At 39.3% G+C, this 72,089-nt stretch overlaps 1 protein-coding gene across 1 annotated transcript; it reads right to left on the bottom strand.

Moving 5' to 3' along the window:
- Nucleotides 1-15,848: 15,848 nt before the first annotated feature.
- Nucleotides 15,849-57,196, bottom strand: LOC121368902. The gene is made up of 9 exons (XM_041493659.1): nucleotides 56,378-57,196; nucleotides 50,046-50,210; nucleotides 45,027-45,308; nucleotides 43,828-44,007; nucleotides 38,573-38,767; nucleotides 23,361-23,465; nucleotides 22,087-22,248; nucleotides 19,236-19,459; nucleotides 15,849-17,814 (listed from the first exon to the last, which is right to left on the bottom strand). The coding sequence occupies exons 1-9, from the start codon at nucleotides 57,194-57,196 to the stop codon at nucleotides 17,187-17,189; spliced, it is 2,760 nt and encodes a 919-aa protein (XP_041349593.1). The 3' UTR covers nucleotides 15,849-17,186.
- Nucleotides 57,197-72,089: the final 14,893 nt, after the last annotated feature.

Here is a 72,089-nt window from a genome sequence, read left to right as displayed (position 1 = left end):
TGTACTGATATCTACTATTATACAACTTGAACATAAAATGTAAATTAGGTAATCACAGGCCAAAATGTCACCATTTTGAACCAGCGTTTCAAATTTAGCCATTTCTACAAAATATGGTTTATTACTTTTAAAAAAAACAGTTTTTGCATACTTCTAGGTAAATAAAACAGGAACACAACAGATTTAGTTAATTGGTTTCGACATAAAATATATAATGGCATGGTTTTTCTGATATTGTAGTTTGTCGGAATTTCAGACATTTAAAGGTAGTGGAAATATAATGCCATATAACTTTGAAAGTTTTAATGGTATGATTATGTATTACCACTCAAATTAAAGGTTGTGGCATGAAGTAATCGATGATATGTTGGTTGGTTGGTTACATGGTTGGTTGATTCAGGCGTAATATTTAAATTTCATAAACAAAAGTCAATAAATATGTTTGGTTATTATATAACTTTGAGATTGCCCCTTGCAGTAAAATAATGGGTTCTCTCAGTACTACTACTAGAACTAAGTTGACAACAGATCTCAGTCATCGGGTCTGCATATCTCCGTGGCAGTAGTTATTAAAATACAGGCTTTTTGCTGTGTGTTTTTTTCTGAAATTAATCATAGCTTCTCAGTCTTCTCAGAAATTATACTCTTGAAGTGACAGTCTGAATGTGAGATATTAGTGGCAGATTCAGGAATATTGAAGTCAAGCCATGTCTACACGATCATACATTTGTCCAAAAACAATTTTGGACACGCAGGAACACATGTTCCAACTTGTTGACGTTTGAATAAATTTTGGTCTACACGATGCAACATTATTGGACTTTTGTCCACATTTGTTGAAGGTTTTTGACGTTTGTTTAGGATTTAAAAAAACAAATCAGGTGAAAATGAAAAAAGGAGGGGAAAATATCATGTAAAGCTAATTTTGGTTTTGAAAAAAAAACCCACACAAAAACATTATACATTTGATAGACTTAAGCATAAATGGGCGATTTTCATCAGGGTTCTCAACCTGTTAAAAGAATGAATACACGGTGTGTAGGACGCATTGTACGTTGGGAGAGGCAACGTTTTAACATTTCACTATTGCAATTAATTAAAAACAGACAATATTTACCATGTTTGAAAATAATTTATTTAAAACTGCAAAAATACTCTTAGACAGGTACTGAAAAGTTACAAAGACATGGGTTTTGCGCATTAAGGTTAATTACTTTAATTACTTCGTAGTGAGACCATGCTTTTTTTCTCGTGTTGATACTACCATTTTGGATATCATGTGATGTACAACCTTGGTCACATGGCACACCTTAAGCATCTGAATGGTTACAAGTGGAGACAAGCTGCAACATTTGTCCAAACGATTTATCAACAAGTGGGGACATTTGTTCCGGCTTGTCCAACAATGCTTTTGAACAAATGTATGATCTTGTAGACAGGCTTTTAAAGGGGGTTGCTAATATTGCATTTACTAATTGTGTTTCACCGACTGGGTTGGGGAAAAGACATGTCGGTCCCACCAAGGAATATCGATCCAGTGACCGACCGCACCTCAAGTGAACGTTGTACCGTTGAGGTACCTCCTCCTATCATCGTATTTAAGAAGAAAAGACAAACAAATTATTGGAATTGGGCGTAACACAAGCTTTTTAATTGATAATTATATCAGATAATAGTTGTAAGTTTAATTTATTTAGAGAGGAAACCCGCTACAAAAAGGAATTTTTTTATGCAATATCCCATAGACAGGATAGCACATACCACGGCCTTTGATATACCAGTCGTGGTGCACTGGCTAGAACGAGAAATAGCCCAACGAGCCCACCGACGGGGATCGATCCTGGACTGACCGCGCATGAAGCGACGCTTCACCACTGGGCTATATCCCATCATTGCCACTACAAGTGAATTTCTAAGATAATCTACTATTTCAATCTGAAAACATATCTTTATTTTCATTATTTTAACTTGTCAAATAACACCATAAAACTATCAAATATAGTGTTCTGTTTGGAAATAGTAAAAGTTTGTTTTCTACCTACAATCCACATGCCATAAGGTTTATGCATTTACACTTCAGCAGTATACATTTTGTAAAAAGATCAATTTTTACTGCACACATAAAACCTGTAAGAGTTTTGAAAACAAGATAACCTAGAGAGCTAGAGAATATTTATAAAATATTAAAAATAAACCTGATACCATCTAGCTGGAGCCTCGTTTTCATATTTGAATTATATTTATGTAATTAACATATTTACGTGCTATATTAGCATTTATGTTCCATGTCTTTCAAAAGGCAAAGACAGATATTTATAAATACGAATATGAACATATTCATTTGGATTGCTGACTTTCAAAGTTAAATCATCGGCCTCGGTGGCGTCGTGGCTAGGCCATCGGTCTACAGGCTGGTAGGTACTGTGTTCGGATCCCAGTCGAGGAATAGGATTTTTAATCCAGATACCGACTCCAAACCCTGAGTGAGTGCTCTGCAAGGCTCAATGGGTAGGTACTGGGTTCGGATCCCAGTCGAGGAATGGGATTTTTAATCCAGATACCGACTCCAAACCCTGAGTGAGTGCACCGCAAGGCTCAATGGGCACCGACCAGTGATCCATAACTGTTTCAACAAAGGCCATGGTTTGTGCTATCCTGCCTGTGTGAAGCGCAAATAAAAGACCCCTTTCTGCCTGTCATAAAATAGTAGCCTATGTGGCGTCAGCGGGTTTCCTCTAAAAAAAACAGTGTCAGAATGACCATATGTTTGACGTCCAATAGCCGATGATAAGATAAAAAATCAATGTGCTCTAGTGGCGTCGTTAAATAAAACAAACTTTACTTCAAAGTGAAATCGGACACTGGATTTAATTGATGCATTATCTGTCGGTATAAGTTTACAATACAAAATGAAATACGTATATGTCACGTCATTGAATGTAATATGTATTTTAAAGTAAAATGTTTTAGAATCAAATTGCTAAACCTTTTTGTTTTAGTACAGGTAAATTTCATAAATCAAATTATTGTAAGCCTGCAATAGGTTTGCTGGCAATACAGTCTGAGAATATAATTGTCACAGTGTTACTCCATTTCTTCTGCTCTAGCTTTTGGTGTCTATATTTCGCAAGTTCTAATATACCTTTGGGCATGCTCATGATACGCCGATTGTAGAGAACTGGTGAAAAATGTATTTGATCAGGTTTATAACATCCAAGGACTCCTGATAGACACTCAGAAGCTAGTTCACGATATGACGCATCATTGACTAAAATTATGTCTGATTCAATGTCCTATTTTGAGCGTGTACATGCATGTTCATCTTTTTGGTGGACTTGATGGCTGTGAGCTATGCTCATGACGGGTGCCACTGGCTGGGCAGGATATGCTCACCTTTCGCGAATACCCGATACGATCACTGGTCTTACAGTGATTCAAGAGTGCATGCATTCCATTGTGCAACTTTGGGTTTTCTAAGCTAGTCTTGGAACAGGCTGTCCTCTTAATGGTGTTGCAGAATGAATGAATCATCCTGTTACGGATACCCTAGGGAGTGGCGGTCCTCTTCATGGTGGTGCAGAAGGAATGAATCATCCTGTTACGGATACCCTAGGGAGTGGCGGTCCCGGTCCTCTTAATGGTGGTGCAGAAGGAATGAAGCATCCTGTTACGGATACCTTAGGAGTGGCAGTCCTCTCAATGGTGGTGCAGAAGGAATGAAACATCCTGTTACCTTAGGATACCTCTCAATGGTGGTGCAGAAGGAATGAAACATCCTGTTACGGATACCTTAGGGAGTGGCAGTCCTCTAAATGGTGGTGCAGAAGGAATGAAGCATCCTGTTACGGATACCTAGGGAGTGGCAGTCCTCTCACTGGTGGTGCAGAAGGAATGAAGCATCCTGTTACGGATACCTAGGGAGTGGCAGTCCTCTCACTGGTGGTGCAGAAGGAATGAAGCATCCTGTTACGGATACCTAGGGAGTGGCAGTCCTCTTAATGGTGGTGCAGAAGGAATGAAGCATCCTGTTACGGATACCCTAGGGAGTGACTGTCCTCCTAAGGACGAGCACCTGATCATGGAAGGAATCACGACTTTGCCTAACCTCCTTTCGACTCTGCCTTGGCTTCATGTTATCCCTATGCCCATTATATACTACGGAAAAACGTTTCTGTGTATCATTAACATTTCAGAAATACTTATAGTTTTTAAAAAAATCAAGACCTTTTGTTTTTCATACATGTATTATTTATCTGTTAAAAGTATAGTTAGCCAGTCGTGACTTCTGAAGCTAAAGTGCAGTCTACACCATGTTTGATGCGTCGTGAATGACGTAATAACACAACGTATTGCTGAACAGTAGTGGATATTTTTTTATAATCATGTGACCGGTTGCATAAAGTTCTTCCACTAAGTGTCCTTAATTCGGGATGTCAGATTTGTCGTTTCCAAATTATTCTATAGGTGTACTAGCCTGGTATAAGAATTTTGTAAACGTGACGTCACACGTAGGCTTCCCAAATACAGACGATCTCTAGTACTCCTAATCATTGTCCGCAGACACCGCATGGTGTTCTCGTGAATACTAACGAACACCACAAAGCCTAACAACAATGTTTTGTACCTTTCCAACTTTAACCGTAGCAATCGCTAGAAGATTTACATTTTCTGAAAGGTGTGACATCACGTTGATGACAGTCAGATACCACCAAAAGTGGGCTTTTGTCTGAGTGATGAGATACCATACACTCGTATTGCAGTCAAATGATAAGGAAAATAAGTTAACCAGGAGCACGTGACCCAAAATGTGCATAGTGCAAGCTGTGCGCATAAAGCAACTGAAAGAACACCTCTGTAATATCGAATGTAATTTTTTACACAATCATTATTTAAACTTTACATGGCCAGACATAAAGTAAATACAGTTTTACACACAATCGTTTTGGTCACAGAAACATTTCCCCGCTAGTATACATACATATACGTTGACTACATATTAAGAAATACCACTGGCTCAAACTATTTGTATTAAGGTAGATGGTTAATGTCATTTTATCCTGAAGCCCATTCAGCATATATTAAATGTACCTTTGGCTGAAATTATTTGTATTTAAGGTAGATGGTTAATACAATTGCATCCTGGTGCCCAATAAACATACATTTATGTTGAGTACATAAAAAGAAATACCACTGAAAATATTTGTATTTAGGAGAGATGGTTAGTATAAGTTTATCCTGATGCCCATTATATATACATTTACGTGCAGAACATATTAATGTCATTGCCTCAAATTATCTACGTTTAAGGTTGTGCAATTATTGCCTGTATAGAATACATGACATATATACATGACAGCTATGCCCATAGAAAATAATATAATAGTATACCACACTACATATTTCTTATTACAGTATTTATTCAGAAGAGCAGTTGTGTGAACATCGACATCAGTACGATGCACACATGTGCTGCCAATGTCATTAGTGAGATCGGAAACAAGAACGGCGTTCACTTTCTATGCACGTGAGTAACATTTACGTGGGACAGAGAAATAGAGGGATACATTAAAACGACATATGTACTGCTATATGCATACTTCTTCGTACACGGTGGCGGGACGTAGCCCTTTGGTAAAGCGCTTGCTTGGTGCGCGGTCGGTTTGGGATCGATCCCATTATGCTATGTTTCGTTCCAGCCAGTGCACCACGACTGGCATATCAAAGGCCGTGGTATGTACTATCCTGTCTGTGGAATGGTGTATATAAAATAGCCCTTAATGCACTAAAATAAATGTAGCGGGATTCCTTTGTTGACTACAAGTGAGAATTACCAAATGATTGACATGCAATAGACGATGATTAATTATTCAATGTGCTCTAGTGGTTTCGTTAAAACAAAACAAAACAAACTTATTCATACATAGTTGTTAGACAAATACAAAAACTACTGATCGGTCTGAAGAAATGAAGCTTTGCTTAAAACCCAAGGACTAGTAGTGTCTTGTGACCTTTATCACATGTAGTGTGGGGATTTTTTATGTGGTACCGTGTTCTCTAATTAGTCAGGGCGCAAGTTTATTCCAATGGGAATTTAGTGATGAATGCATCGACTAGAATAAAATAGATGTTTAACAACCCAGAACGAAAAATACACCGGCACATTTTCTATAATCTTAGTACAAAACTACCAATGGGTATCAATAATGTATAGCTATGAGATGAAATTACAAATATATAGTTAAAGGAATGACTAAGCAAGGCTTTTGGACTAATATGCATATACAACGATATTTAATGAACATTATTGCTTAAAATCAAGTATATTGGTGTATCTAATTAATAAACTATGGTAAATGCAAAACGTATCATGAAAGCAAACAACCAGGTATAATCTTTGAAGTCTCATTTCAGTAGCAGAACAAATCTCTGATGTCTTTGACAACCCGCCCAGGTGACCATCAAATATTTTTTTAATAACACCACTAGAGCACATTGATTAATTGATCGTCGGCTATTGAATGAAACCCCTACATTTTTCCTAATGCAGCAAGGGATATTTTATATGCACTTTCACCACAGCCAAGAAAGCACATATCATGGCATTGACCAGTTGTGGTGCACTGGTTGGAACGAGAAAAAATGCAATCAGTTGGAATGGATTCACCAAGGTGGTTTGATCTTGCGATGCAAACACTTCAACCGACTGAGCTAAATTCCGCCCCAGATGTCATTTCGAACATATAACGAGCAACATATTTGAAGTCATATTACAAAATAAATACTGAAAAAATAACGTTAAACAATACAACAAAAATACACAAATTATTGATAAAACAAAAGGCCCATTAGTTTCTCTGATGAAGATTTTGTTTTTCGTTTAGATTCGTTGACCAGTTGTATGGTTGCTATCTGGCTCAATTCAAAGGTGACTGCACAGAAATCGGTGTCATTTTCCAGCACATTTTGAGTGAAGTTAAATTCCCATACTGTGATCTAAAGGAAACACGACAACGTATAACAGAGGCCACTATCCGCTCGTCACCAAAGGCAGCTGGCAGTATTTTGTTGAGGAAGCTGCATCCAAACCGCCCGCGCTAGTGTTTCCAGCGATGCGATCGACGCGAAAGTAGCGACAATAATAACCAGAGGCCACTTTAGTGATAGTCTTAATTTCAAAAAGGTCAGCGCCAAATAAAACTACCAATGGGTATCAATAATGTATAGCTATGAGATGAAATTACAAATATATAGTTAAAAGAATAATTAAGCAAGGCTTTTGGACTAATATGCATATACAACGATATTTCATGAACATTATTGCATAAAATCAAGTATATTGGCGTATCTAATTAATAAAATAGCAAACATGTGACGGCTATTGCATATAACTGGCGCAGCCATTTTGTCCCATCCCACTGAATGCGCCATCCGGTGAGCAAGTTGATACATAACACTTAACGCGTCACACCAGGGTTATTTTTTTTTTATTTTTTTTTTTTTAAACCAACTGTAATTGGTCTATTCTTATAGGTGCCTCCACCTGTGATTCCTGATTGGCAGGTGTATATTTGGTAGATTACCAGACAAAGCAATTGCCGCCGTCTAGACACCATAAGACTTCATAGGGTCTACCTGTATTATTAACATCACAGGGTATTGTGATGCATTTTTTACCAATCTGATGTCCTCATAGTCGTGTTTATTTAATGGTATAGAATTTTTTTTAGGCACTTATGTTATTAGCATGTAGTGGATCAGGGCCCGTGTCATGTTGTACTCACTCTATACACATCATGTTGTACTCACTATATACGGATAATTCATTTGATAATGTATCTGTACGAAAATGTCTATACTCTACGTTGCCAGCACTTTTGTTAGTTTCGTAGAAAAATAAAGCATATTTTCCCATTTTAAATTGTATCTTTTTTTTCTTTTTTGGGGGGGTCCAAGCAATATATGATAATGATGTTTACTGCCTTTGCAGTTTATGTTAAGTTTAGAATTATTGTAAGGAACAATGGGGTTTCTTTAGTTTCATTTTGAATTGTTTTATGTTATGTATCTTATACTATCGTTTGACTGCACTTAAAATAACAGCAATGTATAAAATTAATTTTAACATTGTATATTGTAATAAAATGTTCATATGTATAAAATTTACCATTGTCATATATTAAGTCATTTATATACCTGACCCCAGCTTCATACCAGTCTGTATAAAATACTGAGTTATTATTTGTTTTAATGCTATCATTATACCAAATAATTTGAGACTATATGTCATTGTCACTACTGAGATTGTTCTTACATGTCTTAAGGTATGCCCAACCAAGCCAATAAAGTGTCTTTCCAAAAGTTATTTTTTACTGTTGGCACAATATTCTTTTCAATATAATCAGGATCAAATTCCATTATATGATCAAACTTATCAATCTTGTTTAGTGTTAACAATTTACATTTCAAATTATAACTTGTACATAGTTTTTTGATCCAAGTAATCTTTTTTGCCATAATAAACATTTGGACATTGGGAACTAATACCTACAACTCTAATATTTTAATTCATTTGTACACGTTTGACCATACCCATAAAAACGTTAAAAAATGTCTTTTTAAATTATTGTATTAAATTAATAGTTGGGTTTGGAATGGCCTAGTTTTAAAAAGATGAACCAAATCCATTTACAAGGACACTAGATTGGTTATCTCTCTGAAATAAGTAAACCCATTTCTGAATCAACCTTCCGAAACAAAAACAAAAAAACAAACATTCAGTACTTTGTCAATAAATTCCCAGTCTACCGAGTCAAAAGGTTTTTTCGAAATCAAAAATAATAAGCCTGGGATATTATGTTCTTCAGTATAATTCATATACAATCGTGTCACTTCATCACCAATGAATCTACATGATAGAAATCCATTTTGTTCTTTATTTATAATTGGAAGGACCGGCTTTATTCGTCGGGCTATAGCAGCTGATGCTAATTTATAAGACACATTAAGTAAAGAGATAGGTCTCCAAATTTTTTTAAGTTTCTTGTTTTTATTACAGGTTATTAAACCTTGTTTTGGGGTAACTGAGAGCATTCCATTATTATATGCATAATTTAATGAATTTATTAGATATTTGTTTAGATCTCTCCAAAACAAAATTGAAAATTTCTACTGTAAATCCATCAGGGCCAGGACTTTTTATTTCATTTTTCATAATTTTAAGAACTTGTAAGGTTTCATCATAATGTTGTTGTTTTTGTTTTTTTTATTGTCCCAGAAGAATACGTAGTGTTAGGGTCCTAAATCACTACAATACATAGCATATATAGAGGATTCGTCACGAGTTTTTTTTAATATGGAAAATATCAACCGAGTCTATGTTAATCGGTATTTGTCGAGGCTCTGCCGAGACAAATACCGATTAACTAGGCGAGGTTGATATTTTACATATTACAAAACACGAGTAGCGAATTCTATTTATCCTATAACACTTATAAAATAACATTCTAATTAATTTTTTAGTAAATCACAGTACTAAAGTCGCCATCGATGATATAACGTCATCACGATTGGCACAGATTAGTTTGACGTCACGAATTTAAACAAATCTTTGAAAACGTTACGCTCAGGTACACGGGTCTTGTTGGCTTGTAAGCAAATGACCCATCCACAGCAACACATTACCTAGAGACCTTGTAAATTTGCATACCATTATTAACCGGGTTAATAAAGTAAATTATCACATGGGTTTATGACATGGATATCATGGGTAAGTTATAGGATAAATATTAGTAGCAACATATACAGGTAATTACATAGACATATCTAGTATGAAGAAATATTCTTTAGACTCCTCTAGGGCACTGACCTAAATTGAAAAGAAAGATAGAGAAGAAAAAAAAGAAAGAAATAAGGAACGAAAGAAGGAACAGAGTTACTTCGTGCATAATTGCGCATATATGGCAGTATATTCATAGAGATACCCACATACATAAATGCATACACATATATATTATGCATGTACATATATTCACATATGTACCCACATCTACCAGAAATATATACGGAAGAGATTAAATTAAAAGTATTATATTTGTTCTCAAATGTAGTCTGAATTATGTTTCCAAACAAGCTGTTTCCATGTCTAGATTATCTTTAAGTCTCAATAAAATAGTGTTTGCCAGGTTGCCCATTCATCATTAAATACATCGTATTTACAAGTTTTTAAAAGAATATACCTTTCCATTTCAAATTTATGTTGCATTATGCCATACACCGCGTTAATACTTAAACATTTCTTTTGTATTTTCACACTGTATATATAATATTTTATATTAATTATTAACCAGTTTATAAAATCGCTTTTATTATTATTTATCACACCAAACATTATAATAATTTTATTAAAATGAATTATAGTTCCTGTTCGAGTAAATATCCAATCTGTTACTGCTTCCCATAAAGTGTGTACCTTATCGCAATCGAAAAATAAATGCATTGTTTCAGGAAAATTATTACAGAAGTTACATATATCAGAATCAGTGCAGTTAATCTTGTATAGAAAAGTATTAGTAGCTAATATGTTTTGCAGTAATCTATACTGAAACCATCGAAGGCTAGAATCTTGCACACATCGAAATGGTAAAACATAATATTTTTCCCAGTCATCATAACTTAGTATACCCTCCAGACTTATCCTTAGGAAGACCGCCACTCCCTCGGAGATTCGTAACAGGGTGTTTCATCACTCCTACACCGCCTGTAGGAGGACTGCCACTTCCAAACTAGCTTAGAAAACATACTCTGCACAGGATAGAGCTAAATAAAATGTATAAAGCTGTGGTGACATGCACTCGTGCATCACTGTAAAAACAGTGATATTAGGTGTTCGTGAAATGTGAGCTTATCCTGCACCACCGGTAGCAGCCATCAAGTCCATAGTTGAAATATACAAGATGTTCACACCAAAATAAAAAGATAAAAAGGCATGTACAAAGTTAAAATAGGGTATTTCAGCAGACATAATTTCTGACAGTCATGCATCATATCGTGTCTATCACAACATGTTTTGGAGGCTTTCGGGAATCCTTGAATGTTATAACCCTGATTAAACAACGTACGGCTGTCTTGAAAATCGGTATATAATGATCATGCCCCAAGGAATTTCAGAAAGAATATCATTCGATGTGAATGGAAATTTTACTAGTCAAAAACTCCTGTCATCTCTTTCATCATACATCTTTTATCATTTGTGTACACATTTTATACTGTCTGTAGTTTCGTTTATTTCCAAATCAGTGGAAGATATTTTGTCATCTTATTATTATCTAATGATATAAGATTATCAAAAGGTGAAATTAAACTTTTTCGACATACCACTTTGTTTTGATTTAGCAATTTTAGTTCTAAAAAAAGCGGATTGATATGGATGCAGAAATAGCCGACGAGCAATGGTGCACAGTTGGATATCTACTTCCTGTCTATACGTCCTGTCCCCAAATCTGATATGTGTTGTCATTGAGGAAGTCCAGCATTTCACATATGTCTGTCTCGGTATACTTTTATTTTTATTCACTTTCAGTGTTAACAAATTGACCAAATCTATTGAAGATAGTATCCCTGTTTTAGAAACAAATACACTTTTGATTATGGCGTTTGTCGTCGGACGTGGGGGGGGGGGGGGGGGGGATGGGGGAATGTTTGTGTGTACAGCGTTTTGCGACTGGGTGATTTCAAATAAATCTTTGAAGTTCTTCAAAATCCACATGTGATCAAGAGCACTTGCTCGAAGAACTTTTGGCAATATATTGAATGTACATCCTTGATAGTGGTTAGTTTTTGAGACAAGGATTTGGTGATGCATTTGTTAGACCCCGAAATATATTTATCCTTGTATGGAGTTTTGAACTTGTTTCAATGGTTGCAACTTTCGGGGTGGGGTGTATGTACAGGGGGGTTAAGATCAGTTGACTGAAGACACAATGACAGATAGCGTTCTACCATCTGCTTAGGAGGTATTTAATGGGGGGGGGGGGGGGGGAGGTGTAATTGTAAATTAGTACCACCACCACCAAACACTGACGACTATAAGTTACTTTAACCAATATAGTAAAGTTTCAAAATAAACATAAATATTACTGTAAGGTATGTCTTTAAAACGGTGCATGATGCTACGCCATTAAAACGCTACTGAATACATTTACCTACCAACTTCTACCACAGCCTGTATTTATATTTTAGGGGAGTGAATGTGGGATAGCGGTCATGATAAAATGTACCTCCTTACTTCTCAGTTATTTTTTTAAGTAAAGGAGTGTTTTTCATCTTGAAAAAAAGATTAACTGAGCTTTGTATCAAACTGAATATTAGACCTAGATATTACCTCAGTAGACAACCTCAAAACGTAAAATTTGTGGTGAGTGGGTATTTTTTGTGTGTGTTGTTTTTGTTTGTTGTTTTGTTGTTGTTGTTGTTGGTGGTTGTGTTGTGGCGGTTTGTTTTTGGTGTCTTTTGTTGTTATTGTGTTTTCTTTCTAATTAATCACCCGATAATATATAGTGTTTAAAATTAGTACGGAACATTGGAATCCAAATATGAAGAGATATAGAATGCAATTTGATGCAAATTCCACAGGCCATATCCAAAACATACCCCCCCCCCCCCCCGGGAATCCACTCCACTCCAATGAAAACGTGTTTCCGTGTAGGACATAATAAATTAATGACGTCTCCATCATCGTCGCTACAGGCGAAAGGAGACAGGATTTACTTAGCTCTTATTTTGAACAGTATATATGACTTAGTACCAATAATGTTCGCATCATCAGCACATTCACTAATTCGCCAGATGCGCGCTCGGTCTGGGATCGATCCCCATCGGTGGGCCAGTTAGGCTATTTCTCGTTCCAGCCAGTGCACCACGACTTGTATACCAAAGGCCGTGGTATGTGCTATCCTGTCTGTGAGATGATGCGTATAAAATATCTACTGCTACTAATATGAAAATGTAGTGTCTGAGACTAAATGTCAAATTTACCAAATGTCTGACATCCAATAGCCGATGATTAATACATCAATGCGCTCTAGTTGTGTCGTTAAACAAAACAAATGTTTTCTAAATTCATGTACGGCTGGAAGAAAAGGAAGACAAAGACATAAGAGGTGAACATATTTAATACAATTTGGTTAAGGTTTCTTTATTCCACAGTCTAATTTCTGATTCTCTGTGGGTGTTTTACCAGGTCTATCATCCAGCAATCATTCCCTGGAGTCAGTCGATACCGTTTATTTTAATTCAAATTCAAGCGCGACAGTAATCATCTTTCTGAAATGTTTGCCCATCAGTCAATGGTGTCGTAAAATGATTGCGTAATTTACGAGGTGTCCTGCGAACAAACTATTATTTTAAAACCCGACAGGGAGCTAAATAGCTCATATTGAAGTTTTAATCAGATTTTTTTCTTTTGTTTCATCTTTCTTCTTTACCTTTATTCCTTTCAATATTGCAAATTATGCAGGATTCTGTGTTTCTGGAAATCTCAGATTATGGGTGGGAAGCATATGATTCAGATATCAAATCCCCAAATGTCTATATTACCTCTTTTTCACGATTCAGGTGGAATCCTAAAAAAAAACCAATTAAATCGCCAAATTCAGATCTGCTTTTTTTTATAAATGAGTAACTGAATTTTCCAAGAAGCTGCCTAGAGGACAACAGAGGCAGCTGCCTCTCAGAAAATATGAAACAAAGTGTCCATTTGTTGAATTGGGCTATCTGGGGCTTCATTTAGAAAGCGTTTTAAAACAATATCGCCTCGTCCATACAAAATGTTTTGCACTGCGCGATCCTGCAGTTGTGAGAGTTGAGTGAATTACTCAAGAATACAATGTATTACTCTACCCAGATTCCTTTTCTACTGTCCCTACATAGACTTCGCAGGCGCAAACAGACCTATTTTAATGTGTAAATGTACTCTCATCAGTTTGCAATCATTGTAACATATTTCCAAATAATAAAATCCTTTTTAACAACTGAAGTTACACGTTGAATTCAGTTTAGTGTTATAACATCAGTGTCTGTATATCGAATGGGTTTCTGGTCGTCCTAATGTTTGTAGTGGCTCAAATTTTATTTCAGTTCCTAAGTTGTTTTTTCGTACATAGTGATTATCTGGAGGCTACTACAGAAATTACGATAACATGAAACTCATTGTAAAGACACACGGTGTGGAACCGACAACGGATATTGGTACTGTCGTAACGACAAATCGTGCTGGCACAATTAAGAGAAAATAATTGATAAAGTTATTCAAGTTGGTATAACTTCATATAATTTTAATATTGATGAACATATATAACGCATAGTAACGGATTTCCAACGTTTAAATGTATTACTGTTGGCGCATTTCTTTGTTAAACGTCTTTAATAAGGGTCTATAATTTCTTATTATCTCTTATAACGTTTAAGTTATGTTAAACAATGTTTTACCATAGTTTAATCGTAGTGTCAAGATATGTAGTAAAATTATAGCTACGACAGTACCAATATCCGGTGTTGGTCCCACACAGTGGTATACAGACATTGACATTTTATACAACAAAATAAATTTAATATCTATTTTTATTTCCCCAAAAGACTCTGTTTGACGAAAATATGTTACAATGGCTACAAACTGAGGACAGACCCTTTATTGACATGTGTGTGAACGTGTAGAACACGCGTGCTAAGACAAACGTTATTGTGTGGGACGTTTCAAGTCACTATAAGCCGTAGTAAAACATCCACGTGACAAATAGAGGTCAGACTATGGTGTTTATAAACAACCAAACAACGATAATACTGATTGTGTAAAACATGAAAAGTCAAAGTTTAAAACATAGTGAAACAAATGTTTAAATATACGATGGACAATCACATCAAAGCGTAAATAACTGGGACGGATTGAATACTGATATATCTAACAGCGAGGATAGTACGCACTTCATTAGCATACAGGTGCAGGCCATGTAATAGTATAATACAAGTACAATCAATATGTCACAGCCATTATTTCATTTCAAATCACGTAACTATTGGAAAACCATGCATTGTTCAACATACACAGAAACCTTGGAGAGAGATTCAAGTTTTACAAGTGTTTTATTATTATAAATATATATGTTTGGTTCTAACTAATTATGACCCTAAACAAAAGAAGTGAACTGTGATGTGAGGCATTTTATATGAACAGGGCAATTCCAGAATTCAGATGGATGGGTTACTTCCGAATTATTTTATGAGCGGCGAGTTTGCAGCCGATAACTGTTTTCAAAGACACCTGTTGGTCATTCGTAAACTTTGCTAACACATACTGTTAACACACATATGTGAGATAACATTTTAAAGACATACATCTGGCTGATCCTAGGAAATGATCAGGTCACCAATGTCATAGCATCTAATGAAACAGAGGAGCACGATCGAAATCGATCATTCTGTGATGTACAAGACAACCTGAAAATTACTTGCCTGTAGAACACAAGTTAAGTGTTTTTGAGGATATGTAAGAAATAGAATACCACATTTGTATCCGTTAGATGCCTTTTATCGAACAACTCGTTGTTTAGAAACGCACCCAACTCGCTTTCGCTCGTTAGATAAATTTTAAAACAACTCGTTGAAAGAAAAATGGTGCTTAAGGGTCACTCATGTAGTATTCTTGGTCTCTCTATTTATGTTTCATAAATATTACAATTTTATTATATTTATTTATGTATTTGTTTATTTATATATACAATATATTTATATATATATATATATATATATATATATATATAGAGAGAGAGAGAGAGAGAGAGAGAGAGAGAGAGAGAGAGAGAGAGAGAGAGAGAGGGGTGTGTGTGTGTGTGTGTGTGTGTGTGTTCACACTTGTATCAAACAAGTGAAAAACTAAATTATTTCTAAAGAAGTCAAAGACACAATAACCACATGGTTTAAAATAACAACAGGATAGTACCACAACCTATACAGCTTTCAAATTTCATTAATTGAAAGTTGTTTCAATGTATCTTCATCCCCTACTAGTCCACAGTTATTTCCCACGGACCCGTTTTATAGTGTTACTGGTGGCTAAAAGGAAATATATACCAAAGAGAATATATAGTTTTGTATAAGGATTCTCAATGACCGATTCACGGCAAAAATCTAAGACCGAATCAGCTGGGTAATACTTCATTTATCTGTAAAATATTTGTTTTATAATCCATTCTATATGATATCTACTCTCTGAGCTATGTCAATACACTAACATGTTTTAATAAATACACATCAAACTCATTCACCTGTCACAGAGTATCACTTGTTACAGCCTAATTTTGATTGTTCATATTTCATACACTGAAGTTTGTACAAATGGAAACCCGATGTCCTAGCCCGATTGCTCCGTTCTCGACGCAGTGACTGGAGATATCAAAGCTTCCTCCCAGGGTGGACATGCGTGAAGTTTGAATGGACACAGACCTGAAAAAGTTGCTTGTGGAATTCAACCTGAACGTGAACACTGGAGAACAATTGTCGTATTTCCTGAACTTCTTAGTATACATCATTCCAGATGGTTTACCACAGTTCTTTCAACACAACGATGCCACCAACATCACAAGCACAGCACTACCATCTTAAATGGCAATTATGTTCGTGTACGTAAATGCAACATCCCGTTGTTTTTGTGTTTTTTATTCTATCATTGAAACTATAACAGCTCGTCCTTGTAAAATAGTTTGTACTGGAATGGAGGAATGATCTCATCCGCTATGTCTGATATGTCATTATCACAGACCAAAACAATCGCCAATGCTTAAACGGAAATTACGTTCGGGCACACAAATGCAACCTTTTTTTAATTACACCAAATTAAAGCAATTACAGCAGCTCGTCGTTGTAAACCAGTTTGTACTGGAATGGAGGAATGTCCTCATCCTCTCCAATATATCGTATATGACAAATGCTTCAACGGTAATTAACTTCGTGCATGCAAAGTAACATCCCTTTTTTAATTCCACCATAGCAAATACAACAGATTGCTCTTGTAAACCAGTTTGTACTAGAATGGAGGAATGTCTTCATCTTCTTCAATGTTGTGGTCATCCGATATATCATTAATGACAAATGCTTCAACGGTAATTAAGTCCATGCACGCAAACGTATTAAGGCAACTACAACAACTCGTCCTTGTAAACCAGTTTGTACTGGAATGCAGGAATATCCTCGCCCTCTTCGATGTCGTGAACTAGCAGCGTGAAGTAGTACACTCCTTCGTGGGGAAGCTTCATATGAAAGGTCTCTGCACTGTCCATGCTTCGGATTTCTGTGTCAATCTTATGAGTCAGGCTTTCGTTGTCCACGGACGGTCCGGGTCCATCGTACTGCAGGTGGGGAGTGACGGCGACATTCTGCAAGAGGACGGTGATGCTAAGGCGTCCGTCAAACGTCCGTATCGTCGCCTTCATGCTGAGAGGTCGGATGTTGAAGGCGAACATTGCGGGCCAGGTCTTCAGGGTGTCTTCGAAATCCACCAGCGAGATGGACTGGTTCATTAGCAACCATCTCCTGTCATTGGGGAAGTGGGACAGCCTGAATTCATCGGGCGGAGTCATGAAGAAGTGTTCTGTGAAAAACTTGTACGGGAGAGACGCGAAGTGGACGTCGAGAAGTCGGTACTGGTCGTCGATGAAGACAGCGTTCCAGGAATGCTGGAAGCAATCGGACTTCACCGAAGATCCGGGCAAGTAGTCTTTCGTCTTCGCGAAACCCTCTATTCTCTCACACTTCAAACCAGCAGTTCTGGAAAATATATATTTGTTCAAATTTACTTATTAAATATGTTTCAAATTAATAACTGACTTTTTAAATAAGATTTTCGACAGTAGGAATTGGAAAACAAAACGCTGCGTTTGTTTGATTGTTTTGTTGTTGTTTTTTGTTTCTTGTGTTGTCGTTTTGTTTTGGTGTGGGGGGGTTTTGTTGTTGGGTTTGTTTTTTGGGAGGGAGTATTTTATATTTTTTTTTTTTTTTTATTTAAAGATGTGAAAAGACAACTATTGCTATTGCCATGTTAACTAAGGACATTCAGCTGATCATGAAATTATCCATATTTCCATCCTTGATTTCTTTTTGGCGACTGCCATGCTAAACTATAATATTTTATTGCAGAACAACTTAGTAAAATAAGCTAATACAGAAGCACCTCTGCAAAAATATACAAATCTATCCACAACATCAAACACATTTTTCTTGCCTACTGGACAGAGTTATCCAGCTTTTGCACGGTGCTAGAAATCTCTGTCTGACCCTAGGGCTAGATAAATCTGTCCGACCCGAGGGCTAGACGATTTCTACATACGCGTGACGTCATAACTCATGTGTTACGACGATTGACGTCATAACTCATGGTTTTTAAAATTCTGTTTGCCATTTCACGTTGTATCAGTGTTTTAAAAATATTTAAACAAATTAATATTTTCTATTTTATATTTATTGGTGAATTAACATTACATATTTATGTCGTTGCATAAGGTGGACAATATTTTTACTCGTATCATTAAATGAGTTTGCAGGTGAAATGTATACGAATTGTTCTACAATAAACAGACCGTAGCTTAGAAAATTAACGTTTTGTTACTGTAATTAAATGGACAAGAAAAAGAATTAATCATCGTTGTGAGGTATATATATATATATATATATATATAAGGCAATTCCAACCCTCGGGACAAAATGTTTTTGTCTTCGGGTTGGAATAGCCTTATCTATACCTCACAATGGTGATAGATTCTATTAATAGTTACTTGTAAGACACAATCAATGTTATGATGAAGTTCAGGGCTTGCAACAGGAAATACAATATGGTCTGCTGTTGTGTGTTCATAATAGCAGGGCAGAAAATATCCTACTAAGAACAAATATAGCCTGCTGCAAATAAGACAGCATCTTGTTTGGGATAGTGTATAAAAAGTTAGGACCTCTGAGGTGTATTTTAGAGCATTATAGAATTAAAATATAACAGAATCTCCAGCTAAATAGCAGATGAGATAATCGTAGGTAACTTTGTCTCTTGAAAAAATGACCGCCGATTTTTTATGGTTTTAGCAGGTGACATTTCTGCTTCGCCTGCTTGGTCTAAGACATGGACTGCTTTTCGCAGGTCGCCATTACGAGCCCTGACGTTACACCTGCACATTAACTACGAAATGGATAGAACATACTTTGCCAGCTCCTGAAAGACTACAGAATATGACGTCTTCCCATCAGCAAGAGTCTTCATTTTGTCTGTCGGAGAGTTGCCTTTCCTGGTTACCTTGGAGTAGTAACGGAGACTCTGACTGGCCAGCCACCGGTAGATGGCGTGCACTTTGAGTTGAACATTGCTGCATGAACGGGTGATGGCGTCCGTTAAACTTTTTATGCTGGTATGATCTTCAGTTCGAACCTAAAAACACGTGTATAGATTTGTATATTAAATTTAAAATAGTAGACACTGCGGTACCATTAAAACAAAAACAACCATCTAATGTGATCAATAAAACAGTATCCATACCACATTGTACGTAAATCAATAAACTGATTATCATACGAAGTCATAATTATAGTCATTACTAGCCCTTCTGCCTGGCAAGGGTCCAGGATGTAGCTCAGTGGTACAGCGCTCGCCTGATGCGCGATCGATCTTAGATCGATTCCCGTTGGGCTATTTCTCGTTCCAGCCAGTGCTCCACAACTGGTGTAACAAAGGCTGTGGTATGTACTATCCTGTTTGCGGGATGGCGCAAATAAAAGATCCCTTGCTGCTAATCGAAAAGAGAAACCCATGAAGTGGCGACAGCGGGTTTCCTCTCTTAATATCTGTGTGGTCCTTAATCATATGTCTGACGCCATATAACAGTAAATATAACATTTCCTTCTGCTTGGCAAGTCCAATAGAATCCTGTGTTTTATTCCACTCTTTGTTCTTTTCTTGGAATATAGCACTGACAGAAGGTAAATTATGACTGCACATGTCCTCACGATGAAGAAAAAAGTTTGTCTTGTTTAATCATACCACTGAAGCACATCGATTAATTAATCATCGGCTATTGGATGTCAAACATTTGGTAATTCTGACTCGTAGTCAACAGAGGAAACCCGCTACATTTTTTTCTAATGCAGAAAGGGATCTTTTATATACACTTTCCTACAGACAGAAGAACACATACCACGGCCTTTGTCCAGTTGTGGTGCACTGGTTGGAACGAGAGAAAAAACCCAATGAGCTGAATGGATCCATCGAGGTGGTTCGATCCTGCGACGCAAGCACCTCAAGCAAGCACTCAACCGACTGAGGTAAATCCCGCCTCTCGCGATGAAGACGTTAAGCGAGGTCAGCAGTGTGGGTGACCAACTTGGAATCCCGAATGCTGTAGACGGTACCATTGGTATATTACAGGTTGTGGTATGTGCCGCCCTGTCTCTGGGGAAATCATATAAACGACACCTTGCTACTAATCGATAAGAATAGCTAACTAATGAGGAATGAAAATTAAATCCTAGGGATCAATACAGCCGAAAGACAGGTTCTACAAACAGCTGTAGTCGGACTCTTCGCTTATAACCATAGGTATTCTAGCACTGTGCAGCTTCGTAATAAACATTTTGACAGCATTGTCAAAATCTAATAACAACTTCCGTATTGTATGATTTATTTCTAAAGGAAACAAATAGTCCATGAGCCAATAGGGTTTATCGATATCATTTGGTGAATAAGGATCATAGTAATTTTTAGCAAAGCATGCATATCTTGGGTTGGAAAATACGTAATAACATTAAAATAGTGGTAGCTTTTGAGTATTATCACCCTTCTTGACCCAAAATGTTGGGGTTTGGCTCATAGCCTAAAACCAGCTTTGTGACATAATACGCAATCATCAAATGTAAACATGACGCTCACAGTTGAAGGCCATAACCCATAACTGGTATTACTAGCAGCTGGGTAAATCTCATCAAGGCCATTTTAAACTGTAACTTACACGCACGAGCGAGAAACTGAGCACTTGGAACTGTAATAAAGTTTTCATGTCGTCTGCAATTTCCAACACCTATTTATCTAGTAAAATGACGTGTCTGTGATTACTCGTTGAGGCGAAAGAATCAACTTCCCCCGCCATTCCTTCACCGTCCGAGCCGAGTTCACGGGAGTGCGGGACGACATATAGTAAAACGGTTAGCGAGAACACGGTTCATTGATGTTCCGGATTTCGTTTGGTCGACCATCGTGGGGATTAGAAAGCGACACTCGACAAATCCAACATTTGGATTAGCTTACTATTGAATTATTTGGCGGCCTTACACCGTGTGATACCAGCCGTGTGATGTCCAATCCACACCTTACACATGGAATTTATCAATGAGGATCTCAAGCCGAACTGCAGTAATACGAAAAATCATTAAACACATTTCATTTATTCTTATTTTCCAGCTAATATTGAATTAAGGTTCAAGTACGCTGTCAAGGGTACACAGATCAGCTATGTGGACTTTCTGTCCATGACTCTGTTAGTGGTTAATGAGAGAGAATTCGGCGTAGTGGTCTTACACCTATCCACAGTTGATAAGGGTCGTTCTTGGTGGGAGCCGGTACTGGGATGCAAAGCCCAGTACCTGCCAGCCTTTAAAAGTCTACTATGCCACTGAGGCCGATTTTAAACACGACATTACCCGAGTATTTAGGACGACTGCAAATGGAATAGAAGTAGGTCGCTTTCTAGAACTGTATTACAGATAGTCAAAAGTTTCTTTCACCATAGCACTACATATACAGTACACAGGACATCGAATTTAAGACTGGTAGGTACTGGGTTCACATCCCAGTACTGGCTCCCACCCAGAGAGAGTTTTAACAGATCGCCTGTTATACTGTTATTTAATCCTTGCTAAATATCCACGATATCAAAACGCAGTAATATGATATTCTATATATTCACTCTAACTGTTGTAGTATGATATCTAACATATCCAGCGAGGCTGTTATCCATAATGTGTGTGTGATATGCTTTATATATTTTAATTCTGTATTCACTTTACCTGTAGTATGCTATCTAACATATCTAGCGAGGCTGTTATCCATGATGTATCTGCGCAGACGTCAATGTCTTCTCGCGCAGCCTCAGAACTCGAATAGCTAGCAGACGATGACGTCACAACGACCCCGCTGTCGGGTCTGCTTTTTGTTGATTTGCTATCCTTCTGTAATAAAGAAGGGTGTCAAATGTGGAATATCTTACTGGATATCGAAAACATATAATGGGAGGCGAGGATAAAGTTAAAGTTAAAAAGTTAGTTTTGTTTAACAACGCCATTCATTTAAATGTATGCAGTATGTAACATCATCTAGTGGAGAGATTTATATAGACTTGTCATCTGTTTGCTGATCCACTTCATTTATTTAAATAAATATGGTTTACAAAAACACACCACTATAGCATATTGATTCATTAATCATCGATTACTCGATGTCAAACATTTGGTAATTCTAACTCTTTACATGTTTTTCCATTATCAACAAGGGATATTTGTATGCATTTTCCCCCAGACAGCACATCACATGACAAGGTCTTTTCAATATACTGGAACGGGGGGGGGGGGGTAATCTTAGTACGGGTCCACCGAGGAGGTTCGATCCTGCTACCAAAGTAACTCACGCAAGCGCTCTACCGACTGAGCTTCATCCCGCCCCAAGCTAACGTTAATGCATTTTAAAGCAAACTAAATGCATGAATTTGGAACAAACATACACTGGACGATTCACATGTAGGTGTGATATTTTTAATAGAGCCAATAGAACAGATAATCCAATGGGTACTACTAAGACCACTGTGTGTAAATTATAGTTAAGTGGCTAGGAAAAAAAATAAAAGTGTGACCTTTGACACAAAAGTACTTTGGGCTCTGCTTATTAAGTTTTATATGGAACACACTCAACAGTGACACCTAATAGTTATTAAATACTGGGGACCATTCAGTGTAAATATTGTGTTGTTCGTTATGTATTTCTAAATAAATAAATATTGAACTAATTAAAATCTATGTTTAACAGTCAAAGTTTGTGGGTAGTTTTGCTATTAAATATAAACTTAGTTACTATTCCAACCAACAACAATAAAAAATATTATGTTCAGAACGCAACTGATACATTCAGGCTTCAGTCTATTTGCATAGCCATTAATAAAATATAAATATCGACATGTTTGTGTTCAGCCGGCTGTTATTCGCTAAACGTTTGCAAACTATTTTGACTGGTTCCCGAAGTGGTCATTCGGTTTAATGTGTAGCGTAAAAAGCAGTCTAGCAAGCGTTACCTCGTCCAAGTTGGCGTGCACGTGACTCGTGCTGATCATGCTGAAGTCGGTGGCGGGTCGCGATCGATCACTCGCGGTACTGGTCCGACCGTTAGAACCAGGAATCTGTGTGGAGACAAAAATAATGATACCACGTGATAGGTAGATAGATAGGTAGATAGATTGATAGATCGATAGATAGACAGACAGACATACATATAGGTAGGTAGATAGATAGATAGACAGATAGATAGATAGACAGACAGACAAGTATAAACATAGCAGAAAATACAAAATATACCATTAAAACACATACCGTTATATGGTATTGATAAACTATAATATACAATAAAACACACAAATTACTATTAAAGTTAAGTTCATTCTGTGACACCACCAAAGTACATTGATTTATTAATCATCGGCTACTGGATGTCAAACATTTGGTAATTTTGACATATAGTCTTAATGAGGAAACCCGCCACATGTTTCCATTAGTAGCAAAGGATCTTTAATATGCACCATCCCACAGACAGGATAGCTCACCGACAGGGATCGATCCTAGAACGACCGCGCATCAATGGGCTACGCCCCGCCCCATATACTGTTATGTGGTATTGAGAGACTATAATATACAATAAAGCACACAAGTTCATACTAATGCATATCTATATTTGTAAGGAAAAAGAGAGAGAAATACTGTTGAAGAATAATCGATATCGCTGCAATAAAATTCTCCAAGAGTCGATGTCTCATTGACAAGACAAGACTTTATTAACACTCGGGCCGTTGCACAACAGCATAGGACGAATATATACATAAACAGTTTGTTATGTACACGTGACAAGATGGTTGACAGTAAATACATTAATAATACATACACACACAATGTATACAAACACGTACAATTACACATACATTAAAGTTCAAATTGAGAGAGGGGAGGAGATCTAGACTGTGGTCATGCTCCCCCGGAAAATACATTTAAAATGTTTCAAGCATGTTTCAGTATTATCTACAGGATTAAAATATTAAAAGAAAGAATAATGAAAGAACTCACCAAAACGTGTTATCCGTATACATGTGTATATGCGATTCTGTTATTGTTTTAATACCAACCCATATCTTACAGCGTTATGATACTTGTCTTTTGACAGGCCACTTTACAGTGTGTAAAATTAATAATGGGAATCTGCGTAGCGCGAATGGCATGCGACTCAAAACCGTATGACCTACAGACAAACGTACATGCACCATTGATGCGTATTCAATCTCACGTAATGGCCAGCCGTATAAACAGAGCTACAAGTCTATATAGACGCAGATAAGAGTAATCCACAAATATGGCATATCGTTTGTATTAACACTCGAATAGTGTTATCGTTTACTAGTCTAACGCTATCAATGTTAGTTCCTTGTCATTTGGCTGAGCACTCCAATGTGAAGTAGTTGTGAATAAAACCAAAATGTTTCCAACACCGTTTTAGTTATTTCATTGGTAAAGTGTTTATTACAAGTATTTTAAACATATACAGAGATTACCATTTGACCGAATTTGCTTATCTCAGGGCATAAGTGTACGAGACGGGGGGGGGGGGGGTCACTGCCCCCACCCCAACCCCCAGTGTTGGAGCAAATCATCAAATTCGGGCAAAAATGATAGAGAAATTCGGGCAAAATGAGCTGGTCTGAACTCTTTTTACCATGTAATTCCATAATTCTACCCACATTATTAGTTGTAATCCATCTGAAAATGCTTAGTTATTCGTTTCCAACCCTATTTAGCTGTTTGGCAGTATTGCTAATACGACTACATGTTGTCATACAGATTCGTTGACTTCGGGCAGAAATCGGCCATGCACCCCGCCCCCCCCCCCCCCCCCCCCCACACTACAAATATGCCCGTAGGACTGATATCTAGAGTGGGGGCAGTCTGTAATGGGGGGGGGGAGGGGGGTACACAAGACATATTTTTACTGTTATTTATATGGAGTAGGACAACAAATTACCGTATTTTCCCGTCCTCAAGTGTGGTCATAGCCCCCCCCCCCCTACCCACATACTGTTTTTACGGCCTTTATTTGACACCCAATAGCCGCTAAACGCCCATCAACAACTGTGTATGTATTTCACCTTGATCAATTAACCCTTGGCTTTTATTTTTGTAGTAATTGAGATTTTAAAATATGTTTCTCTACTATTACTTTAAAAAAACAAACACCTAGTCTACTCTCAGATAACCGCAATAAAACACGAACTGTGGAATAGAAGCCGAGGTGGAAGACATCAGCAATATATGAAATGGCAATGGAAATGTCACAGCTGCAAACAATTACAATGTACAAGATGGGACAGACCATAATATTATTACAGCTGTCATGAGCATTGATTTACACCGGGGGGAGGGGGGGGGGGGGGGGTCGACGCTTAGTCGGGAGAGCATTCCATTGTGGTGCTTGGGTTGTAAGAAACCATTGGGGTTTTCCGCGATTGTGTATAATAGGCTGGTGTATGTACTGCCATGTCTATGGGAAAGTGCATATAAAAGATCGTTTGCTGTTGATGAAAAAAATGCAGAGGATTTCCTCTGAAGTCTGTGCATCAATATCACCAAATGTTTGATACCCAATAGCCGATGATTAATTAATCAAGGTCTTTAAGAAGTGCCGTTAAAAAAACAAAAATATTTTGATGTTTGGTTTACTGTAAGACATCTGCACAGTTTTGACATTCCTATGTAGTTAATTGTGATGGTTCTTAACGCTTCTGCACACACCACCCAAGTGGTGATTTCTAATGTACCGATCAGCCCCGTACTAATATATCAAGGTTGCAGCTGCTCTACAAACTGGCAGCTGTTTCATAAGCCAAGGACTAAAATCAAATTCCTCCAATCTTTGACATGATCAAGGGCTAATCCAAAGGCGTAGATCTACAAAGATTCAACTTCCTCCTTTTGTGAACAATAATATTTTCATTTCATGAATGCCAATCTTTAAATGGTGTGTCCTTTGCTGGAGTTGGTCTACGTGCCATTTTGCCTTACGTTCACTTCCTAAAATATTGCTTAGGTTCGCCTTTGATAACATATTTGAATGTAAAACACACCATGAGAGAGAAAAACATAATGCCTTGAGATTGCACCTGACCATGCCAAACCTGAAAGATGATATAGAATTCATCAGGCATCAAGAAAATTAAAAGATAAAGTTTGTTTTGTTTAACGACACCACTGGAGCACATTGATTAATTTATCATCGGCTATTGGGGGGTCCCAACGTATGCGCTCTTGCTCCGCCTCACCGACGTGTGCGGGACGAGACGGGCCGGTGGTGCGCCCCCGCGCCGAACGAGGGACGGGGGATCCCACCGAGTGGCCGACCCGACGAGGGCCGGCCTTCACTTTCATTGCGCCCCTGGGTTTCGACGAGCCCTATTTTTTTTTCTTTTTCCATTAGTAGCAAGGGCTCTTTTATATGCACCATCCCACAGACAGGATAGCACATACCACGGTCTTTGATATAACAGTCATGGTGCACTGCTGGAATGAGAAATAACCCAATGAGCCACTGGGCTACGCCCCCAACCCCTCCCCCCCCCCACACACACACACCAATAAGATAGTAGTGTGTGTGTGTGTGTGTGTGTGTGTGTGTGTGTGTGTGTGTTGTTGTTGTTGTTGTTTTTTCAATCTGCCGTCTTGATATTGGGGGGAGCAACCAGTAAAGGGGTGTTACAGCCGCTTAAATTACGTCCCCTACTCTACATATCCACCCACCCCCTCTCCGGTAACGCTAGTACTTCCAACACCCAACTTATCATATTTTTAATAGCCTTTACTATCTGTTCGTCTCTCCGACACCTTGGATCAATAACTGAACTGGGACTCGGGACAGTTGAGTTGATAAATGGTTAATATCTGGCACAACCTTTGACATCGGAATGCGGACCATCGATGCATTTGACAGGTGTCTATAGAGGATTCTAAATTATACACTCGTGTGGTCGTAATCTCGGCAACACTCGCACTCTCTGACTTCACGGGAAATATTTACAGCATTGTACTTCTTGAACAGCTCACCGCCTTTCATCTTATTCTTCTTTTACAACAACTGTTCAAAATCATTTGCCGGCATGAATCGCTGATAACTCGACATTTTGTTTTCCTTAGTGCATCACGTACTGGAGGGACAAATTGAATTCCACCATGAAACGGCGTAACGTGGTGCTGGCACCGGTCGTGTGTTATGGTTTGTTCAGCGTGTGTGTAAAATAGTCTCACATTTAATAAATATTGCTCTTAATGACATTTTATCTTGTATCTTTCGACACATGGCCTATACAGTCTTGACAAAAGTTACCAGCGACACGACTCTTGGAATGCAGTGACAAATTGACAATAGTATGCGATAATATGTATCTCGTTATCTGCCACTAGTAAAATCAGCCACTAAACACTCGCAACTTTACGATCTCGTAGTGCAGTGCAAAACAACATGCAAGTTGATGCGATGAGGCATTAAATGCCTAATTCCATGATGACTGGCCTTACGATTTCAGCCATTTTTAAAGTTCAAATTCCTGTAATTTGCTGTAATCCAGATTATTCTTGTTAGGTTCGTATCAGATGGTCATAAGCGACCTAAAACATTCATCACAATACCCATCTAAACATTTATTGCCCACGGTATATGTCTTGTGATGAAGTTAATATTTGTTTTGTTTAACAACACCACTAGAGCACATTGATTCATTAATCATCGGCTATTGGATGTCAAACATTTGGTCATTTTGACCGCTACATTTCCCCCTTAGCAGCGAGGGATATTTTATATGCACTGTCCCACAGACATGATATCATACACCACGGGTTTAGATATGCCAGTCGTGGGAAACTGGTTGAAAAGGAAAAACCCAATTAGTGAATGGGTCCATCGAGGAGGTTCGAACCTGTGACTAAAGCACCTCATATGAGCTGTTTACAGACTGAGCTAGATTCTACCCCTTGTCTTGTAATAATGTGAATGAATCAATCAATCAGTCAACGAATACAACGGCTAGTGGTGACTGAATCAATATACAAATTCAGAAATATAAATAGCACAAGTCAGTAAAGTAACATTTTACAATGTAACAATGCGGGAAGCGACCATAGCTGACGGGAATCAACAGATGTATGACCATAGTATGAATATGAGTATAGTACATGTAGGTCACAGGGAGACAAGAACTGGGAAGAAGAGTTGGACAGTAAATGAAGTTAAACACACACAGGAACATATTCGGAATTTTATGTTGCATTGTGCGCATCAGGTACATTTGGTGGGGGGGGTGGGGGTGGGGGTGGGGAATGTAAAAAGAAAGACATGTTTTATCACCTAACGACGCACTCAAAACATTTTATTTACGGGTACAGTTACAGCGAGATATCACCTAACGGGCCTGGCCTGGTATATATAGACTGGTACAGTTACAGCGAGATATCACCTAACGGGCCAGGGGGTACATTACAGCGAGGGTAACGGGCCAGGACGGGCGTTACATATCACCTAACGGGCCAGGACGGGTACAGTTACAGCGTTATCACCTAACGAGGTATCACGAGATATCACGGGCCAGGCCTGGTACAGTTACAGCGAGATATCACCTAACGGGCCAGGACGGTACAGTTACAGCGAGATATCACCTAACGGGCCAGGACGGGTACAGTACAGATATCACCTAACGGGCCTGGCCTGGTACAGTTACAGCGAGATATCACCTAACGGGCCTGGACTGGTACAGTTACAGCGAGATATCACCTAACGGGCCTGGCCTGGTACAGTTACAGCGAGATATCACCTAACGGGCCAGGACGGGTACAGTTACAGCGAGATATCACCTAACGGGCCAGGAGATATCACGAGATATCACCTAACGGGCCTGGACGGGTACAGTTACAGCGAGATATCACCTAACGGGCCTGGCCTGGTACAGTTACAGCGAGATATCACCTAACGGGCCTGGCCTGGTACAGTTACAGCGAGATATCACCTAACGGGCCTGGACTGGTACAGTTACAGCGAGATATCACCTAACGGGCCAGGACGGGTACAGTTACAGCGAGATATCACCTAACGGGCCTGGCCTGGTACAGTTACAGCGAGATATCACCTAACGGGCCTGGCCTGGTACAGTTACAGCGAGATATCACCTAACGGGCCTGGCCTGGTACAGTTACAGCGAGATATCACCTAACGGGCCTGGCCTGGTACAGTTACAGCGAGATATCACCTAACGGGCCTGGCCTGGTACAGTTACAGCGAGATATCACCTAACGGGCCTGGCCTGGTACAGTTACAGCGAGATATCACCTAACGGGCCTGGCCTGGTACAGTTACAGCGAGATATCACCTAACGGGCCTGGCCTGGTACAGTTACAGCGAGATATCACCTAACGGGCCTGGCCTGGTACAGTTACAGCGAGATATCACCTAACGGGCCTGGCCTGGTACAGTTACAGCGAGATATCACCTAACGGGCCTGGCCTGGTACAGTTACTGCGAGATATCACCTAACGGGCCTGGCCTGGTACAGTTACTGGCCTGGTACAGTTACTGCGAGATATCACCTAACGGGCCAGGACGGGTACAGTTACAGCGAGATATCACCTAACGGGCCAGGACGGGTACAGTTACAGCGAGATATCACCTAACGGGCCAGGACGGGTACAGTTACAGCGAGATATCACGTAACGGGCCAGGACGGCTACAGTTACAGCGAGATATCACCTAACGGGCCAGGACGGGTACAGTTACAGCGAGATATCACCTAACGGGCCAGGACGGGTACAGTTACAGCGAGATATCACCTAACGGGCCAGGACGGGTACAGTTACAGCGAGATATCACCTAACGGGCCAGGACGGGTACAGTTACAGCGAGATATCACCTAACGGGCCTGGCCTGGTACAGTTACAGCGAGATATCACCTAACGGGCCAGGACGGGTACGGTTACAGCGAGATATCACCTAACGGGCCAGGACGGGTACAGTTACAGCGAGATATCACCTAACGGGCCTGGCCTGGTACAGTTACAGCGAGATATCACCTAACGGGCCAGGACGGGTACAGTTACAGCGAGATATCACCTAACGGGCCAGGACGGGTACAGTTACAGCGAGATATCACCTAACGGGCCTGGCCTGGTACAGTTACAGCGAGATATCACCTAACGGGCCTGGACGGGTACAGTTACAGCGAGATATCACCTAACGGGCCTGGACGGGTACAGTTACAGCGAGATATCACCTAACGGGCCAGGGCCTGGTACAGTTACAGCGAGATATCACCTAACGGGCCAGGACGGGTACAGTTACAGCGAGATATCACCTAACGGGCCAGGACGGGTACAGTTACAGCGAGATATCACCTAACGGGCCAGGACGGGTACAGTTACAGCGAGATATCACCTAACGGGCCAGGACGGGTACAGTTACAGCGAGATATCACCTAACGGGCCTGGACGGGTACAGTTACAGCGAGATATCACCTAACGGGCCAGGACGGGTACAGTTACAGCGAGATATCACCTAACGGGCCAGGACGGGTACAGTTACAGCGAGATATCACCTAACGGGCCTGGACGGGTACAGTTACAGCGAGATATCACCTAACGGGCCAGGACGGGTACGGTTACAGCGAGATATCACCTAACGGGCCAGGACGGGTACAGTTACAGCGAGATATCACCTAACGGGCCTGGCCTGGTACAGTTACAGCGAGATATCACCTAACGGGCCTGGACTGGTACAGTTACAGCGAGATATCACCTAACGGGCCTGGGCTGGTACAGTTACAGCGAGATATCACCTAACGGGCCAGGACTGGTACGGTTACAGCGAGATATCACCTAACGGGCCAGGACGGGTACAGTTACAGCGAGATATCACCTAACGGGCCTGGACTGGTACAGTTACAGCGAGATATCACCTAACGGGCCTGGACGGGTACAGTTACAGCGAGATATCACCTAACGGGCCAGGACGGGTACAGTTACAGCGAGATATCACCTAACGGGCCAGGACGGGTACAGTTACAGCGAGATATCACCTAACGGGCCTGGACGGGTACAGTTACAGCGAGATATCACCTAACGGGCCAGGACGGGTACACAGTTATCACAACGCGAGATATATCACCTAACGGGCCAGGACGGGTACAGTTACAGCGAGATATCACCTAACGGGCCAGGACGGGTACAGTTACAGCGAGATATCACCTAACGGGCCTGGACGGGTACAGTTACAGCGAGATATCACCTAACGGGCCTGGACTGGTACAGTTACAGCGAGATATCACCTAACGGGCCAGGACGGGTACAGTTACAGCGAGATATCACCTAACGGGCCAGGACGGGTACAGTTACAGCGAGATATCACCTAACGGGCCAGGACGGGTACAGTTACAGCGAGATATCACCTAACGGGCCAGGACTGGTACAGTTACAGCGAGATATCACCTAACGGGCCAGGACGGGTACAGTTACAGCGAGATATCACCTAACGGGCCAGGACGGGTACAGTTACAGCGAGATATCACTAACGGGCCTAACGGGATATCAGGACGGGTACAGTTACAGCGAGATATCACCTAACGGGCCAGGACGGGTACAGTTACAGCGAGATATCACATAACGGGCCAGGACGGGTACAGTTACAGCGAGATATCACCTAACGGGCCTGGACGGGTTACAGCGAGATATCACCTTACAGTTACAGCGAGATATCACCTAACGGGCCTGGCCTGGTACAGTTACAGCGAGATATCACCTAACGGGCCAGGACTGGTACAGTTACAGCGAGATATCACCTAACGGGCCTGGACGGGTACAGTTACAGCGAGATATCACATAACGGGCCAGGTGGTAACAGCGAGATATCACAGGGCCTGGCCTGGTACAGTTACAGCGAGATATCACCTAACGGGCCAGGACGGGTACAGTTACAGCGAGATATCACCTAACGGGCCCTAACGGGCCTGGCCTACAGTTACAGCGAGATATCACCTAACGGGCCAGGACTGGTACAGTTACAGCGAGATATCACGCTGGGCCTGGACGGGTACAGTTACAGCGAGATATCACCTAACGGGCCAGGACGGGTACAGTTACAGCGAGATATCACCTAACGGGCCCGGACTGGTACAGTTACAGCGAGATATCACCTAACGGGCCAGGACCAGGTACAGTTACAGCGAGATATCACCTAGGTATTACAGCGAGATATCACCTAACGGGCCAGGACTGGTACAGTTACAGCGAGATATCACCTAACGGGCCAGGACGGTACAGTTACAGCGAGATATCACCTAACGGGCCAGGACTGGTACCACAGGAGATATCACCTAACGGGCCTACAGTTTACAGCGAGATATCACCTAACGGGCCTGGCCTGGTACAGTTACAGCGAGATATCACCTAACGGGCCTGGACTGGTACAGTTACAGCGAGATATCACCTAACGGGCCTTACAGGAGATATCCTGGGCCTGGACAGTTACAGCGAGATATCACCTAACGGGCCTGGACTGGTACAGTTACAGCGAGATATCACCTAACGGGCCTGGACTGGTACAGTTACAGCGAGATATCACGTAACGGGCCAGGCCAGGGGCCCGTACAGTTACAGCGAGATATCACCTAACGGGCCTGGCCTGGTACAGTTACAGCGAGATATCACCTAACGGGCCAGGACTGGTACAGTTACAGCGAGATATCACCTAACGGGCCTGGACGGGTACAGTTACAGCGAGATATCACCTAACGGGCCTGGACGGGTACAGTTACAGCGAGTATCACCTACCTGGCCCGTTACAGCGAGATATCACCTAACGGGCCAGGACGGGTACCAGCGAGATATCACCTAACGGGCCAGGACGGGTACAGTTACAGCGAGATATCACCTAACGGGCCTGGACTGGTACAGTTACAGCGAGATATCACCTAACGTTACAGGAGATATCACCTAACGGGCCAGGTACAGTTACAGCGAGATATCACCTAACGGGCCAGGACGGGTACAGTTACAGCGAGATATCACCTAACGGGCCTGGCCTGGTACAGTTACAGCGAGATATCACCTAACGGGCCTGGCCTGGTACAGTTACAGCGAGATATCACCTAACGGGCCTGGACGGGTACAGTTACAGCGAGATATCACCTAACGGGCCAGGCCAGTTACAGCGAGATATCACCTAACGTTACAGTTACAGCGAGATATCACCTAACGGGCCTGGCCGGGTACAGTTACAGCGAGATATCACCTAACGGGCCAGGCCTGGTACAGTTACAGCGAGATATCACCTAACGGGCCAGGCCGGGTACAGTTACAGCGAGATATCACCTAACGGGCCTGGCCGGGTACAGTTACAGCGAGATATCACCTAACGGGCCAGGCCTGGTACAGTTACAGCGAGATATCACCTAACGGGCCTGGACGGGTACAGTTACAGCGAGATATCACCTAACGGGCCTGGCCTGGTACAGTTACAGCGAGATATCACCTAACGGGCCTGGCCTGGTTACAGTATCACAGGGCCAGGCTGTTACTGCGAGATACACCTAACGGGCCTGGACTGGTACGCGAGATATCACCTAACGGGCCAGGCCAGGCCCGGGTACAGTTACAGCGAGATATCACCTAACGGGCCAGGACGGGTTACAGTTACAGGCCAGGACGACAGTTATATCACCTAACCCGGACTAAGTTACGCGAGATATCCTAACGGGCCAGGACGGCTACAGTTACAGCGAGATATCACCTAACGGGCCAGGACGGCTACAGTTACAGCGAGATATCACCTAACGGGCCAGGACGGGTACAGTTACAGCGAGATATCACCTAACGGGCCTGGACGGGTACAGTGGGGCCTACAGTTACAGCGAGATATCACCTAACGGGCCAGGACTGGTACAGTTACAGCGAGATATCACCTAACGGGCCTGGACGGGTACAGTTACAGCGAGATATCACCTAACGGGCCAGGACTGGTACAGTTACAGCGAGATATCACCTAACGGGCCAGGACGGGTACAGTTACAGCGAGATATCACCTAACGGGCCTGGCCTGGTACAGTTACAGCGAGATATCACCTAACGGGCCAGGACTGGTACAGTTACTGTACAGGACGGGTACAGTTACAGCGAGATATCACCTAACGGCCAGAACGGGTACATTTACAGCGAGATATCACGTAACGGGCCAGGACGGGTACAGTTACAGCGAGATATCACTTAACGGGCCAGGACGGGTACAGTTACAGCGAGATATCACCTAACGGGCCAGGACAGTTACAGGTATCAGTTACAGTTACAGCGAGATATCACCTAACGGGCCAGGACGGGTACACGCGAGATATCCTGGGCCAGGACGGGTACAGTTACAGCGAGATATCACCTAACGGGCCAGGACGGGTACAGGCGAGATATCACTAACGGGCCAGGACGGGTACAGTTACAGCGAGATATCACCTAACGGGCCAGGACGGGTACAGTTACAGCGAGATATCACCTAACGGGCCCGGACTGGTACAGTTAGCGAGATATCACCTAACGGGCCAGGACGGGTACAGTTACAGCGACACGTAACGGGCCTGGACGGGTACAGTTACAGCGAGATATCACCTAACGGGCCAGGACTGGTACAGTTACAGCGAGATATCACCTAACGGGCCTCGATATCGGGTGGCCCGTTACAGTTACATCTCGCGATACTCACCTAACGGGCCTGGCCTGGTACAGTTACAGCGAGATATCACCTAACGGGCCAGGACCTGGTACAGTTACAGCGAGATATCACCTAACGGGCCAGGAACAGTTACAGCGAGATATCACCTAACGGGCCTGGACGGGTACAGTTACAGCGAGATATCACCTAACGGGCCAGGACGGGTACAGTTACAGCGAGATATCACGTAACGGGCCTGGACGGGTACAACAAAAAAAAAAAAAAAAAAAAAAAAAAAAACGAAACAAATCTGGCCTCGCTTGTGCCTGGGATACGGAAATGAAAAGGGCATCGTGATTTTATCAGAAAATTAGTTTCATTCGTTGGACTCTGTGTGTATCAACTATGCGTCTGATTTATACACAACAGATGATGGTTAGAAAATTGATCAGGGGTGAAAACCATTTACCGAATTACTGTATAGAAATAAATAATACGACTATCAGCTGGTTAGCCACTGTGTATTTATTGAATGTGAAAACGTTCGAATAAGAACCTCAGTGTGATTAAGAATATCGCATCACTGGTCAGGTGTCAGCATGTGATACACAGTCCCCACGACCCTTTTCATTTCCGGACCCAGGCACAAGCGAGGCCAAAGGTTGTACCCGTCCAGGCCCGTTACGTGATATCTCGCTGTAACTGTACCCGTCCAGTTGTGTATAAATACTTGGAAATAAAATTTGACGCATAGTTGCCTACACACAGATGCTCCAACGAATGAAACTAATTTTCTGATAAAATCGTTTAACAGAATGCCTACTTTTATATCCCGTTATAGTATATTATTTGTTAAAAATTAAGGAAAATGATGTCTGACAAAGTATCTCTACATGTGTCGATGTAAAACGACAACTTTGCACATTGTGTGGGTGTGTGCGTGTGTCTATGTGTGTTTGTTGTTTTGTTTTGTTTGTGTGTGTTGTTTTTTGTGAGATTTGTTTCGTTTTGTTGGGGTTTTTTTGGTTTTGTTTTTGTTTAATTTTTTTTTTTTTTTTTTTTTTTTTTTTGGTGGGAGTGTTGTTGTTTTCAGGATGTCTTGCCACACAGTTACAGGATTTAAAAATGGAGACATTTTAGTAGTAGTCCAATATATGATCAAAGCAATGTTTTTGAGAAACAAGTAGATTTCATCCGTTTTGGTCGTCAAACATAACACGTATATACTCTCTTAATTATTTAATATCATATCTTTTTAGATAGCTCTTATCTGTTGTTGGTCAAATATTATATAATATCACAATATATTCATTACAAACTTACTATCCTGTCTGTGGGATGTTGCATATAAAATATACCTTGCTGCTAATCGAAAAGAGTAGCCTATGAAGTGGCGACAGCGGGTTTCCTCTCTCAATATCTGTGTGGTCCTTAACCATATGTCTGACGCCATATAACCGTAAATAAAATGTGTTGAGTGCGTCGTTAAATAAAACATTTCCTTTCTTTCTTCCTTCATTACAAACTGATCGCCATTTAGGACCAGCATATAATCGTTTGGCAAAAAGACGATGGTTTACTGTTACATGAGAAATACATTAATGGGCAGGTGGATTATCATACCTATATATGTTAATGTACGTTTAAACAATGGCAGAAATGTTACATGAACAACATTATTGTATAATGTGGTACACACAACTTGTACCACAAAAACAACAGTGTTTGTTGTTTACACACTAGCTTAATTTAATCATACTTCTGACTGATTATTTTAGATAGTCTAAAAACGAAACCCCACACAAGCAACTCTTATCAAATAACAGCAAGCATTTTTCAACACACAGGATAGTGCACACCAAAGAATTTTGATATACCAGTCGTTGGATGTTAGTTGGGACCCGAAAACCCGATGTATATATGCATCTCATCACGTAGGAGCATTCTCACATTCCGTTCCTCTATTACATACAAGAAATTTCAGTACACACAGCTAAATTTTAGCCCCCACCCCCAGTAATGTACATGTATTAACATTTTCATCAGATATGACCAGAGGAAATCCTGCACAAACATATACCATTTTTTTTACTGATATGACATTTATCAATAATATTCATAGTTTTAATTTAACAGATGGGCATTTTGGCTGCTGCCGGCTATTAAGACAACATTAATTTTAATGTCGGTAGAAAGGAAAACATATAATCACGTCATTATAATGTTTACCAATACGACACCAGTTGTATTCAATATGATCATCTGAAAGATGGCGGTTTTAATTGAATAGCCGGCAGCGTCTGTCACTACTTACAATTATTAATCTATTTCGCTAATTTTGCAATTAATACCATGTCAGTGCTTAAATGTTACTAACAATGTTGTTGCTGTTGTTTTTTCTGTGAATATTTTTTTTAATCAACGTCTCTATCGACATTAGTCTGAAGTAAAAAAAAAAGTACAAGGAAAGGAAAGTACGTGGGTGTTATCTATTAACTTATTCCAGCCAGTGCACCACGACTGGTACATCAAAGGCCGTGGCATGTGCCATCCTCTCTATGGGATGGTGCATATAAAAGATCCCTTGCTGCTAATGGAAAACGGTAGCCCATGAAGTGGCGAAAGCGGGTTTCCTCTCTCAATATCTGTGTGGTCCTTAATCATGTCTGACGCCATATAACCGTAAATAAAATGTGTTGAGTGCGTCGTTAAATAAAACAGTTCCTTCCTATTGACTTGTATACGTTAAGTTAAATATATGTTAAATACGTGACATTTAGTTATTTACTTATTTAATGGAAGTGAAAGTTAGGTATTTACATATTTAATGGGTTAAGCACGTGGAATTATTTTCTTATTCAATGTGAAAATACATGACTTTTATTTACTTATTTAATTGATAAAGTATGTGACAGATAGTTATTGGCTTATTTGATGAGGTAAAATATGTGACTGTTAGTTACTTATTTAATGGCTTAAGTACGTGACTGTCAGTGACAGGAGGTGATAAGTTAGTGACTGTTAGTTATTTGCTTATTTAAAATATTATGTATATGACTCTTAGCTAGTTGACGTTATTTTCACATATTTAATGTCTTAAAGGCATACTGTCACGGATTTAAGGACCTTATTTCTCTAAAAAAAAATGGATAATAAATAAAAATTACATTAATTGTTGAAAACCAAATCTAGCTATCGCATCACCGTAACTGAACCATGATGGAGTGAAATCCATGACAACCCTCTCGGCAATTTTAGTTTTTGAATTATGGACCACTGCCATAATTGAATTATTTTTACAAAATATCATTAATAAATGGAGTATGGTGGTTATGAAAATGGTTGAATAACGCACATTTTGGGACAAATCGAATTATTTTTATTCAGGTAATACTTTGTTAGGTCATTAAATAGATTAGTGGTCTGTGACAATATGCCTTTAACTGCGTGAATGTTAGTTATATACTTAATTGTTAAGTGCATGGTTAAACTGTGTGGTTTTGTAACAAACGTTACTGATTAACTAACCTGCTGCTGCTCTTTCTGTTGTTGCTGAAGCCGTTGTTGTTGTTGTTGTTGATGATGATGGTCGTCAATGTGTTGCTGGTTCATCTCCGTTAGATGACGTAAAAAGGTGGAGATGGCATCGTCCTTGTTGAGCGTACGGGTCCGCCGTGCCTCCAGGTACTGGTTGACGAAAAACAGGTCTTCCTGGGCCAGTGACTGGAACAGTGCAACAATTGTCATGTTAAGTGAACGAGTGTCATTATTTTAGCGGACACTATTTTCTGTCTGAATAAACACGTCAATAACAGACACATCAAACAGCTGGTGGCATATTTACAACATGTCTAGTGAACGTGGTTCAGAACAGGTGTTGTTTTTAATAAGTACGTCCTATCAACAGCTTTTAACAACAGAGACGTCTGTACTGGCGAACTCTTTGAACACAGGTGGTGATGGAGGATAGACCGTCTCTGTGGTTGTACAGTCAAGGCAAAGTGACGAGACCGCTTATCTAAGTGGGGAGATTGTTAAGGTGGACAGATTGAAAACAAACAGACTTCAAGATGAACAGACCGTCAATGTCAACAGCCTATCGAGGTCAGACCATCAGTGTCAACATATCGTCTATGTAAACATGTCGTCTATGTAAACATATCGTCAATGTCAACAGATCGTCAATATTAACAGATCGTCAATGTCAACAGATGAAACATGTCAACAGATCATAAATATGTGAATAGACCGTCAGTGTCATCAATCGTCAATGTCGACATGCCGTCAATGTCAACTGACCATCAGTGTCAACGGATCGTCAATGTCAACAGATCATACATGTCAACAGATCGTCAACGTTAACATATCTTCAATGTTAACAGATCGTCAACGTCAACAGACCGTCAACGTCAACAGATCGGCAATGTTAACCGACCGTCAGTGTGAACAGACCATCAATGTCAAAAGATTGTCAATGTCAACATACTTTCAATATCAACAGAATGTCAACGTCATCACACCGTCGAGATAAACAGATAATTAATATAAACAGACCGATAATGTGGATAGATGGGCAAGGAGAACATACAATCAAGGTGAACACGTAGTAAAGGAGAATTGTCTGTAGGAACAGACCGCCAAGGAAAACAAACCATTAAGATAAACAGACCGTTAAGATAAACAGACCGTTGATGTGAACAGACCGACTGGACGACAAAACTGTTATAAAAAGTAAACCTTCAAGTAGATAGACCGCCAAGAGAGCAGACAGTAAAAGTGAACAAACCGTCAAACACAGACTGAGGAGAAGATATCAGCAAGGCGAACAGACAGTCAATGAGAACAGTCGAGGTGACCAGGCCGATAACGTGAACAGGCCGGCAACGAAACCAAAAAGTCAAGGCAAATGAATATACCGTCGAGGACAACAGACAGTGAAGAAGAGTACTGCAAACGAACCGTCAAGTCGAACCGTCTGTCACACCATCATAAACCTTTCGTCACTCCCTCGCATTACTGGGACTGCAACAAATCCCTCTTGTCTAATGGCACAGGCGGATTACGAACCTCAATACAATATTCATGGCGTGTGGTAAGCCCACAGTGCACCCACCAGCACCAAACTGAAGACTAGATGTAAATAATATATTCCCCGAGTTCTGGACACAAACTACTATTTTGTTCTAGGTCAAAATAAATCAATATAATGCAATTTGACAACTGACCAATCGAATCTACTGATACATTAGATTAGTTATTGTAAAGTGAGAAGTGAATTAAGCAATGATTTGGCAAACTGAAAGAGGCTATACAGGTGTTCTTACCTTCAGAAGTCTGCCGCGGATTTGCACGAGTGAGAAAGCGCTGTTTACATTGAACGCGCGGCAGGGAGCGTAACACTCTCTACGGACCAGTATTGAACACTTTAATGAGTTTATCTCCCATTGTGCGACCAGTTGCTACTACACGGTCGGATATAGCTGTGTGGCCTGTTATTGAGAATGAGGTGCAGTCGTCCAGTGTGGTCCCGCAATAACAGATTATTTCACACGAAAACAAACACTTTATTTTTGTGTCAAATATAAAAAAATTATGTTTCGATTTCGATAACACTGATGGGTAAATAAATATCTTAACTGTGTTAATATTGGAATTACATTACGTGTAAGTGTAAATAGGTACTACAAGTTGTTGTTGTGTGGGGTGTTTTGTTTTGTTTGGTTTGGTTTTGGAGGTTTTGTTTGTTTGTTTGGTTTTTTTTTTTGGTTTTTTTTTTTTTTTTTTTGGGGGGGGGCTTTTGGGTTGTCGTTTTGGGGGGGGGGTTTGTTGTGTTTTTAACAAGCCATTATAGCAAAAGTATGTCTTCAGATAAGCAAAGCTGCTATGTTCATGTGTTGTTGTTATTGATGGTGATTATTTGAAGGGGTTGTTGTGTTGTTCTTCTTAATCATATTATTTGGATGCTTGATTTTCAATGACAGTGTGATTGTGCTAGTCTAGTGAGTCTGTATGAGAACACCTTTCTCGCGAGTCTTCATTGTATCCAGTTGGTAAGCAAAAATTGGATCTAGTGAGGGGACAGGACAACACTTTTCTCGCGAGTCCTTCACTGTATCCAGTTGGTAACTAGAACTGGATCGGGGGAGGGGGGTCAGGAGACCGCGCCAGTCCTTCATTGTATCTAGTTGGTAAGCAAAAATGGATCTAGTGGGGAGACAGGACAACACCTTTCTCACGAGTCCTTCACTGTATCCAGTTGGTAACTAGAACTGGATCGGAGGGGGGGGGGGGGGGCAGTCAGGAGACCGCGCCAGTCCTTCATTGTATCCAGTTGGTAACTAGAACTGGATCGGGGGAGGGGGGTCAGGAGACCGCGCCAGTCCTTCATTGTATCTAGTTGGTAAGCAAAAATGGATCTAGTGGGGAGACAGGACAACACCTTTCTCACGAGTCCTTCACTGTATCCATTTGGTAACTAGAACTGGATCGGAGGGGGGGGGGGGGGGGCAGTCAGGAGACCGCGCCAGTCCTTCATTGTATCCAGTTGGTAAGCAAAAATGGATCTAGTGAGGGGACAAGACAACACTTTTCTCGCGAGTCCTTCATTGTATCCAGTTGATAACCAGAACTGAATCTGGGGGGAGGGGGCAGGAGACCGCGCCAGTCCTTCATTGTATCCAGTTGGTAACTAGTTAATGTGTGTGACACACTCTCAAGATTCCCCCTATAATACATTTGTTTCTACTAGTAAATGCAGTTATGTGGTTGTAAATTGTTTTTAGGCATATAATTGATAAAAAAGTAAAGTTTGTTTTATTTAACGACGCCACTATAGCACATTGATTTTTTATCTTATCATCAACTACTGGACGTCAAACATATGGTCATTCTGACACTGTTTTTTAGAGGAAACCCGCTGTCGCCACATAGGCTACTCTTTTACGACAGGCAGCAAGGGATCTTTTGTTTGCGCTTTCCATAGGCAGGAGAGCACAAACCATGACCTTTGTTTAACGAGTTATGGATCACTGATCGGTGCAAGTGTTTACACCTACCCATTGACCCTTGCGGAACACTCACTCAGGGTTTGGAGTCGGTATCTGGATTAAAAATCCCATGCCATACCAGCCTGTAAACCGATGGCCTAACCACGACGCCACCGAGGCCGGTACATATAATTGAAGGTATGAACTTTATGTATCAAGGCTAAAATTAACTAATATTTTTGACAGGATCCACTATTATTACAACTATGACGTAACACCTTTAGGGTGACAATGTTTTAAAGAATAGAAAAAAAAACTAGAATGTGTGTTTATTTTATTGGGTGGCACACACGGAAAACTTGTTATGGCTTAAAACTTTATAGAATAGTCCCTTTAAAAGTTCATTTTTTAGTTTAGCTGGATAATACCATAAACATGTATTACTATGGCATGGTTTGTATGCAGAAGTCTGACTCTCCGGGGTAACCTGTCCTTAGTCGGACGACGTCAGCAGCTTTCTGGTGATATGGTACTATAGTTACTCGGGGCAGAACGTAGCCCAGTGGTAAAGCGTTCGCTTGATGCGCGGTCGGTCTGGGATCGATCCCCGTCGGTGGGCCCATGGGGCTATTTCTCGTTCCAACCCAAATGTATTTTTCGTGCTAGGGTATTGTTAAACATTCATTCATTCGTTCCAGCCAGTGCACCACGACTGGTATATCAAAGGCCATGTTATGTATTACCCTGTCTGTGGGATGGTGCATATAAAAGAACTCTTGCTGCTAATTGAAACGTTTACCACATGAAGTGGCGACAGCGGGTTTTCTCTCCCAATATCGGTGTGGTCCTTAATAATATGTCTGACGCTATATAACCGTAACTAAAATGTGTTGAGTGCATCGTTAAATAAAATAGTTCTTTCGTTCTATAGTTACTCATTCTCTTTTCAGTTAGGGACAACGTATACTGATGGACAGAAATAATACATCGCAACAATCTCACATTACATGTTTGTACTTTATACAGACAGTGGGCCTGTTGGGCTATTTCTTGTTCCAGCCAGTGCACCACGACTGGTATATAAAAGGTGTGTGGTTTCCTTTTCTGTGGGATGGTACATATAAAAGATACCTTGCTACTAATGAAAATTAGAGCAGGTTTCCTCTCTAAGACAATATGTGCAATTACCGATTGTCTGACATTCAATAGCCGATGATTAATAAATTAATGTGCTCTAGTGGTATCGTTAAACTAAACATCTTTAATTTTATACATATTTTACGATCCTAACAGTGGCTGGAATTTGGTCTACAATACCATGTTCTGTGTATGTATTCTGGTAACGGCTCAGCTTCAGAGTTTGGAGGGCAAGTAGTCCCACACCAACCCCTCTCCCGCTGCCAACGTCTACGATACTTTAAATATTAAGTTTGTTGTTCTTACTAATATGAGAAAAATACGAAAGAGAAACTAAGGTATTGAATTATATATTATTTAGTCAGTGATGAATTATTTTATTGTGTCTCAGTGGAACAGAACACATTCACTTTTTTCAAATATCTATAATATGCGTCAGAAGTGGGGGAGGGCACATTATCCCCACCTCCACAAACACCCCGCCACCCCCATTCCAAACACACACACTTGAAAGACGAACTAATATATAACTGCCTACCGCAAGCTGATGACATCAGCTAATGTCAAGTGATGGGTTTGAAATTTCGTTTTAAGTGACCTTTGGACTTTGTAGTGTACAGATGTATAATTTAACAACACTAGTTGTGTCATTTCACTCACCGGTATGTAGTCTTCTTTCAGTAAGGATTCAAAGTCTGAAGACCGACATTCCGTGTCACTATTGGTCGTCACATCACGAAAAGTTCCAATCAGCTGTGTTAACTCTTTATATGTTATGGACAACCAATGAGATTCTAGTATACTTCTGGCTTCGGCAATAATTCCGCGTCGTCTGCCTTTCTGAAATCAACAATTATAATCGCAATGTTATGTCTGTATGCAAGATCATAGTTGTTAAAGTATGCATCGTTTAAAGTTTTCGTGAAAATTTGGTATCTAAAGTCAAAAAACAAACAAAAACAAACACATCACACGCCCTCAATGTTTTTTAAAATTATTTTGTGGTAAGATCTTATTATGCTCAGTTCTTACATGCTAAATTGGCTGGACACCATACTGCATTTGTCTTGACTCGATGAAATGTCATACAGAATTATTTCCCTTGAATAAATCCGCCATCATATCTCATATTATGACACAGCTTTTTAGGACTTGATGGTATCAGGAATTGTGAAACACATTCTGTTTAGAGCGAACAATGTGTGTAAGTGTTTTGAAGCGGAACATGAGGGTGCGTCTCTGTGTGTTTCGGAATTTATATTAACGATGTCTATTAGTGCATATCGCAAGCCTTTTTTTTTTTTTATTATTATTTCTATTATGAGTTACAGTACTCGCATGATACATTTAATGACTCTCTCTCTCTCTCTCTCTCTCTCTCTCTCTCTCTCTCTCTCTCTCTCTCTCTCTCTCTCTCTCTCTCTCTCTCTCTCTCTATCTTTCTCTCTGCCTTACCTATCTTCTTCAGTCCCGATTATTTATTAACTTATGACAGCCATCACGACTTTTTGAAGATAGATCGTCCAGATACGCCTCTTTTCGAAAGCTACGGGTTTCTTGTGTGTTTGTTTGTTCTTTTGTTGTTATTGTTGTTGATTTTTTTTTACTTTGCTATATGGGAATCTGGGGTGGAATATAGCTCGCCTGAGGGTTGACCAACTCTCTGCTTTTTTCATCATTCCAAAAGCCGTGGTATGTGCTATCCTGTCTGTGGTAAAGTGTATACAAAAGATCCATTGCTGCTAATGGCAAAACGTAGCGAGTTACCTCTGGAGACTACGGTTCACTGTTACCAAATGCTTAACATCCAATAGCCGATGATTAATCAATCGATAAACAAACCAAACTTGTTAAGGTACCTCATATGTGTTTTCGTTCAGACTGGCAGTCCTCTCCACAGAGCTCCCTGTTTGTGAAATGACGTCAGCACGAGGAGCCGACTTGCAGTTTCTCGACGAAAAATGACAGCGGCCGGAATCTGTTGTAGATTGGTCAGTCGTGTCAACGTCATATTCTGATTTGAGGTGACCTTCAACTGCCTGCAGATACTCGGCGACCATCATGGAGAACTCTGACCGTGTCAAGGTCGAATGACGTTTCTTCAACCGTTCAGAAAACGTCCTTTCGATAGAGTGTATAGACTGTAAAATAATACAGATATTATTATTATAATACATCATTTAAAATAGCTATATGTTTAATATACTAAAAAGGTCATATTTAGTTATTTGTGGTAAATGACTACAGACTAATCAATTACACATATAATATTTGCATAATTTACTCAAAAATGTTAACACTGTAATGTGTTTCCGCTTTGCGTAAAAGAATTTTTTGCGTTAAATATAAAATTCACAGGGAATATGCATGACGTATAAATTAAACCAGCAGTTAGTTGTTGTTTTGCTGTGTTGGGTTGTTGGGGAGGGGGGCGGGGTGTTGTTGTTGTTGTGTTGTTGTTGGTTTGTTTATTGTTGTTTTTGTTGTTGTTGGGTGTTTGTTGTTTTTTTGGGGGGGTATGTAATTTGTTTGGAGGTTTTAGTAATTTTGTTTTGTTTATATGGAAACGCAATCCAAATTTAAACTATGACCTCACGCGTTATCATGTCGGTGATCCTTAATAGATTTCGCAATACTATAAATCTATAACGGTAGCAAATGAAATTACCTTGATGCAATTTTGTATGGGTATTTAATTTCAAGGTACAGTTTTACATTTCACAAGAAAAAAAAAATATATATATTTTTTTTTTTTTGGTCATTATGCAGCTTTGAGGCTTTTTTGTCAAATATATGTAACAAGTTTTTTATAAACTACTGGATTATTCTACATGGATACACGTATTTAGAGACTTTGAAAACACAACACAGAGCTTTTAATCTATCCTAAACCATGTCAAGTCTATCGGATCAAACATGATAACACATGATAACACATGACACCGTGTAAGGTCGTCAAGAGACTGGCCCGAGTGTCCTGCCGTTATATATTTCCAATCAATAAATATCTTTTAACGACTACAATTACAACCTAAATACAGAGTCTTGTTTAGAATATCAGCGTCTGTATATTCTTGTCGGTCTAACGTTTGTACGTAGTCCAAACTGAATTTGGTCTGCCAATAATTTCGTACGAACAAAACAAAACAATGTACGCAAAAACGAAACGCATAGGTGATAGGAAAAGAAGAAAAGTGTTTTATTTTACAAAATATCGGGTTTGTTTTGTACAATGTTGCTGAATGACCATGCTTGTTAATGTTCCTGGAATGGGACAGAATGCACAAATGCACCTTAAAAGAAATTTAACGCACGTTGTGCGACAATTGCAGGAAATCGGTGTGAAATGGTCATATTTTGGCGAATGCACGTGAAACTTGGGGAAAAGATTGGGGTAGTGATGGGTATTTAAAGCTGCAATGCTTGCAATGATGCCTCATTTCCATTTCGACGTAGACTTGTTACAAGATGCCAAGACTAAACCTGCCGAATCGAAACATTGCAATAGGCCGCCTCCAGTTAGGTGAATCGCAGTCAACAGTCGCACGTCACAAGAACGTCCACCAGAACACCATTTCACGTCTCTGGGACAGGTACCAGCAGTTTCAATCAGCTGAAGACCGGCCCAGAAGTGGAAGATCTCGCATAACAATTGCAGCACAAGATCGTTACATCCGGGTTCTGCACTTGCGTCACTGAACTGCTACAGCAACGAACACTGCTGGACGCATACCTGTTTTGAGAAGGGTGTCTGCACAAACCATTCGGAACCGATTTCGGGAAGCTGGTTTACGGGCTAGGAGACCGTATGTTGGCCCCGTCCTGTGACGTCAACATCGACATTTATGTGTTCGCTGGTGCACGAATGTACAGGGGTGGAAGTTGGCAAACTGGCGGCGAATATGGTTCAGCGACGAGTCACGTTTCCTTCTACAGCGACGTGATGGACGACAACGTGTTTACAGACGCCGCAATGAACGTTTTGCCAACAACTGCGTCGCCCAAGTTGACAGATTCGGTGGAGGGAGTGTCATAATGTGGGGAGCTATCTCATACACCGGCGGAAGTGAATTTGTGTTCGTACAAGGCAACCTGACAGCTGTACACTACCGGGATGAAATTCTTCGCCGTCACATGCTTCCCATTTTGGACCGACAGAGAGAACTCTTTCAGCAGGACAATGCCAGGCCACATACGGCACGTGTAATAACGGATTTCCTACAGAATGGGAACATTAATGTGCTGCCATGGCCATCAAGATCGCCAGATCTCAAACCCATTGAACATATATGGGAAGAACTGGACAGACGTATACGCCAGCGTGACCCGGAGCCTCAGACGCTTCTGCAACTGTCATATGCACTGCAGGAAGAATGGGCTAGGATTCCACGTGCCCGGATTCAGCGACTCTTTCAGTCTATGCCAAGGAGATGTCACGCAGTGATTGCTGCTGCTGGTGGCCACACAAGGTACTGATTTTAGCGCCCTCGTGCGACGCTGTTTGGTGACGAAAACGCCTCCGCCATCAGTCCATAGCAAGAACATTGTCATATACTCATGTCAAATTTGACTGTGATACGATCATAAATAACGAAATTATGCCACTTTGTATTAAAGAGATAATTCCATGAATATTTATATATATTGTTTTGTTTTCGTTCGTATGAAATTATATATATATATATATATATATATATATATATATATATATATATATATATATATATATATATATATTAGGATATAAAATGAAGTTTGCACTAGTATAAAGACTAGGACCATCAGTCCATAGCAAGAACATTGTCATATACTCATGTCAAAATCGACTGTGATACGATCATAAATAACGAAATTATGCCACTTTGTATTAAAGAGATAATTCCATGAATATTTATATATATTGTTTTGTTTTGTTCGTATGAAATTATATATATATATATATATATATATATATATATATATATATATATATATATTAGGATATAAAATGAAGTTTGCACTGGTATAAAGACTAGGACAATCAGAACAACATTTAATATAGAGCCAGTGATATTTCATGCCGAAAATGTAGTTAATATGTAATGGTAGACATTAAAACGCCTCTGTTAGTTGGTCATATTTTAACAATGGCAATACACTCGGGACACTGCCTTTCAGGGTAGAGTTTTCAGTACCAAAAGTCTATGTTCGAATTACAATACTGTTCACACTAAGTACAGATGAGTATCAAATACAATTTAGTGTACAAGAAATTGTCAGTATATATCACGCGTGGTTTGCTTTACACCGTATCTTGACAAACAAAGAGTTGAATCTGATATGTGTTGTATACCGTATTACAGCAATACCATACCTTTGAGAAGGACTAAGAGAGAGTGTTTGGAATGCTTCGGGATCACCCCACTATTTTAGCCATTGAAACGAGTTTCCCGTTTCTTTATTTTATTTTATTTTATTTTATTTTATTTTCTTCCGAGTCGGAACTGATTTGACTGGTCGGTTATTCAATATTGTAAGGAGGTCCAATTCCCGTAATTCTAAAAAACAGGACGGTTTCCTGCATCTAGAACTGAATGCTAAATTATGAAGAGTGTTGCTCGTCTACTGAGGTTTAATGAGAGATTCTTCCCTATCCAGACCTTTGAAAGTAACGAAACTGCTGGTGGGGAACCTAGTTTTACTAGAATGACGCCACAGACGTCTCTCTTCTTCAAAAGTAGAAAAGTAAACGTTGTTGTTTTGCGGTTTAATTACTTCACATGTTAATGTTTGTAAGCATGTTCATGCCTTTACCGACGGCATATTTTAATGAGGACCTTACGTCGGTGCCAGTGATAGGTTTCTAACGGCAGCGACTACTGTGATGGACACCATTGGGTAAATGCAATACCCACCAAGATCATGATAGTACTGGTGGTTTTCCGAGATCCTGATACCCATAAGCCAAGTCTTGATACACCACAGATGCCAACGGTTAACATCCGACACGGGGTATTGCTACTGTCGTGGCGACACATATTGCTACATATTGTACTGGGATTGAACTACGGTACCAAAATAGATTTAAGATACACATTAAAGTTATAACCGATACTTAAGCAATTATTACACTAGTCAATGGGTAAACAATATGAACGTCGTTTCGAGATTTAAAAACTGACTTGTATAGCATTTCATTGTACACAACCACAATTATCGTGTACAGTGTACACCGCTGCAATTTAAATATTACAAAAGAAATGCGTTATTATGTGAAATATGTTACAGTTATATGAACCTTTACGGACTTGAATTATAGTAAGTGACCACCCAACGGAGAGGCATTAATAGAACAAAAAGATTTAATAATGATTTTATCTAGTCGTGTTAGCAAGAGTTGAAATTACGACATGAGCAATATCCGGTGTCGGCTCCTGGCAGTGATATCGCAAGAAACTTTTTTAGAAAATTGTGGCGTGCACAAGAGGGCGCACGCCAGAGCACAAATTGACTGGTTTCCACAATACAGTAATATATCATATGCGTTCATCGTTAGGCGTAATAACAAGTTTAACGAGAGACCTCAATATTCTAACACTGCCATTCATAAGATTTTAGGATTATGGTGCTATTCTAATGTAAAAATAAATGTACTGAAGCTTCAAAATGTCATATAATAAACAAAAGGTTGAAAATCTGATAAGATGTTTAACTTGGGGTGTTTTATTTTTGATACTGTACACTTAGCGTGACAAAACTGTGTTTCTACAATAAACCTATTTTAATAACCGCAATTCGGAAACAGAGCCTGAAATGAATACACTGTTTGCCACAGCTTAACGTGAACTGTCGACTGGTTATTGGAGTATGTTTAGAAACTAGCCAACTAACCAACTCACCTCCATGTCACAAACCACCTGGTCACCGGTGTGACTGAATTCAGATAAAAGTTTAACAAACTGGGGTCGTGCTGTCCTGATTATCGCTTCATAGCGCCCCCTATCGTCAAGACTAGACATCCGGGTGAGCTGATCCCACAACGCATCTTCAACAGACTCTATTTTCTAAATAAATATGTCAGATTAATGTGACAATGATGAATCATTGACCTAATAGTTACACATGCACAACTGCATATAAATACACTCATACATTTATACATATATTCATACATTTCTAAACATACTTTCGTAGATATATATATATATATTAGGTATTTAAATATATCAAATTATTTTGTAACTCGCATGTGCTTAATATTTGATTTGAAGTGAAAGAAGAAAAAAGAAGAAGAAGAAATTAATAATGCATGATATACATAGTCAATAGGTAAAGCATGCCTTTACCTATAGTCCGCGCCATCCTTCTACAAAAGGTTTTGCTTTATAATTTCAGTTTGGTTTGACATAAGAAGATAACGGAAAGTGTTTTGGAAATAACAAATTAAATACTATCTTTGTATGCAAGTTAAAAAACAGTTGGATCAGAAATAAATAACTTGTAGTGAATTCCATAGTATGAAAATAGGTGTTCCCTGTTGGACGGACTATAGTTGAAAATGACTAAGAGTATGCAGTAACATAATCATACACACTGTAATATGAGGTCTTCACCAACTAACCATAAATTAAGTTTTCGGAGTTGGGAGATTGCAACTGTGTCCTCGGATACCTTGCTAGGTTAGTCACTGTAGTACAGACCTGTCAAATATGGCCAACCTAGCAAGGTGACTTCTGTAAATACATACGTGACCGAGCTCACAGTTTTTCTTTGTTGTTTTTTTCTTTTTGTTTTTTTTCTTTTCATTTACACGAATCATTTATTTGTTAACTCGTTGTTTTTCATTCCTTACTTCATGCATCTGCTTGTGTGTGTGTGTTCATAGTATTTATTTTGTTTAGCGTTTTCGACGAGTACATTTCAATTTTACAACCTAAAATACATGATGATGGCATAATTCAAAAACTAGAAGTAAGTAAATGAAAACGAAATTAAATTAAAATTGTATTGTAAGAAATATATGCATCATGATAAGAGTTAATGATGGACAGCGTGATATTTGTTGAAATTTAACTTCCAATACCATCATCATCATCATTACTATTAAAATCATCATCATGAATGTCATCATTTTACCGGTTGTACGTTGCCAACTATTTATAATAGCCTACTACTTGCTATCTAATCTAATACAAACAAATCCATATCGGCAAAGATTATTCTTATTTACCTAGCACGGCATTCCTTAAAAGGACAAACAGGCATGGTTTTTTCACAAGATTCTTAAGCCTTGGAACAAACAATGAATTTGAGAGATCTAATACACTAGCGGTATTCACATGGTGAATAACATCAAATAACAAACAGGAACTGCCGATAATTCGTGTTTTTCGCTTCACTCTACCATACAAGGCCAAAACACTCAGAAGTAATAATGTCCAGGATACACGGGTAAGATTTTCCATTAGTCCCTTTGTTCCATCTGGCTACTTCCGCCACAAGTAAAAATAACCGGAAGTGTCGGTCATAACTAGCAGATTAGTTCCAGTGCGCAGCACCCTGCCGATGTCACAGAGTTCAAAAATGGACGAGATATATTTAAAGTCGGAAAATTTTGAGAAGGCGTCTGTAATCGTGATTTAATTATTATTAACGTTTAGTGTTTGTATGTCTGTCTGTCTCTCTGTAGGCGAGTGTGTCTGTGTGCGTGTGCGAGAGAGAGAGAGAGAGAGAGAGAGAGAGAGAGAGAGAGAGAGAGAGAGAGAGAGAGAGAGAGAGAGAGAGAGAGAGAGAGAGAGAGAGAGAGAGAGAGAGAGGGGGTGGGGGAGGGGAGAGATAACGAGAGAGAGAGAGAGAGAGAGAGAGAGAGAGAGACGGACAGAGACAGAGAATCTGAAAGTTTTAATAGGGGATCAGTAATATACTAATAAAAACAAGTTTAGGAAATTGTTTAATGTGCTTAAATAAACGAAAACTCATGATTTTCAAAGTGAAATCAGACACTGGATTTAACTGCTGCATCATTACTTAAGTATAAATAGCAGACGATTTTCAACACACCTATCAGGTTATTGAATTTAGCTTACGTTAAAAGTACAACGCAGTAGTACCAAATTTCTCAATCGTCCCCACCTAAATTCACACGTGTTACGTGCGAGTTTGTAGGTGCGTGAAATGAATGTGTAAGAAGAGTGTAAGTTATTATTATATCACAATGATATTAAACTGACATACCCTATGTTTTAACATTACGACATATATACATGTGTAGATAACAAACCTGTTACCAGTTATTATCAAATTGATGTCCCGAGTGAAATATTTTTCACTTCTCAAGATCTTTAGCGAGTGACAATGAAAATTATTTCACGAGTGTTATAAATCTGATAATAACTGGTACGGAGTTTGTTATTCTATTTATTACACAAGCTATTTTTTTCTCCAAACGCCTTTCATTTGCGATGTATAAGTCACTGTGAAATTGCCCACTGTTACTAGTCTGCGGTTAATACAGCTTATTTGACAAACGCTCAAATTGTTCTGCTAAGACTTTTAATTGGCCGCCAGAGACTCGTGTAATGGTCGGGATACACCTGATAACGTGCGCAATCAAGCACGGGGCCAGAAATGCATCTTTAATTCCTTCATTAATATTGTACATTTCTTTTACTCCGAAAACTGGGTCTAGTGTTAAGGTTTGTTATGACGGTGTAATTTCTCATAACGTTCTCTAGCATGAGGATTACATCGGTCGAGGATTCCCCGTCCCAACCATCGTCCCAGGACTGGTGCGTCCAAAGATCGTGGGATGTGTTGTCCTGCCTTTGTGATAGTGCATATAAAATATATCTTCCTATACAGACACTCACTGAACACACAGAGAGAGACAGAGAGAGTACAAAATGAGTTCCGCCATCGCGGGTAGAAAAAGATCAACATACTGTAGACAAGTTGAATATCTATCATTTCAGCGGGAATCTGAAATCATTATGTTATTGGCTTTCTCACAATGACATTATATCGCGGTTACGGTTAGTTATTACAATTAACACCGTCTGAATGCGCATTATTATATTGTGTTCGTCTACACATTGTTTTTATACACGTAACGTGTAGTGGTGTGTGAAATTTGTGTAGGCTGATAAAAAGGACGTTTGTTCTGCTTCGGGTGGCACGTCAATGTTTTACGTTATACGTGCTTCAAATACCACTGTGTATATTTAACAATACAGTATATGCTACATTAAAAAATATCTAGACACCGAAGGAAAATAATATAGTTATTTATAATGTTTGATCCCTGCTCATATTTAAAAAAACAAAATGGCTTGGTTGATTTTTATTTGGGTTTGTTTGTTTGGTTTGTTGTTGGGTTTTTTTGTTTGTTTTGTTGTTGTTGTTGTTGTTGTTGTTTTGTTTGGGGGCTTTTTTGGGGGGTGGGGGGGGGGGTAGTGTGTGGGTGGTTCTTTGTTTCTTTCTTTCTTTGTTGTTATTTTTGTGCAGTTTTTTTATGGTTGAGGGTTTTTTAAATTATTATTACCATGCTCTGATTACATTTGTTATGATCCAATAGTTGTTTTAGACTTGATTCAAATAACACTCTTGTTTTGTGCATGGAAAAAATTAGGAAACAAAAGAAGTGAAATGTTGCCAGTGGTGGAACAAGAAAATCTCTCTCTCTCTCTCTCTCTCTCTCTCTCTCTCTCTCTCTCTCTCTCTCTCTCTCTCTCTCTCTCTCTCTCTCTCTCTCTCTCTCTCATTATCTTCATTTGATGTTTTGATATACTGGTATTGGTCAATATTATATGTTTTCTTTTTCTCCTTATAGTAGCACAATATCGACTCATCATACTACCATAAATAACAACGTGCAATGAACAAACATTAAATAATGCATATATGTAAGCTTTGATATGGGCTTATATTAGCACACAAAAGATATACAAAAACACCTATATGATATACGCTTATGGTACATGATTGATTTTCTCCGTTTGTTTCATGTAAACAGTGTCAAAAGATGTCATACGCAGTTTCATATAACGAGGCGTACAGAACATCAAATCGAATGATGTTCGTTTGTTTTCGGTGAACTGCCGTACGTTTTAATATCGACTTAGCAAACAGGCGAGTTCATTAAGTATAACGTGCTATTCGGTGTATAAAATCGAATGTTAACTTCACAGTGTTTGCGTTTGATCCTACTTGGTAATATGACGTAAATATGATAGATATACATCAAAGAACTGTACACGTTTTGGAGCTGTTGTGCTTGTATGTCGTAAAAGATCGGGGTTGGTACCTGGCGATATATGTAGGACATACGTAGAGTCAATTATGCTCAATAGTGCATGGATATAGGAAATATATAATTGATTAAAGGATTTAAATGCGTGGCAAAGGAAATCGACTTTCTTAGGAATATAAACCGTCTGACGTAGGCGTAAAGCGCAACATACTTATTGTACTCTGTCTTTCTCTAATAAATGACCGTGTATCAGTATATATATTTTTTATCAGTGTATACACGTTTAAAGAGCGCAGAGTTTATTAAAACTGGGTCCAAAGGAAATACATTTTTCAGAAGTTTTTATGAAACGTGTGAACGGAGATCGTTAATAAAGGGTACTGTTTTGTCACATTATTTGATCATCTACAATACCCAAAGATTAAAGGACTCGAAACTATTTCACTGTGATATCAGTATTAACCAATTTATAAAAGTATGCCCAATTGACGATAAAGAGATTACACAGCAAAACTAGTCTCGAAAACTTTGAATCTAGCAGGCCTGTAGGAACCACATCTGAAATGGGGACATCAGTTTCTAGTGGGGAGGGGTGTCAAGCCAGATGTTAATATTTATTTATATAGTGTAGGACACAAACACGTCCACGGCACAGTGGGGGTCACAATAGGTGTGTGGTGTGTGTGTGTGTGTGTGTGTGTGTGTGTATGTATGTGTGTATATATGTACGAGTATGTATGTGTGTGCGCGCGCGCGTGTGGTGTGTGTGTGTGTGTGTGTGTTTATATGTGTGTGTGTGTGTGTGTTTATCTCTGTGTGTGTGTGTGTGTGTGTGTGTGTGTGTGTGTTTATCTGTGTGTATTTGTGTTTCTTTGTGTGGTGTGTGTGTGTGTGTGTTTATCTCTCTCTGTGTGTGTGTGTGTGTGTGTGTGTGTGTGTGTGTGTGTTTATCTGTGTGTATTTGTGTTTCTTTGTGTGTGTGTGTGTGGTGTGTGTGTTGCGTGAGACATTTTTGTGTATTTCAAGGGTGTGGTCTTTTCTGTGTACGTAATCGTCTCTCTCTCTCTCTCTCATCTCCTCTCTCTCTCTCTCCTCTCTCTCTCTGTGTGGTGTGTGTGTGTGTGTGTGTGTGCGTTTGTGTGTGTGTGTGCGTGTGCGTGCGTGTGTGTGTATGGTCTTTTACAAAGGAAATATATCTCGCCACTGAAATTTGCCAAGAAAATATGTTTACGATGAAACTAATCAGAACGCATGATAATAAAGTACTAATGTTAATGAATACATTGCACGCGCTGTTAATGAAAATCATTATGAAAGACAAATGATAATCATACGGTTGGACGGATGTTGGTAAAACCTGAAACGGAACCACAAACTGGACTGGTGCCAAATATCCATTTCACGACAAAACAAGGAATGGTACCAAAATGTTACCAATCTAAATCGCTATCGCCCACCTAAGTATGAACTATCCTGCTCAGATGAGTTGTTTGGTTGGTTCCGAAGTCTTAAGGCTGGTTCCTATAATGTATGTCATACGATGCAGTTAGCCGTAGTTCGTCGCAGAATAGACGCTAAAGTTTGTTTTGTTTAACGGTACCACTACAGAAAATTTATTAAATAATCATCGGTTATTGGATATTAAACATTTGGTAATTCTAACATGTAGTGTTTTGAAGAAACTCGCTAATATTTTCCATTAGCAGCAAAAAGGAAAGTGTTTAAGTGTGTCCCCATAAAAACTGTCGCATTTCTGCGGCTGTATTTGACGTGTTATAGATTCTATGAGAACTAGGCTTTATTCTGTTCTGAATTTTACCAACATACAGAATGAAGAAAACATGGCGCACATAAAACAAATGGTATGCATACTGTTAACCAAAGATGTTAAAACTCAAACGGACAAATTAGCTTCATGCAACACATATTTTAAAACACACGTGGTCCGAACAAACAGGTATAGGTTAGAACACCCCCGCTCACCTGTCGAATGCGGTTGATCTCAGCATCGTTAGTTAGACCACACCACTCTGTGTTAGTAGAAAACTCAACTGAGGTTAGAATAATACTCGAAATTGACCGTTCACTTGCTTTTTTCATTATGGAATTCCCCGACTCGCGAGAATTGTGTCTGACGTCATAGATATCTGTGGTGGGCGTGTCCCACCAGTTAGAATGATGACCGTGATCGACCACAAACTGAGGTCCGAGTTTGACCACGCTATCGTCAAGTCCTGGCGTGTTCTGAGTCTCGTCTGGAATAGATATGACGTCATCGTCGAAATCGCTCTGCAGGGAGCTCGAACTGTCGGAGAGATCACTGAAATCGTCATCCGACGTGTCCGTCCGTCGACTTTTCTCGAGTATTCCCGAACCGCCCGTCTGCTCCGACTTCGTGTTCCTCCGCTTCCTGACGTTAGCCGACTTGGGTCTCGGTACGCGTTTTGCCGACTGTCTCTTCTTCGACTTGCTCATCCCAGACTCCTCTTCCTCTTTGATGGTGAAGCTGGCGAGACTTGGTATGGAGTGCTGCGTCTGTTTTAGGATTCCGTGCGACCTGAACGGATCTCTGTTCTCCTGGCGTCGAACGTTCGGTCGACTCGACAGACAGCGCGGAGTGCTCGATCCGCGGCCGCTGTCGAAGAAGTGCCTCTCAAGGTCGTCCAGGCTGACCTCGTTGTTGTTGTCTGGGTCACAGTGACCCCGCTGTTTTTGATTGTCAGACTGGGGCTGGGTCAGGAAGAAGCTTCTCTTGACATCCACGGATGACGGGCCGCTGCACGAGCTGATGCCGCTGCCCATGGCGATCGTAACGCGTGACCTAGCAGACCTCTGACGATCACGTGTTATCAGTATACGTCACGTCATGACGTCGATGACTTCATTCTAAAACGATAAAAAGAAAACGAAAAAAGATATAACATTTTTTAAATGGATTAGTCTTTAACAATGTCTCAGCACGAAAGAGATTGGGTGTTAATCAAGGGTAAATAAAATAAAAATAAAATTTAGAAACAATTGTTCTTATAAGACAATGATAACACATTATTAAATAAATAAAAGAGACAAAGAAAGAAAGAAAGAACTGTTTTATTTAACGACGAACTCAACACATTTTATTTATGGTTATATGGCGTCAGACAAATGGTTAGGACCGCACAGATATTGAGAGAGGAATCTCGCTGTCGCCTCTTCATGGGCTACTCTTTTCGATTAGCAGCAAGGGATCTTTTATATGCACCATCACACAGACAGGGTAGTACATATCACGGCCTTTGATATACCAGTCGTGGTGTACTGGCTTGAACGAGAAATAGCGCAATGGGGCCACTGACGGCGATCGATCCCAGACCGACCGCGCTTCGAGCGAGCGCTGTACCACTGGGTTACGTCTCGCCCCATAAAAGAGACTGTCCTGAGTTTGCTAGCATGTTTCTCTCTAATGCAGGCCTGTTTAACGACACCACTTGAACACATTGATCAATTAATCATCGGCTACTGCATATATTTGGTAATTATGACATTGACATGTCGTCTTCAGAGAAAACCAGCTACATTTTTTTTTCTCCATTAGCATCAAGATATCTTTTATGCTCACTTTCAGACAAGACAGCACATACCACGGCCTTTAATAAACAAGTCGTACCGCACCGGTTGAGAAACTCAATTAGAGAATGGGTCCACCGAGGGGATTCGATCGTACGACCAGAGCATCTAGGGCGAGTGACTAGCGACAGAGCGAGATGCAGTCGGGCTGTTAGGAAATCGGTCTACATCGTTGACGTGGTCTTTAAAGATACCTGGTCTAACAACACTGTTTGCTATTCCTGTCTAAACATCACTTTATTGCTGGAAATAGTACACTTTTTTTCACATCTAGTTACATGTGTCTCATCTCTGAGCATACAATTATCTAAATTTTCGACCGGCACCCAACAATCTCAGTGGTTTAAATCTTATCTAGAGACAAGTAAATGTTTAACGAAAATGTTCCTCGTCAGCTCTAGTGATTTCTGAATTGTCATATTATATTCCGCAAAAGTCAACAGGATATATTTCTAAGAGGTATTTTCAATAACCCAACATCATTACAATTGTAGCGCGCTATATGTTCATATTAAGACACTGCACTGAACTTCTATTGACCGGCTTCGGTGGCGTCGTGGTTAGGCCATCGGTCTACATGCTGGTAGGTACTGGGTTCGGATCCCAGTCGAGGCATATGTTTGACGTCCAATAGCTGATGATAAGATAAAAAATCAATGTGCTCTAGTGGCGTCGTTAAATAAAACAAACTTTACTTTTTTGAACTTCTATTGACATGAAAACAACCAAAATCATACCACTTAATAGTCAAGTCAAAAATAATCGAAATATTTAAATCGAATATCACTATAACATCCTACTTACTGTCTTTATAAACAGGACATGGCATCGTAAGACAATACAACTTATATTTTGACAAACAAAAAATCGAAATAACATATGCCAACACAATAATTTAATTCTCAAACTACAGTATTGAGTGAAGCAGTTTGATAAAATAATCTTTATAGCAAATAAAAAGGTAAACGTGGTTGTATTTGGTCTGTTTGTATATAATAAGCAGGTATAATGTATCCCGGTGTAAGTCTGTAGAGAATTTACATGTGGAGTGATTATCAAATATTGACTTATATCACACACTAGAACATAGTATTTTATGAATCTAATAAATTAAATGTTGCAAAACGAATACTAGTACGTGTACATATATATCGCATGCTGTGATTCCAGGCACAATGACGTCAGCGGAATGCCGTTACTTCACAACCTGACATGTCTTGACCTCCAACACAATAGCGTGTGACATGAATCTTGGATATCAGCTATGTGTGAACTTGTCGCACTTCCATTCATTTAACTATCGGCTGAATAAACTAGCATATGATTTACAAAAATTATGTATATTTAAAATACTGTGAAATTGTCGCCGTCATGATACATTAACAGTATTTATTATACGACAAAGACCAACAGAGATATATTGTTATATCCTACTATACAACCTTTAAAAACATTTGAAAACATCCAAAACATTGAAGTTTGAGGGATTGTGGTTCACCAAATGCTAGGCAGTCGTATGTGAAGACCACACACACACACATACACACACACACACGCACACACACACATACACATAAGCACACACATTCACACACACATTCATACACACATTCACACACACACACATTCACACACATACACAGAGAGAGAGAGAGAGAGAGAGAGAGAGAGAGAGAGAGAGAGAGAGAGAGAGAGAGAGAGAGAGAGAGAGACATTCACACACACATACATTCACACACAATACACACACGCACATATACTGACACACACACATTTACGCACACATATTCACACACATTCACACACACGCGCGCACATATTCACACACACACACGCACACATACACGCACACACACACACACATTCACACATGCGCGCGCACACAGAGAGAGCATGTTATCTCTCCCCACTACAGATATCGTTCATAAGTATGTGTGGCATTAAAGGTGCAATCTCAAACTTGCCTATTGGCGGGAATTATTTTCAGCTTTTAATTTTAAATGCTAATGAAAACATTACAACCAAACAATTTAATTTATTAGTAAACAAAATATTGGATCATCTTTCGAGGACCACCGATGAAATTGGGCGCACTCAATTAAGGCATACACTTTGTAGGCGACAAGTGTGTCGTCTTTGTGCAACTCATCTGTCTCCGACAGCCCTGTCTACCTGCTGACTGTCAACTTGCCATATTTTGTTGCTTCGCAGATTTCAGTGAAAGCGACTCTATTGGCACGGCGTGAATGCATATCACAATTTCGATATTCCCCAGTTATTATAAAAAAAAATATTGTGTGTGAGGTCGATTAATGTGCAGTTATTTATCACAAATAAGTGTGAAAATAGTTAACATTGCACTACGTTGTAACTATGGTAGTGCACCTTTAAAGGGACTGTCCTGAGGTTCCTGCATTGTACGATTTTCCAACTAATAAAATCTTTTAACGTCTAAAAATACGCATTAAACATATATTCGTGTTTAGAATATCGGTGTCTGTATATTCAATGTGTTTTTGTTGTCTTAATATTTGTAAGAAGTGTAAACTGGATTTTGTCTTCAAACTAAATATTTTAGGAAATAAAATGAAATTTAACCTAGTACAAATATTAGAACGACCAGGAACACGTTTAATATACTGCCACTAATATTTTACGCAAAAAATTTATATAATATGTAATTACAGTCGTCAAAAAGTCTCTATTAGTCGATAACACTTTAAAAATTGCAGCAAACTCCGGTCAGTCCCTTTAACATCGGTATATTTTGTTTCACTTTTGTGTTTTGTGTTTTGTGTTTTGTTCTTTAGTTTCATCTTATGAAGCGTTCACCAAACCAGTAGATACATAATAAAACAAGCTGTGAAAGGCTTTTCATTCATCCCTGTACATTCATTTTACACTTTCACACCCAACTATAACGATTCTGAAGAACAACAAGAGATTAACTGCGAATCGACAATAGGCAACCCACAAGGACATGTCACTATCGATTCAGTTCATCAACAGATACATAATGTATACCTCGCACAACGCAGCTGATAGAAATTGTTATAAAAACGAAAACTGTCAATGCCTACCTGAAGATACATCCTCTCCTAGTTTTTAACAGTAGCCTTTTGAGAGTAACGCATGCGTAGTCGGTTGTGGAACAACAGGAGAAAAAAAAAGATTAATAACAAACGGATTGATTAGTGACGCCGATTATCCGATAAGCGGCTTGAACTCGAGTTCCTCAATCACCGACGAAGATAACAAACTTAGTGAGAACCGACAGCAAGAAACGAAGCGAACACGAAAACGTGGCTGTCTTTCAACTGATTAATACGGACCTATTGCTCTCTTATTGCAATTTACGTCTGCCAGAAATCGCTAGAGGTATTACGTAAGGCACGATTACATATTATACACCTCTAGTGGTGTTACGTAATACGAGAGTTATATAACGCATGGAATAATATACAAATGGGATTCTAAATCCACCCAGGAAGTAATATTACTTTGCTAGAGCAAAGGCCAATTTACATAAACCTGATTTGTTGGACAATCGATGTCTGCGTGAAAGTGTAACATGCAGGGGACGATAGTCACTGCTAATAGAAAACCGTGGCAATTTCCGATCATGGTGTAAATGTATTCACAACAAATACAGACGCTGTTTGTGGGCAGGTGTTAGGTATCTTCGTTAACACGTAATCAACATGTAGCTAGTATTGACCAATCGTTTTCCTGTTTTCAGATTTCCATTACAGACTTTTGTATTTATTTGTCACACAATATCACGTCCATTAAATAACCTCATGACATAAATCAAATAGAAAGAGGACATTAAATAGTGTTACAAATACTTGTGAATGACGCCATACAAAGGCACGACGTCATACGGTATTCGGTGATTCCAAGTTACCGCGTCAATAATTTTGTGAGAATAATATTAATTCATAATTACGTATGTACTAAAACAAACAGTGCAGGAGAAACAGATATACAGATATACAGGAAGAAAGGCACTTATATATATATAAATATATATATATATATATATATATATATATATATATATATATATATATATATATATATATATATATATACTTTTTTACTGACGGTTAAATGACGTTGGGCATATGGTTGGTGAAAGAAGACATCCATGAATACAGTTGTTTTAGCAGCAAGGGATCTATTATATGCACCACCATCTTCATAAATCAAGGCTAATATTCGTTCCTCGTATTCAGCCTTGATACATGTCGTCAAGAAATCATGCCACAAAATGCTTAAATTTCATTGGATGCGATGAGATCTGATTGCAACGAATCGCAACGCTCCTTATAGTTATAGATTCCCTTGTTATTGTAAACAAAGATGGCAGCGTCAGCGTCCGTGGAAACGTGTCGCGTTTGTCACGATATGTTAAAAAAAAGGTTTCGGCGGTTAATTTTTGATATTGCTTTCAAGATTGTCACATGTTACCGATGCTGTGATTGGTCAGCGATGTCATCGTGTAAGGGACATAATCGGTGTTACAAATTTTCTTCCAATAGAGGGCGCTAGTAGTGGATATCAGTAATCTTGACTACATGTATCAAGGCTGAATACGAGGAACGAATATTAGCCTTGATTTATGAAGATGATGCACCACCCACCAGAGAAGATAGCACAAAGCATTGCCTTCGTTACACCAGCTGTTGAGCACTGACTGTAACGAGAAATAGGCGAGCGCTTTACTACTGGACTACGTCTTGCTCCGACATATAGACAGAAAGCAAAATACAGAGAGAGAGAGAGAGAGAGAGAGAGAGAGAGAGAGAGAGAGAGAGAGAGAGAGAGAGAGAGAGAGAGAGAGAGAGAGAGACAGACAGACAGACAGACAGACAGACAGAGACAGACAGACAGAGATAGAGACACAGACAGAGACACAGACAGAGAGAGACAGAGAGCGAGAGACAGATAGAGTGATAGAGACAGAGCCACAGAGAGAGACAGAGATAAGAGTGACAGAGACAGACAGATACAGAGAGAGAGAGAGAGAGAGAGAGAGAGAGAGAGAGAGAGAGAGAGAGAGAGAGAGAGAGAGAGAAGCGGTGGGTACATAGAGAAAGAGAAAGAGAAATAAATACAGTGAGAAAGAGAGAAATGAGAGAGAATTAGATATATTATACATGCACTTACCTGTTTAAATATTTTTATGCATTCATTTTATGTGTTGCAATTAACAACATTCATACAAATATTATCGTGTAGCTCTGAACCACTAGCATTCAGCTGGTTTGTCACTTGATCAGCGAAATAAAGATTTATATTTTCACACCGACTAGTACAGTTTGTCACTTGAGTGTTCTAGCGTTGTTTATTGATTATTTTAATACACATACACCACACTGAAAAGTGTGTGATACTGCCAAACACTGACTTAAGCCGAGTTAGGGTGGATCAGTCCACTTGGTTACACTTACTAACACATTACTAAGACGGTTTAGGTTTATCTCAAATGATATTTGTCATTGTCAAGGTCCTTTTCAAAGTCAGGACTGTTTAACTCAATTACGGAAGATAAAATGTTCCACTGGACTAAATAATTAAATGAAGTGTGTGAATCGGGTTAATTAGACGTACATAGGTGCAATATTGTGCATAATGCATGGATTATTTTAATGTTTCTGGTATAGGAGTATGCTTCAATCAAAATATGGTTCAAACACGGTGTACTCTACACACACCTCAGTTATCTGGGCAATCTGTTTAGGACAGTGTGGTAATGGTTACTTGTTAGTGGATAGTGTTAAAAGTTAAAGTTTGTTTTGATTAACGACACCACTAGAGCACAATGATTAATTAATCATCGGCTACTGGATGTCAGACATTTGGTAATTCTGACACGTAGTCGTCAGAGGAAACCCGCTACAATTTTCCTAATACAGCAAGAGATCCTTTATATACACTTTCCCTATAGACAGAAAAGCACATACCACGACCTTAGACCAGTTGTGGTGCACTGATTGGAACGAGAAAAAAAATCAGTTATATGGATTCGTGGTTCGATCCTGCGACGCAATCACCTCAGTCGAGCACTCAACCGACTGAGCTAAATCCCGCCCGCTAGTGGTTAGTGAGAACGACGTTGGTGTAGTCGCCTTCAGCCTCCCCACAGAGACGTTAGAAGTTGATCCTGGTGTTTTTTATTTAAATATGACAAATCTGATAAGTTTGTATTGCACCATGGATCGTGTCTGAGTTCTCGAGTGGAATGATTCATTGATTTACACCTCAAATGTGATTGCTTTTCTTAAAGGGACATTCCCGAGTTTGCTGCATTGTAAGATGTTTCCGACTAATAAAATATTTCTACGATTAAACTTACATATTAAATATATTTTCTTGTTCAGAATATCAGTGTTTGTATATTCAACGTGTTTCTGATCGTTCTAATATTTGTACTAGGTTAAATTTCATTGTATTTCCTAAAAAAAAATTTGTTCGTACTACGAAATTATTTGAAGACAAAATCCAGTTTGGGCTTCTTACAAATATTAAGACGACCAGAAACACATTGAATATACAGACACTGATATTCTAAAGAAGAAAATATATTTAATATGTAAGTTTAATCGTAGAAATATTTTATTGGTCGGAAACATCTTACAATGCAGTAAAGTCGGGAATGCCCCTATAATTTCATTATCAAACAATATAATTATAATTTTGTATTCTTACTTCAAGATATAAACAAATGAATTCAAATTCAAATAATCAATAACAGGCATTGTAGTTTTAACTACATGCATTTAATACATATTGCTCTTTCATGAATATTAAATCAAACTAATACTGCAACACGCACTGCAATACGATGTATAACATTACAATATACTGTAATACGAACATTTTGGCAATGCACGAATTTAGTATGTTTTTATACAGTTTTGAAAAGGAAAAAAAACATCAAATGATCAAAGGGTCTAAGGATGAGATTGGATTCCATGACCTATTGCACCTTTGGTGACCTTTCTGCCACTAAGCCAAACCCAGCTACCAAAAACTGACAGATGCCCCATAGAGGTGTATTACTATATGAATGGATGTGGATTATAGAGCTGTGTGTGTTAGTGTGTTGGTGCCCCACGCACTGACGTGCACGTGAGACGTCTGCACCGTCTAGACGACGACATGACGCCAACATGTCTGCCACACAGATCAGCAAATAGTGGGGAAATGCAACGGCCCGTTGATAGATCCCATACCAACGAGACACGAGACTACATCATATCACATTGGGCGGCACGTAGCCCAGTGGTAAAGCGCTCGTCTGATGCGCGGTCGGTCTAGGATCAATACCCGTCGGGGAGGGGGGGGGGGCTATTGGGCTATTTCTCATTCTAGTCAGTGCACCACGACCAGTCTATCAAAGGCCGTGGTATGTGCCATCTTGTCTGTGGGATGGTGCATATAAAAGATCCCTTCCTGCTAATAGAAAAATGTAGCTGGTTTCCTCTCTAAGACTATATGTCAAAATTACCAAATGTTAGACATCCAATAGCCGATGATTAATACATCAGTGTGCCGTTAAACAACACAAAGTTTATTTTTTGATATAGTATATTATATCAAATCATGTCATATGTCATATATAATAGATAGACGGACAGACATGGATGCATGAATGGATGGATGGATCGATGGATAGATGGTTGGTTGGATGCATGCATGCATAGATGGATAGAGGACAAGACTCAAGACAAACGATAAGACTGAATCTCAATGACAAAACTGTATTCCGTGATCAAAAAATGTATCTCTACACAAGGCAGAGTCGACAGGATGTCTTAGACAAAGTCGTGATTGCTTCCATGATCCACTATTAAATGCTTGTCCTTGTGAAGATCGCCACTCTCCCAGGAGATCCGTAAGAGGAAGTTTCAAGGAGGACTGCCACACCCAAGACTTGCTTCGAAAACACAGACAAGAGCTAGTGGAGACGATAAGACTCAACACAGACGACCAAAAAACTCAACACCGACAACACGATTCAACACAGACGACGAAGACTCCAAAGTGGGTCGGCTGAGACGTGCCTCACGCCCGGAGTGCACGGGCCATTAAGCATGGATCAGACTCGACCTCCTCAGATTAAAATGACGACCTCCATGATAAACATTCATTCAGTAACACAACCTGCCAAACTGTTGCGTCGCCAGAATACAAGCACTGACATTGAATTACCTGCCCAGGGTGTTGTCTATACAATACCCATTTACAGGTTCGCCGTACCAGTCGCTCATTCCTTTCAAATTGTGCACGTACTGTTTCACTCATCTGGGAGGCACGAGAAGTAAATCATAATGACGCTAATTGAAAAAAAACCGGCCTGCAGTTTGAGACATTAACACACGCTGCTCTACCAGAGAGGAAAATAAATTAGAATCGATTTTTGATATGTATAACCAGTTTTATGGTGTACATTACTAGCATGTCTAATAGCGTCAGTTAAATCACGTAGTCTGTCTTCAAAGCTACAAAACTGCTGAAAAAGCGAAATCGTGTATTTGAACTGTTTCAGTCAGTAATTTGAATGAAAATGACAAAAATGAAAACAAAAATGGAAAGAGACAGGATGAAAACGAAGAGAAGAACTATAAGAAGAAAAACAAGAAATAAGTAGAAGATGAAAAGCAAAATGCAGAAGAGGAATGTGATAAAGGTGATGATGATGATGATGAAGTATAAGAAGAAACAAGGAGAAGAAGAACTACAAGAAAGTCCAAGAACAAGAAGAACAAGAAACAAACGAATATTGATCCTATTTAACCAAACGTGTCATGTCTCGGATGTAGAAAGCATAAAATACATTAGCAGGTGCTTTAGAAATGTAATGCTCTTAAAAAAAACATTCCCGAGGTTGCTGCATTGTAAGATGTTTCCGACTAATAAAATAGTTCTACGATTAAACTTACATATTAAATAAATATTTTTTGTTTAGAAAATCAGTGTCTGTATATTCAATGTGTTTCTGGTCGTCTTAATATTTGTAAGAAGCCCAAACTGGATTTTGTCTTCAAATAATTTCGTACGTACGAAAAAATCTTTTTTATGAAATAAAATGAAATTTAACCTAGTACAAACACTAGAATGACCAGAAACACGTTTAATATACAGACACTAATATGTTATGCAGAAAAATATATTTGATATGTAATTACAATCGTTAAAAAGTCTCTGTTAGTCGATAACATCTTCAAAAATTGCAGCAAACTCAAGAATGTCCCTTTAAGCAGCAATATTTGTTTAACTTGAAGTTAACTGTGTTAAATGAAAACTAATAGATTTTTTGTAGATATATTATGAACAAATAACTAGCAGTGAAAGTAATTGGACTTCAACGAGCTTGACGATACATACCGTTGCATTCAACAAGATTTACGGTGCTATGAAGACTTTGGACATGTTCAGTGTTCTTGTTTATAATTTTATCATAACTCTAAACGAAATAGCCGACAATACTAAAATGAACCTAACCGTTTTAACGGGATCGCGTAACATTTTATTACAAAACCAACATATTTCAAAACCAAACCGAAAAGACATACGAGATAAAAGATCTCCCAGTCGCACACCCTTCTCTTTAATGAATCCACGTATGCCTGGATAGAAGGACAGAAAATAATTACCGCCCCCAACCGCAACCGGGAACCAAAATCATGCTGTGAATGTTAAATGGACCCAACACCGCCTACATACCGCATAAGCTTCTTACACACGTATTATTTGTGGCTAATTTCACACAATACTGAACCGATTTTCAACCTTTTGGGCAAATCTTCACGCATAACTTGTCTCTGTTTTGGTTCTATTCTGGCCCTAATCTGGTATTCGAGATCCGATACCCCACCGGTTACTGTTGCACGTCACGGGTTATAGCTACGTGCCAGACATACATGAGCATGAGAGAAAAACAAATAGCAATAAACACGCATTGACAGTTTCGCATTGAGTGATCGTACCATTTAGCTAGTGTATATCACGCACATTTTGGAAATAAATTATTTCAGTACTGATTAAGCGTATATCACACATGTTTTTTTGTAACCAATATATATGTGCATGAACTAAAATAAAACAAAAATTCAATGATCGAACCATCTAGTTAGTGTATACCACGCAAATATTTGTAATGCATTATTCTACTATTGGCTTATCGTATATCACGCATATTTATGTAACGAACTATTCTGCTACTACCTTACTATGCTTACTTTGGTTTTCGGTGTATACCGATAGACTGACGATTTTTGTTAAATTATGTTGAAAAATATTGTTCTTTTGAACGTGTAATACATGTTACTTATCGAGTGTGGTAACTGTATAAAAATGTAGCATATGTGTGTAATTGTAGTGTATTGTTATCAATATCATTTTGTATGTGACACCGCAGACCGTGAACCAAAACATTATTGATTTGATTTCAATAAGTGTCAATTTTGTTTATAGGTGTTTACATATTATACAGAAAATGCATAGATCGCTTGAACTCAAAATGTTTCTGCAATAAATATGTTAATTAGTTCATTAATATTATTATTATTATTATATAATTGTAATCAGTCATTTACTATTATAGTGCACACCATGTAAATGTAGTAAAAGCCAGACAAAAGTATTGCGAGGCACGATAAAAACAATTACTTTTTTTTTTTTTTTTGAGTAGTAATATGTAATAGAAAAATATGGTACATTTTTAAAGCTTATAATCATAATTATGTATTATGGCATTAACATGTACCTGCACTATTTTTTTCTGTTATGTTAAGGTAGCATATATTAATATTAGACTGAACGTTGCGATTTTAATGAAGTTTGTAGCTTAATATTATTATTGTAATCGTTTCCTGCATCAAATAATAATAATAATAATAAACTTTCAAGAATATTAAGACTTCATCTTTGCTAAGAACTTACCATAATATCTCCGTTGATCTGTTTGTCAAACAAATCATTATTTTCGTTAAATGATTCAAAGATATTTGGTCGGATAACTGATACTAGTTAAATACTTAAGTAAATAGTTTCAATCTAATGTATATGATTGCATATAATAAAATATAGACACACTAAATATATGGATAAAATAAAATCATTCAAATGCATACCTGTAAATCTTTGACCAAGTGACTGATTTAATAGAATTACTTAGTACATACATATAACAAGTATGTTTTGTTTAACAAAACTACTAGAGTACATTGATTAATCAATCATCGGCTTTTGGATGTCAAACATTTGGTCATTCTGACTCGTAGTCATCAGAGGAAACATTTAAAAAGCCTTAGTAAATTACTGAGAGCATAATCTAGTTCAGTCGTAAAGCGCTCGCTTAGGGTGCTTGGTTAGTAGGATCGAAACTCCTATATGGATCCATTCCTTGATTAGTTTTTTCCCGTCCCAATCAGTTACCCAGGACTGATATATCAAAGGCTGTCACTGGGCAGGACGTAGCTCAGTCGTAAAGCGCTCGCTTAGGGTGCTTGGTTAGTAGGATCGAAACTCCTATATGGATCCATTCCTTGATTAGTTTTTTCCCGTCCCAATCAGTTACCCAGGACTGATATATCAAAGGCTGTCACTGGGCAGGACGTAGCTCAGTCGTAAAGCGCTCGCTTAGGGTGCTTGGTTAGTAGGATCGAAACTCCTATATGGATCCATTCCTTGATTAGTTTTTTCCCGTTCCAGCCGGTTACCCAGGATTTATATATCAAAGGCTGTCATTGGGCAGGACGTAGCCCAATGGTAAAGTGTTCGCTTGATGCGCGGTCGGTCTAGGATCGATCCTCGTCGGTGGTTCCATTGGGCTATTTCTCGTTCCAGCCAGTGCTCCACAACTGGTGTAATAAAGACCATTGTATGTACTATCCAGTCTGTGAGATGGTACATATAAAAGATTCCTTGCTGCTAACTGAAAATAGTAGCCCATGAAGTGGCGACAGCGAGTTTCCTCTCTCAATATCTGTGTAGTCCTTAACCATATCTCTGACGCCATATAACCGTAAATAAAAGGTGTTGAGTGCGTCGTTAAATAAAACATATCCTTCCTTCAAAGGCCATCAAATATTCTGCCCAGTCTGTGGGAAATTACATATAAACGATCCCTTCCTGCTAATGAAAACGGTTTCCTCAAAAACTACTAGTATATGTCAGAATTACAACATGATTGACATCCACTAGCCGATGATGATGAATTAATCAATGTGCTCTATTGGTGTCGTTAAACAAAACAAACATTAATTTAAACAACTGAACACTAACTTACCCAGAACCATCGCCTTAAAACTACAACCTCATGAATGACAGGTTCGCCGTTAATACATTTGCCTTTGAGTAACAATTATCTTTTAAAGAAGACTATACTCCTGCAGACACTGAGAACTTGGTGCCTGGTGGGGTCGTCGTGTGGTTAGTGTACTCCTGCGTCACACACACTAGCAGCGCACGTGTGTGAGCCGGCCGTCAATGGGGTGAGATCAGTGGGTGATTTAATTAACCAGTCGGGGTGGCGGTGACCGGGTTTGTTGGTGTTTCACGACGCTCGGGTCACACAGGGCGCAGCGTCTGTCATTCGTATCGCATATCTCATTGTCTTGCGCGTAGCCAATTACGATTCCAGCACGTTGTCCTGTCTGGTGTAATACCACCCCCACTGAGTCTAGTGGTTCCTGTCCCAGATCTTGCAAGAGATTGGGAGTCGAGTGGACGTGTCTGAACCTTTGTTGTCCTGTCTGGTGTAATACCTCCCCCACTGAGTCTAGTGGTTCCTCTCTCTCTCCCCCCCCCCCCCCCCCCGGATCTTGCAAGAGTTTGGGAGTTGAGTGAACGTGTCTGAATCTTCGTTGTCCTGTCTGATGTAATACCACCAACATGAGTCTAGTGGTTCGTCCCCCGGATCTAGCCAGAGGTTGGGAGTCGAGTGGACGTGTCTGAACCTTCAGAAACAAGAGTCTGTGACATTAAAACCGGAAAATATCCTTTAAAGATCGATAGAACTCGAATCAATAACCGCTACTTCTCAGACTTTTTTTAAAATATGAAAAATGCATTTTGTGATATTAGAAACAACAGGATGGCCAGAAACATTTCGGTTCTACGGAAATGGATAATCTAAACAATAAAATATAAGTAATGTTTGATTTCAGTGATCATAAACGGCTCTAATAGTAAAAAATATGCTGTAGAGTTTAAAAACTAGGGTCTGTCCCTTTAATAATTCTGTTCAGTATTGCTTAGTTTACCTCCTCTCCATACAGTTTTGTTAGTTTGACCATAGCATTTAGTTCGTCTATTTTGTCTTCTTCTTTTTCTATCTATTTTCTATCTATTTAATGTTAATATGCTCCATAGTGTATTTCACAAGAGTGACTCTTTTGCTGACGTCTACACAATTTGTAATAATAATTTAAAATTAAATAAGTTAGTTTGACACCCAATAGCCTATTGTTTTTTTGTTGTTTGTTTTTGTTGATATTTTGGGGGGTTTGCTGGGGTGTGTTTTTGTTTTTGTGCTGGGGTGTATTTAAACGTTCATCCATTCATTTATATAATGTCATATGCCCGTAAATGAAATGTTTTGAGTGCGTCGTTAAATAAAACATTTCCTTCCTTCCATTCATTCATTCATACGAAATGTCTAGTGAACCCCGTCTAACGTATAAATATTATGATGAAATCGAAAATAATGTGTGTTTAACAACACTTTAGCATATCCAATAAATCAATTAATCAATATTTCTTGAACAAAAAAGTTCAATTAGGGTTTGTAAAAAATGCGTGTACATGTTACAGGACACAGTATACAACTCAGAGATCAATTACACGCATGTAATTAAACATGATATACATCTGTGTGGAATACTACTTGTTTACATCCATTTAACATATACTGACATACTAGTACATGTATGCATTGATATACATATATATCATATATGTCATATGACAGATGAATTGGTTACTTTTGTTTGTTTTTAATATTTGCGTATAGAGATTTATATGTTAATATATGATTATTCTCTTCTTCCTTCGTTGAAAATGTCTATGTCTATGC

Source organism: Gigantopelta aegis, chromosome 3 (assembly GCF_016097555.1).
Source record: "Gigantopelta aegis isolate Gae_Host chromosome 3, Gae_host_genome, whole genome shotgun sequence".
Lineage (NCBI taxonomy): Eukaryota > Metazoa > Mollusca > Gastropoda > Neomphalida > Peltospiridae > Gigantopelta > Gigantopelta aegis.
Note: the sequence above shows the minus strand (reverse complement) of the source record. Positions and strands in the feature narration are given on the sequence as shown.

Bases quoted from the DNA above. Each gene is read 5' to 3' on its own strand.
- LOC121368902 (XM_041493659.1), bottom strand. From the start codon at position 57,196: ATGGGCAGCGGCATCAGCTCGTGCAGCGGCCCGTCATCCGTGGATGTC. The intron at 44,008-45,026 runs GTACCTTAACAA...TGTTGATTTCAG, and splicing joins TGAACGAAAACACATATGAG to AAAGGCAGACGACGCGGAAT. The intron at 19,460-22,086 runs GTAAAGTGAATA...ACGTGTTTTTAG, and splicing joins TGTTAGATAGCATACTACAG to GTTCGAACTGAAGATCATAC.